The sequence below is a fragment of the Balaenoptera physalus genome (assembly GCF_965194825.1).
Source record: "Balaenoptera physalus genome assembly, contig: HAP1_SCAFFOLD_1016, whole genome shotgun sequence".
Taxonomy (NCBI): Eukaryota; Metazoa; Chordata; class Mammalia; order Artiodactyla; family Balaenopteridae; genus Balaenoptera; species Balaenoptera physalus.
In genome coordinates this window covers 265971-333812 of record NW_028125776.1, presented here as the reverse complement: position 1 = coordinate 333812, position 67842 = coordinate 265971, and the positions used below count along the sequence as shown (strand labels likewise).

Here is a 67842-nt window from a genome sequence, read left to right as displayed (position 1 = left end):
CTTATAATGTGAACAAGGCATTCTTATTATGAACCTGGATAAATGACTCATCATGTTAATCCTCTGATTAGTGTCTGGGTTTCTCATCTAGAGGTGTCTGATCTGACGAGAAGAGGAGTTATCAGAAATGCTCTAGGACATGGAAAAAGCTAGTCTGGAAATACCTGTGAGGGATTTCAAGTTGGCTTGTGGGTGTCTGTCCTGTGCCAGCCCTGTGCACACTCGCACACTTGCGGGCTGGTTGCTGATGTCAGGTGTACGCACTTTGATCCAGGGCAAGTGAAATGATCCCTGCTTTGGCATAAAATCTAGCTAATATCTAAATGCTAGAGATAGCTGGTGACAGCTGGGAGTGTGCTCAGACATAAAGTACAGGCATACCTCATTTGATTGCGCTTTGCAGACTTTGCTTTTTCACAAATTGAAGGTTTGTGACAACCCTGAGTTGTCAGATGATGGTTAGCATTTTTGAGAAATAAAGTATTTTTAAATTAAAATATGTACTTTTTTTAAAGACAGAATGCTCTTGCACACTTAATAGACTGAAGAATAGTGTAAACATAAGTTTTATAGACATTACTGGAAAACCAAAAAATCCATGTGACTCACTTTATTGTGATATTTCCTTTATTGCAGTGGTCTGGAAGCAAACCCACAATATCTCTGAGGTATGCCTGTACATCTAAAAAATGTAACTTCTTCCCCATTATTAAAGTGATACACAAAAGAAAATAGAGTGGGAAAACAGAAAAATAGCATGAACCCAGTAGAAACTAATAACAGACTTAAATAGAGTTATGAGGTGCTAGACATGGTTTTAAGCTCTTCACCATATAAATTCATTTACCCCTCACTACAACTCTATGAGGGGTAACTCCACTTTACAGATGAGGAAAGAGGACCTGGAGCTGTCGTGTGACTTGTCCAAAGTGGCAGCTAGTAAAGGAAGAGCCAAGGTTTGGACTCATGCTGCATTTAACAGGGTAGGGTCAACCTCAGAGATATATATAGCTCATAAGGTAAGCTTTATCCAAGGATTCAGTGCCACTTGCTAAAGTTTAAAAAGTTAATCTCAGTTGCCATTTATTCATCCATTTATTTCACAAATATTTACCAAAGGCATCTATGGGCAGCACACTGTTCCAGGCTTGATTATCAAGATACTGAAGAGTATACAGAGGCTACCTGTCCAGTCATTCCTATAGCATTGAACTCTCAAGTGTCTCAATATGTATAATCAATACAAGTATAGTAAGATTAGAAATGCAATAACTATTCTCTGATTACAAAATCCAAAACCAATACTTCAAAACTTTCAAAATGTCACAGTCTTACTGGATGGAATGTTTGGCATGATCCTCCGTATTTTCATCAATTAATAAGTACACCTTGGACAATAATTTAAGTTGAACCTCATGAATTCCACTTTGTAGCAACACGTTTAATATAACAGTAGTGTCTTCAAGTCAGAAATTTGGTGTTTTTGGATGGATGGATGGATGGCTGGCTAGATGGAAGGATAGATGAGTGAATTAATAGCTAAGAATGCCTGGCAATGTTCTAGTTGCTTAAAAATTGCATCTTTAAAAATAATTCAGTGTTTTCCAGTTTGTTAAACAATAACTATGACTCAGAAGAAAATTGTGATTTCTGTCCTTTCCATGGACTAAACATGCAACTTCAAGGAAGCCATTATGATGCCAGTTCCATCTGATTGTTGTGAGGATCAAATGAGCTAACTGAAATGAATTATGTAGCACCCTGCCTAATACATGTTAAACAGCATATTTTAAACTGCCTTTAAAGTGAAATACTATGTGCAGAAAAGCAAAAATTCAAATGATACAAAAAGCTATACAATGCAAAATACGTTTCTTTTGGCCAAGTTTTCCCGCTATTATTACTACTATTATTAGAGATCTCCAAGCAAAAATAACATCTCCCTGTTGATTAAGAAGGGAGAGGTTTACAGACTAGGAGATAACATCCTTTGAGTCAGAACCAAGTGAAATAACACATGTATTCTGGTTCAATTCCAGCATGAGTGATTAACATTCTCCAACTTCAAATAATTTTTATTATTAGCCAACACTTGTCCATCCCCAATAATACACATGTTGCATACAGGCCACAGAATGAGGCAGCCTCTCTTGGCATGTTCACAATCTGTGCATACTTTCCACTGAGGGTTTCCCTTTCTTTTTGATTGCTATTCCATAGCTTTTCAACTCCCACTACTTTCAACCCTGGGATGTTTGCCGACACTGAGTGCCAAGTAGTTCCCAAAAAACCAAAAAAATATAAGCACCTGTAGAATCCCAGGGAAGGAAAGAGGTAAAGTACATTTTAAACATATTTATTAACGGTTTTAATGTTTGTGAAGAGATTTATATTTATTTCTTTTAACTTTGAGGCTGGGATTAATACACGTATTCCTCATTATTTCTCACAAAGTCTTGTTGATAAGCAGGAGGAAGAGGGCTATTCTGCAATTTTGTCTCCCAGTCTGTGTAAGTGGGATCCAGGACACAAGAACGACTCAGCCCTAAAGTGCAGTCCTGAGTCCCTCAAGAACTCAGGCCCTCCTGCCTTTTTGCCGCCTTCTTCCAGTAGAAGGAAGGGGTGGGGGGAGCGGGAAACAATTCAAACCCTCTTTGTAAGGGGCGGGGCCGGGGCGGAGCCTCCCGGCGGGCATTAGAAGCAGGTGACCCAGGCTGGGCGGGAGAGGCCAGTCAGCCCGAGGCCGTGACTCCACTGCGGCCAGCGCCGCCGCCGCCGCCGCGCGCAGTTCAATACCCGCCGGAGGTGGGCCAAAGGGTGCTAGAGGGCGGGGGAGGAGCGGAGCCCGGCGCGTCCCGGGAGAACCGCCACCGCCCCCAGGAGTCCGCTGGAGCGCGGATCCCCCTGCAGGGGAGGAGAAGAGCGGCGGGCGGGACGCGGCGGCGGGCGCGCACCATGCAGTCCTGTGAATACACACTGGCAGCGATGGGGGAAAATAAGTGTCCCTGGACTTTGGACTAGATTACAGCCAGATATTCCAAAAGCATCGAGACACTGCCCTCTGCGGCCTCTGAAAACAAATGAGACCCATAACACCCTTGCATAAGCTTTTAAAACATGGATCAGTGTAGCAAAAGGAAAGCTGTTTCCCCCCCGCCTCACCTCAATATATTTTTCTCTTCCTCCTCTTCTGAGAAAGCCTATATAGTGATGAGCACACACTTTACTGTTAGAGAATTCTGTTTGCTTTTCTAATCTGTTGAACCATTCCCTCATTTATATATTAAAGTCTATGTATTGATGAATACACACGTACACACACCACGCATACATACTTTACTGTTAAAAATTCTGTTTGCTTTCCTAATCTATTTAACCATTCATTCAAGAAGAGTGTGAGGCCATTACTGGGGAAGGGGGTGACAGTGCATTGGCCAGCAGAATACCAGTGACCAGGACTGAGTGGGGACTAAATTTAAGAAGCTAAAATGGCAAAAACAATTAAAATTAGAGGATGTCTCCCTAGAAAAACAGCAAGTGTAGGGATTTGCGCTTCATTTATACCAAAGTTGGAAAAGTCAGATTTAAGCCCAGGTCAGTTTTTACATTATGGATATTAAGTAAACAAGTGTATAGTTTCCATAGTGTATTTAAGCACTTTGCTGGTGGAAAGAAGCCTGGTGTTATAGTTTTCATGGACTTTCAGAAGCTATTCACGTTTATAAAAATGCACTGCTCTTACACACTCATCCTCTGAATCAAAATTTCAGTATATTCGACAAAACCTTGTACACCGAGCTACAGAACTTTTTGCACATCTAATTCCTCTACTTGTTCAGAAGCTTCTTAGAACCTTGAAATAGATCCCCTGCCTGAGGGCCAGTTCCTCTCTTGTTTTTCAAATGAGGAACTTTTCTGATCACCTTGACCTCTTCCCTCAGTTAACATGTCTTCCCAGAAAGTACAAAGATTATTCTGCTGCCTTAGGTCATTGTGCCTAATTTGGGTTTTTCCTCTTCCTTTTTTTTTTTTTTTTTGTGGAGGAGTGTAAAGATGATGCAGAATGTATCTAAAAGTTGTGGGATGATGTGGTTGAAGTGATTTAATTCTTCCTGTTAAAACAACTATTTTTCATTTTGGCAACATACCAAACCTAAAAAGAACAACCAATTTACTTTAAAAAAAAAAAAAAAAGACAGTTAAGACAAAGGATACTAAGCCAAGGAAAGGCAATACAGGTAATGCATTTGGAGGTCTAGGTCCAGGCCAACTCTCAGAGCTGCCTCTGTTTTCAGCCTCTGTTCTCACCGCTGCTCTCCCCCTCCCTTCCCTCAAAGATGAAGCCCACCTGCTTCCCTCAAGTCTTACCTCAGCCACCCCTCCCGCTACCCAGGGCAGAGAAGCCCATCTATTTATGGTCGCCCCCTATTTCCATCTCATATGCTGTTTTCTTCTGATTTTTATTTTTATTAGGCAAACAATCCACACTCATGAAAACAATTATAAACTGGAAGGTTGTGGGGTGATTTAGCAGCTTCTTCACAGCCAGCTCTGTGATTTTAGTGAGGATTTAAGGCCCAGTTTAGTTTCACATGTACAGCTTTTGGGCTGTCCCTTTCATGGTTCAATTGTAAGCAACGTCTCCCATCACAGATTAGGGGGTAAAGATTTAGAAGGAACTAATATGTGACCTCTCAGTAAATCAGTTGATAAGACTTAGGAAGTCATTTTAATTTATATTATTAACCTCACACTTTGAAGTTGTCTAAATTGGCTGAAAATAAGTATTCTTGGTGCCTTATTGGTTTATCCTTGCAAACCTTTGTCATGTTTTCTCGTAGTCATTTCCAGTGATAAGCCTGTGTGTGTATTGTGTGTAATTGTGAGCAATGTACAAGCTTAAATAACGTGCTGACACCACTGTTTCCAAGTTGGTATTCATTAGGCCGTTTCCTCCTGGGCTAGGGCTGCACTAATCCCGACACCGGCTGCCAGGAGAAAACCTCATGGAGCCCACACCGCACCTTAATAACAGCATCCGCGACCTGCAGTCTCAAGTACAGAATGGGAACCCCAGAGCTAGGAAATGTAGTTGTATATTTTAATGAACTGCTACCCCTGCTAAAGAGGCTTCTTTCACTTTTGTGCTCTACAGAAAGACCAAGGGGGGTAGGAGGGACAAAGCCTTGAATAACTGCTTTCTAACACCGAATGTGGCCAACAGGACAGAGAACATCACAAATCTAGGCAGGTGTGAGGTACAGTGGCTGAGGATTTCCTGCTCCCCCTGCATGCCCTCTCTTGCCTCCAAAGTCCGATCAAGGGATCCTGGGAAAGAAATACGCCTGGGTCGAGGAGGGTGGTTTTGAAAGAAAAAGCTACCAAGACATTAAAGCAGGGTGAATGAAGGGTAGGCAGGATGAAAGTAACTAAGTAACCTGGCTCAGAACTCTCAAAAGCTTCTAGCAGCTTGGTGACAATTACAGGATTTATTTCAGTCTGTGGTACATCATTTGAAGACAATATTACTTCATGTTGTTACAAACTGTATGTATAGTGTGTATGTGTTGTGGGTGTGTATATAAATAATATATATTATATATATGAGAGATTTAGTGACTTTTGATACGGGTTTGGTGCAGGTGAATTTATTACTGAGCCAAGTGAGGCACATACTGAGTCAGTAGTTCGAGTCCAGGGCATTCAGTACTTTTCCTGATTTCCATGTGTGTATAGTGCCTGTCCCATGCGGTATTGTTAGTGTCATGTCAAATCCAGAACTCACAAAGCAGAGCCAGCGATATTTTATTTGTAGACAATCAACTAGAATCTATAAAATTATTACTGGCAGATGATTATAATTCCGGATCCCTAACACTAGCAAAAGGAAACCCAGAGCATCTTGATAAGAAGTTTTCTGTTTTTGTTTTGTTCCTGGAAGTCAGTAGAATAGCAGTTGTATGTGGTTATATTAGTGCCAAGATACTTAATTTGCTGACCTTATTATTTCAGAAAAAAAAAATTGTATGTATTATACTTGTGGGAAGTTAAAATAATGCTTTGAGATTTTTATCAAATATGGAGAGTAGTTATTTATGAAAAACAAAGAAATGTCTATTTTTGTTTCTTTGTTCCCAATTAATGTAGCTAAATTTTAAAGTGCATTAAAGCAATGGTAAAGCAAATAAGATGCTGTACAAGTAGTTTTCTCATGCTTTCATGGAGAGACACTGTTTTCTAAGAGTATCTGAAGGAGGTATGTGCATTCTAACTTCATGATCAGATTTCTCGGATGTACTTTGAATATAAGTGGCAACGTTTTTATTGATAATAAAATCAAAGAAATTCCAATCACCAGAAGGAGAACTAATGAAAACATGTTTTACCTGAATGAATATACTTCATAGGTTTCTCCTGCTGATCCTGTGATTGTTTCATGATTCACTTGAAGAAATGAAGGAAAATACACATAAGAACAGAGACATTACCTGAGATTGTGTTCTATTTTATCAACCCTCCATCTATACTCTGTACTGAAGCAATTTGGATAGAAGTGCTGCTGTTGTTGTGTGTGTCTGGTTTGCAGTCAGAAACTCCCAAAACTTCATCATTCAGCAGTTAGATCCACAACTTTGTATTAAGGTCTAAATACAAGTCAGGGAACCCAGCTAAGATAAGAGGATATATGGTTCTCCCTCTGTATTTGTGGGTCATTGGTTCCAGTAGTCTCCCTCCCCCCCGTGCCACCCCATACCAAAATCCATGGATGCTCAAGTCCCTTATAGAAAACGGTGCAGTATTTACATATAACCTACGCACAATCCTCCCATCTTCCCCCGCACCCTCCTTTATACTTTAAGTCATGTCTAGATTACTTATAACACCAAATACAAATCCTAAGTAAGTAGTTGTAAATATAATGCAAATGGTTGGTGGTGTGCAGCAAATTCAAGTTTTGCTTTCTGTAACTTTCTGAAATTTTTTTCCCTAAGTATTTTCAGTCCATGGTTGGTTGAATCCACTGATGCAGAACCTGTGGATACGGAGGGCCAACTGTCAATTGATTTAGAGTTGGCACTTCCCTGACAATCTGGACAGATGCTTAGTAAACCTGAGATAATTAATTTAGCATCAAAGTGAGTACTATGAGCATTATTAGATTGGTACATGTTAGGGCATTTGGGAGAACAGAGAATACAGCAGTTGAGCTGGATCCTGGTGCAAGAGCCACTGTGCCTTACCCGTCCAGGTCTCTAGTTGGCACATCTTCCCAATGCTTTCTCATTGTTCATTCCCCCCAGTGGAAAAGGGGGGCACTGTTGGACTTAGGAAGTTGGAGAAATAGGTAATAATGCTTCTTTTAGTGATTTAGTTACAGAGCTCTTACGTGCAACAGAATGAGAGGAAGTAGAATGGTTCTGTGCATAGATTTGGGAGCTAGACTGATTAGGGATTCAACTCCCAGCTCCATCATTCATGGGCTGTTGATCCTGAACAAATTACTTAAGCTCTTAGTACTTCGTTTGTGTACTGCATCTTATACTTTCTCATCTGTGAAAGGGGGATAATGATAGTACTTATATTTTAGGGTTGAGAGGATCTAAAAGATGAAATCAGGTTAAGGTAAGTAAAACAAGGAGGAAGCAGCCATTCAGGCATGGAATGGAAAGGGAATTGAAAGACTAGTTTTCAAATTTGTGTCTGCATAAGAATCATTTGGGCTTCCTATTAGAAATGTAGATTCCCAGGCTTCAGCTCCAGGAATTGAGATGAATTTGGGATCCAAGAATTAGGTCTTTTTGTTCTGTTTTAGTAAACTTTTAGAATGATTTTAGGTTTACAGAAAAGTTGCAAAGATATATCCGTTTTGCCCTAATATTAACATATTATCATAGCACATTTGTTAAACTAAGAAGTCAACATTAACGCACTACTGTTAACTCCAGACTTCATTTGGATTTCACCAGATTTTCCACTGATGTTCTTTATCTGTTCTAGGATTCCGCGTTGCATTTAGAGAAGCTTCATTTCTTACAGGGACTTTCAGCCCATGAGAGGCAGGTGGTCTGGAGACCACATCTTGAGAAACACTAGGACATGTCAAGGGCTGAGGAAGGTCAAATTGCCCCATCCTCACCACCATCCTGGTGGTGGGGGTGTTGGATATAGAAATTTGATTTGAAGAGTTGGGATGGAATCCTCTCCCTTAGATGAGAGGGGTTACCTTAAGAAGTGAGGCATCTATTCCTAATGCCAGATGAAATGAGTTTTGGAGTTTGGAAGGTGGGGTTGCTGCCTAGCCTGAGGAGATACATCTAGGGATGTGGGCAGATCAGGGGAGTGAGTGCAGCAAATTGGGAACAACTACTTTGTGGGAACACAGGAGGGCTCAAGTAGTTGATTAAAGGGGATTACAAGGGGCCAGTTAGCCCGTGAGCCATAGAAATCCTGTATTTCCTGGAACCTGGTGATAGTGTTTTAGAAATGGCTCATAGTAGTAACCAACATCAAGCACTGCCACATTGGACACGAGCAGAGAGTCAAAGGGTGAAGCTGAGATGACCTTGTTGAGAGAGGGCAGTGGGAGGTGGACAAAACACTGATGCCCTGCGTTTGGAAGAGTCGGTTCCCACAGTGAGGAGATAAAGGGCCACCATCTGGGGAGCTAGAAGTAAAGGTCAGTAGAATTGAGAACGGTAAGATGAAGGAATAGATGTTGTAAGAAAAAGCTAGCAGAGTAATTTGAGGTCTTGAAGTAGAGATCGACATATTCTTGAGGACCTTAGGTTCTGAGGCCGTCACTGACTTTCTCTAATCACATTCAAATTATTTAGCTGCCCTCACAGCAATTAAGTAATCACCTAACCTGTTCCTTTTTTTTTTTTTTTTTTTTTTTTTAAAGAACATTCACCTCTTTTCATTTGACTCTGGATTTCTCTTAATTTCTATACTACTTCACTTTCCTGGTTCTTTCTGCATGTTAGAGATCCTAAACCATAAACTGGTATTCGTAACATTTCTTTCACATGAAGTACATGTTATCTCATCTGCCAAACCCATTTAAAACGGACTAGTGGAAATTGCCTCAGAAGCCAAACAGATTGCACCTGTGTACAAGGGACCAGGTGTCTCTGAAGGGCTCCTAGATCTTTTGTATTCTTGCTGGCACGGTGTCAGGCTGGCCAGGCTGGTGAGTGGCTAACAGTTAAGATTTTAGGTGATCTAATCCTTAACTTGATAGATGCTGGGTGTAATCTACAGATTCTGCATAGAAATTAGCACTTACCCCTGGGAGAGCCCCTACCAGCTGTCAAGTGCTTTACCAAATAGCTCTATACTCAAGAATGCGGCTTCTGGGTGAGGGAACAGTCGTAGTCATTTTACATGTGGTTAGAGAGAAGTCTTGGGTGATGAAAGATTTTAGCTAACCTACACGCTATAGGTAAACATTTCCAAAAACATTGCATAACCTGAATACAGAGTGAATTGTTTTCCAGTAAATACTGGCTTCAGCATTTTTCAAAAATCAAGGAATGGTATATTTTATAGAATGGGAAAACTAAGAAATGAAATTTGACCTGTTGTAAAACTAGGATTTAGTGCTGTTGAATTTCAAGAATGGGCATACAGGGTACATTAGGAGTAAATGTGAAAGCATAGGGTCATGATGGAATCTGATACAGGGTGGAAAAAATTTCTCTTAACCAGAAACACTGGGCCCTAAGAAGTTGTCTTAGGGTCAACCACATGAATTTAACATACAAAAATGGCAATTTAATTTGGTTCAAACATACATTTCAAACTTTTGTCTTTTCCTTGTAAAGAATAAAGTTCAGTTCACGGTATACCAGAGTTAAAATTGCACAGATGTCAGTATTCCAATAGAGAAAAATAATTTTTCTTAAAAAGCGAAAAAATAAAATTTGAGTTCAGGTAGTCAGATATTCTTTTATAGTCTTACTACTTTAGGGAACAAACCCTTCCTCGGTATAAAAATCTGGAAAAAAATGCCATATTTGCCACCCTATTAATAACTAGTTTCCAAGCCCCATATTTGTTGGAGAACCTACTTTGTGATGTTTAAATTTTTACCTTAAGTTGCCTCAATTTCCCATTTATTAAAATGGCTGTATTGCCTCTAGAATTAAAGCTGAAGGGGAAAAGCAATTTTTAGCGATTCCCCTTATTCTACCAACTTGTTCTTGAAGCTACAGTCATGCCCAATGTTCCTACCCCCAATTTTTTTTTTTTCAAACCTTCGACCACTCGAGATATGTCAGCATTTCTGCTTAGTAACTGGCATATTACTACGCGGTGCAAACTATTGATATAAACAGTGACTTGTGATCGATTTTTTTTCCCTTCTGTACTAAATCAGATCATTTCTCCTCATCAGCAACTTAACAAGAACAAAGTTAAAGATGTGACCTTAGGAAGGTAACTAAGGTGGAGGAAATACTACGGCAATACTATCAGGACTGATGGAATATTGCTCAAGTGCAGTGGCTAGGGTCTAAAAGAAACTTGAGAGATCTGGTATATTTCCAACTGAATGTTAAGTGAAATAGCATGTTAAAGTCAAATTACGTGGCTTGTTTAAAAGTCACCCTCTTAACAGCAACCACAATTCTACTGCTTCCTGTTCTTCCATTTTCTTTCCTGTTCAATTGCTTGAAACCCTCAAACAACAAGTTCTGATTCTACAGTATTCCTGTAATTCCTTTCTCTGTGGATTTACCTACTTTTATCTTTCAATGTGCATTTCCATCTTGGCACCATAACAAACAATTCAAAAATGCCATCTAATGCATTATGCCACTGAGCACTGTAGCCAGTGATTTTAAGTGTACTAGATTATCTTCAGGTTGAAAAGAGCGTAAGCTGAAGAAATAAATGTCTACATCTTAACTAAAGGCAGGGGTCAAAACAACTTATGAATGGTTAGTTGGAAAATGCTTTAAGGCCCGACTATCAGAGCTGACTGAAAACATTTGAGTTCGGCAGAGTTGTAATGTTATGTGAACAGTGAGAAGTGTTACAAACACAGTAGCCATATATTTTAATTAAAACAGTTTATTAGCTTTTCTTTTAATATAAACATGAGGAAGAAAAACCACATAAGTTGTAGCATTCTTTTCAAAATAAAACTGCAATCAGTACTTGAATTTCCAAGCTCCAAACTCCATAAACAATATTTTTTGAGGTGGTAGATTGTAGTATTTTATATACCATAATTTATCATTTATGTCTCTGTCCCTTAAAAATGATGGAACCTGCAGCACTCAGTATAATGTGAAGCCTTGCTATAAAGAGAGAAAGTACTTCTGGCCCAGAAATGCTTTGTTTACAGGCAAAATTCCTAGGATTACATTTGAGAAGGTAGGAGGAGAAAGATTTCACATAGTTGAGAACACTTTTTTTTGTTTGTTTTTTTAATATTTCAAGTTTAGGTGACATCGTTACCAATCTCCAAAAAGACTGATTACTGGACCTCCCTGCCTTTTAAAGCCTGAGGTAAGGGTTCCTAAGGTTTATATGTTTCCTCTTACATAGAACTTGAAGTGAGACACCTACAGCCAGGTTAACACACAGGATAGAAAAGCTGTTTCGTATCACTTACTCTCCTGTCACTACTACTAGGGTCCAGTTCTTTTCAATTTATTACATGTGAATTAACACTGTTGTTCATAATTCCTTTACCAAATCTAGAAAAAAGAAACTTAGGTGATCAAGCAGGTAAGCAGCCCAGCCTTGCAAAGGACTATTTTAAAAAGAGGAGGGGAGGTATCCCCTCAAGTCTTAGTGCAATTTTAAGCTTTGATACTTGTAGAAGTATAAATGCCACAAACTTACGAAACATCATTTGAAAGTTTAATCGAATTTCTTCTAAACTCATTTAGTTTTGTAAATTTTAAACGTTAAGCGTTTATTGTTTTATTTTTTATTTTTTAAAATTTATGTATTTATTTATTTATGGCTGTGTTGGGTCTTCGTTTCTGTGCGAGGGCTTTCTCTAGTTGTGGCAAGCGGGGGCCACTCTTCATCGCGGTGCGTGGGCCTCTCATTATCGCGGCCTCTCTTGTTGCGGAGCACAGGCTCCAGACGCGCAGGCTCAGTAATTGTGGCTCACGGGCCTTCCCAAGCCAGGGCTCGAACCTGTGTCCCCAACAAGAGAGCCTGCGACAGTGAGAGGCCCGCGCACCGCGATGAAGAGTGGCCCCCGCTTGCCACAACTAGAGAAAGCCCTCACACAGAAACGACCCAACACGCCATTAAATAAATTAATTCATTTAAAAAAATAAAAAATAAAAAAATAAAAGCTTAATGTTTAAAATGTACAAAAGTAAATGAGTTTAGAAGAAATTCGATTAAAGTTTCAAGTGATGTTTTGCCAGTCTAGCATTTATACTTCTGCGACACTGTTCTGGAGTATCCAAGCACACTATATTAAAGCTTAAAATTGTTCTAAGACTTTTGGGACACCTTCTATTTCATCACCGGCTTGTTAATTACTGGACCACCATGTTGGCTGGAATTATGAAAATATCCTTTAACACAAGTATATAACAAAGAGGAAAATCATCACAAAATCAGAAGCACCATTATAGTTAACAAGAAATGCAGCACGGACCCAATAGAAGGAAATAACCTACTTTCTCTGTTTATGATCGCAAACATGCTAATATGCTAATAAGTACTGCCTGCAAAGAATTTGGATGACATGTGTTATTCAGCAGCGTTTTGGTTTAAATTGATTGCCAATAATGACTAGCAGCTTCAATGATATAGTAGGGAGGAAGAACCCTGCAAAACCTAACGATGCTACAACAGTCTGTTCCGAAGTTTGGCTTTATGAGTTGTTAGGAGTCCCATGTTTTTTTTTTTGTTTTTTTTTTTGTGTTTTTTTTCTTTTTTGTTTTTTTTTTGTTTTTTTTTTCTTTTTTGTTTTTTTTTTGTTTTTTTGTTTTTTTACTTTTTTTTTTTTTGGAGTCCCATTTTTTGATGGTAATACTGCACTGATTCTAAAGGAATATGCAGCAGTATGGGACAGTGAGGTAAGAAAAACATAGAAGTTATATAGCTAGTGTCTTTAAAGTCTAAAAATTTAAACTATTAATTAAAAAACGTCACATAGCTCACAGCTATCAGATATCTGTGCGTGGATTGGGAGCAGATATCTGTGCGTGGATTGGGAGATTTTAGCTTTGGAGTGGTTTTTGTAACTCTGTTTACAATAAAAAGGACAGAAGAGCGTGTTACATTGACGAGGTCCCGTTCTTTCCTATGAGCATAATCTTCGCTTGTCCATGAGTCTCTTGAATTCAATGTCTTTCTTTAAGGTGAAAATACTAACTTTGCTGGTTTCTGAGCAGGAGAGGTGATATTTCTCCAGTCTTTGTTTCGAGGGGTTTATGATGTTACAACCCCTCACTTCTCCCTTAAGAGAGGATGGCACTGGAGCGCCGAATACCAATGAAATGATCAGCGCTGAAAGACCTTCTCATAGCAGCTCTACACACGTCTTTGTATTTGTCGTCACACAATCTGGAAATGGCCTAGGAAAGTCAATCAGGTAGAACATAGGTATAATTAGGGGGGAAAAAAAATGTTCGGACCTTAAAAAAACAAAAAAAGCATCATTGATAAGCCACACATCTACATTCGTTTAGATAGTTCATAGTTACTGCTACTTTGGATAGCTGATATCTACACTAACTGACAGTTCCCTAAGGTAATAACCTTTAAGGGCTATGATTAGATTGCTGGGGCAAGGGGTAACTTGCCCTAATAACTTAGAGTTACTTAAAAATTGGCTTCCTAATGATAGGCTCCTAATAGCAATATCATCTGTTACCTACACACGTGATCCTTAAACGTAATGGACATACACTTGGGCAAAATCAGTGTTTACTCAGCTATTCAACTTCTCTTCAGTTTTCATTAGTTATTACATACTCTAAGAAAATTTTAATCAGGTAGGTAAGTGCTGAAGGTAGGAGAGGTCTAATGACAAGCGCTGAAAGGTGCTATTTCACTTGCACATAAATTATGGTAGAAAAACATCTTATTCTAAAGTACCACCAAGGTACCACAGAAAGTATCAATTTTAAATGTGTTCATTTCAGTTGTGAATTTTGCTGTATACCCACCAAAAATCATAAGCCATAAGTATTACGTTGTTCCATGTACGTTACCATTTATATTAAAAACTCATGTACTTTCTACATCCAGTATCTGAATCCACATTATACCTTCCAAGTATAGGTCTCTCAGGTTAGCCACGGATGCTTTGTCTAATAAACTCATGGGACTGAACTGTGATACACATACACACACACACACACACACACACGAACTGCAAGCTGAGTAAAAAACAGTTAAGAGGGAATTCCCTGGTGGCGCAGTGGTTAAGAATCCGCCTGCCAATGCAGGGGACACGGGTTTGAGCCCTGGTCCGGGAAGATCCCACATGCCGAGGAGCAACTAAGCCCGTGCGTCACAACTACTGACCCTGCGCTCTAGAGCCCGTGCTCTGCAACAAGGGCAGCCACTGCAATGAGAAGCCTGCGCACCGCAATGAAGAGCAGCCCCCGCCCGCCGCAGCTAGAGAAAGCCCGCGTGCAGCAGCGAAGACCCAATGCAGCCATAAATAAATAAATACATTTATTTATTTATTAAAAATATCAAGACAGTAGAAATAGTCCAAAACATCAATTATTAAAAAAAAAAAGACAGTTAAGAGTGGTAAGTAGATTATGTAGGTACATCTGATTAGGGATACAATTTTAAGAAATTATTCATGTATGGTTATATGTAAGTGTAGAGGTTCAAATGGAAAACCATTAAGAACAGATTAAATATGATTGAAAGTATTCTGAATTATGGTTACAGAAGAGACAATTTTTTTTTTTATAATGTGGGATCCCTGTATAAACCATAAAAGACACAGGAAATATGATGCCAACGGGTCAATAAGCTCTTCAAACTGTTAACAGTTTTCTAATCACTGCTTAATATAATTTAGCTACAGGTGTGGCTTCGGTGGCTGACAGAAAACCCCAGTTAGTGATTTCACAGCCTTACCTCTAAGTTCTGTGCTCTTTCTTTGCTAAGAGGAGTGAATAGAACATTCAGGTTGTTGTCATCTGCTAAGGAGCGAAGGTCAAAGTAGTATTTGGCATACACACTGAAAGGAACATTAATATTAAACTGAAGTAGCTCCACGAAGTGCCTTTCCATCTCATTCCTGGGGGAGGAGGAGAAGACAAAACCAACACAGGACAATTTTAGTCAACTGGGCTATCTTCAAAAATACCATTCTGAGCTACTAGGATGGCTCTAAATACTGTTTTGAAACCAATAATGGCTACCCAGCTGGATTAATACCCTAATGTTCAAACAAGGTACAGCTATTTGTGGTCCTTTCTGCGTCCCAGCACTTTGAGTCTGGGACAAGGGGGAAGAGGTCATGGCCCTCTTATGCACTCATGCTGCTGACTCAGGGGCTCATTCTTCAGAGTTCCATTAGTGCAGCTGTACGATTCATGCTCCACACTCACTCACGAGGCCCCGCTCTAGTGATCAGTTGAAAGGAATGATGTATGCTGTTTATTAGCTCTGAAGAACTTGCAGACATTTTCACCGGGCTGGTGACAGGAAGGGGCTTACTGAAGTAGAGACGAGCCAACAAAAGGAGTGGGCACATCACCACGGCAACAAATGGATCCATCGAGAGCCACTGCTATTATCTCTGAGGGGGGAAAACTCTTGAGGCAACAAGGATTCATCTCAAGTAAATAAATAAATAAGCTACATTCGATGGGAAAGGGAATCCCCCCCACCCCCACCCCCACCCCGTGCATGGGGCTGTGTCAAAGGGCATAATGCAAGTTTCTGTTAACCTTAAAACCTTACTAGGGTGAGTTGTCGTCACCATGACAGGACAGGATGCACTTTTTAAGCTTAGGAAGGCAGTAAGATTATGTCTCAGCTAGGCTAAACCCACTTTATGATACGACCTCTGATAGAGCAGTTGTTGCCCCCGGTGTTAGGAGAGCAGCCCAGAATGTTCAGACCTACCGCCCCTTGCCAGGACAGACTGCACACGCCCACAGAGGGCGAATTCAATGAAGTGGGAAAGTAGAGTGCTGGGAGCAGGCTTCTGCTATATGACCATATCCAGCCATTTGCTTGCCAAATGTTTAAGTAAATAAATATAAAGTTAGAGTGAATCTTACCACTTTTCACAGCAATCACTTTAGAGAGTTGATTAGATAAAAATGATAAATACCCAAACAAACATGCAAGTGGCTTATTTTACCATACATTTGGTTTCTTGGTTTTCAAGTGTTAATATTTTATCCATTGGATAAATCAACAAATGCTCCATGTTCTCCTGTATGGAGAGCAGAGTATGAGCAGAAATGAGGTTTCTCATTTGTTGAACTTTAAACCTAACTGAACCTACTTCCAAAATTAATTTCCTGTTCATACGGCCAGAAGTCTATAGAAATGTAAATCAGATAATGTTTTGATAATCAGCTAATCAGGACTTAATTTACTACAGGAATAAATGCACTTCACTATCCCTTTTATATTTTCTCCACTAATACATTTTAATTGTGTGGAAATACAGTACTTCACAGGATTAACATGTCTATTAATAGAGCTTTAATCACTGAAGAAAAGCATTATGCCTACAGAATATGCATCTTCTGTGTTTTTTGCTGTTTTTAAATGGCTAGGTGGCTGAAGAGCCTACCACTTACAGGCGCAGCAAACTGTCTGAACAGCAGCTGCTCAGTTTAACTTACTCTTTTGAAGGGAAATATATATTTAACAAGACACAGAGATGTTAGAAAGTTTTAAGGAAAAGCTGATAGACAGCAATTTTTCAATTCAGACTCAAAATGAGACCATTACAAATAGTAGTCAACAGCAGAGGGATGAAACAAATGTGTATTAAACACTTTGTTGTAATGCTTTCCAACTCCCAAAGATCATAAACAAAAGCAGCCTATTATAAACATAACTCCTGGTGATTCTCCGTTCTACACAGAAAAGCGTTGTTTAGAATTAGTTTCTTCATAGCTGGACAGTGCCGCCAATGCTCCTGGGCTCAATGTCTATGAACACCCACACGTTTCCCTCCATGTTCTCGGATGTTGTACCTGGAACCAGAGCCCCAGTCAGCTCAGTTGCAGATTCTGAGAAAATTTCAGCTGCCATCATGGCAGGGATGGTGTTCACGATTACAAATTTTCCTTCCTTGAAGGGACCAGTTTCAAGACTGATGATAGTGTTGGTCAGCGTCACTTTAGTTTCTGCAACTTCCAAAAGTACTTCTATTCATTTCAAATTCATTATCTGCTGTTCCACTGTTTGCTAAGATTGCTACCAGCAATATCACCACGACCACCTGGTTTACATGATCACCAAAGTGGGCATTTTCACCAAAAGCCACTTTGACAGCTACTGACAGTCACTGGTCCCTTCTCTTAGTCACAGCTTTCCTCGCTTCAGCTGTAAATATGCACTTTGGTAATTGTGAATTATCTAGGGGTAAGGGGCAAAGGTAACAAAAACAAACTCTTGCCCCTGCCTGCCATCTTGATCGGCCTCTGCTGTCCAATATAATCAAGAGGTGTCCTTTCACATTTTCCTGAATGCCACCCACAAAGACAGGTTCACTGTCAAGCGGGCACTTCGAGAGTCTGCTGGAATTACCTCTCTGGCTCATCCTGCTTCCCACCCTTGGGGCCCTTCACCAGAGCCAGATTGGAAGCCTGGCGTTTCATGCCAATGTGAGCGTGCCATCTGTGAGGAGAACCTGCCTAGTTAACTCAAGGCCCCACAAAGTGCCGCTGTGTTTGCTGAGTGCCCTGGGTGAGGCCCCAGGGATGCTTCCCGGACGACCTGAGAGGTAGGTGTTTCCTAACTCAGCAGACTTTAGGGGAGGAGACAGGAACACAGGGATCTGAAACCTTTATATGTGGCTACCTGTACATCATAGTTTCTGTAACAACAGAACCTCAGATAAAAAGGAGAAAAAGACCAGCAAAAGCAAATACACAATGTGTGACTCAGGTTGAAATTATAACCTGTCAGTAATCTAGAGGCCCTAAGACCTTAACAGTGGCCACTTGCTTCAAAGACCAGGCATGTGCCCCTTAAAAATGGACTGGACCTGGTAGACAGCTTTAAGAAAGCTGTCAAGTTACTTACTGTACCATGTTGCTCTGGTAGTGAGCTTGTAAAATGTTTGGCAAAAACCACCAGAAAAATAATTTCAATTTCTCAAGCAGAATATTACAACAATAACACATCAAGACCTACCAATGAATGAGGGGAAATACAAATTGTTATACTACAGCTAGATAGAAAGAAGGCTGTAATTTTATGTCTATTTCAGCTCTCTGCACAAGGTAACCTTTCTTAAAATGTAACATTTCGTAAAAATGTAAACTTTATGAGAGCAAATGAGGTATTGGAAAATGGTTAGAAAGTTCACGGTAACCTTACAAACTCACATGTCCTCAACTGTAACGTCCTTGAGGATCTGGCAGTCGTCCACATTCCATACAGCCCGATCGTCCCAAAACTCGGAGGCAAGAAGAATGGCTCCCAAAACAATTCTTTTCCAGTTAGTGGGGCAAATGTCGATCTCAGCATAAGTTAAAAGCCTTTCTAAGTAAACCTGCAAAAGTAGAGCACTGATCTTTGATTTTCGTTCAGTTTAAGTGCTGTGATAAGAATTGTTAGGAATGACAGATTTCATCTCTTTTTGACACCCCTTTTATTCCTAGGTTCTACAAAGACTTTGCTCAGCCAAGCCAAGGCCAGAGGCCAGGTCACAGTTGTAAGTCAGATATTTCTGTGAGTCTGATATTTCTACTCTGCCCGTGTGAATTTCCAACCCAATTTTGGTCACAGGAATGAAAGGACATCTCAGCAAAGGGCATTCTAAAGACACGCATTGTATTATTACCTTCCCACTTGTCAAGGGCAGCACATACAGCCCAGTGTCGACTTCAACTGTTCAGTAAATGCTTGAGTGCCTATCACGTGCAATGTTAACTACAAGACTGGTGGTGGTTGCATGGCGATTTTACATAACGCTTGAGTGTGTAAAATTCTGGTAAGACTGAGCACATCTTTACCTTCTCTTCAGAGTCACCAGTCCTTTTGTGGCATGAACTTGAAGATAAAAACTGGTGGTCAAGAGAGCCTCCCAGTGGCTGCTGCGTGGCACAGCAGGACAGGCAGTACAAAGGGGCTTTACAACTGTCAAGTATTCCCATATTTTAGTGCCTTTTTAAGGAACACACATGCATACAAAGGGTAGTCCTTTTCATAGCCCCAATTTTTCACATCTCCATTATCATTTCATTATTCATTTCTGTCTTACATAATCTGCAGCTTAGTCAATTCTTTTGGTTTTAAGGTGGGAAGACCTGCCTGTGTCTGTATCCCTGGGGCTCCTCTAAACCTGCCGGTTTGTGAGATGATTTCATGGTTTCTTTTACATGTATCAAATGTCTACCCTACAAAGAACTGGATGGAGTTAACAGCTGAGCAAAGATTAGAGAGGTAAGCTGTGATTTGTTGTTACCTCTGTAGAAGAGTGTATATGCCATTTGACAAAAAGAAAAATGTCCAGTTTGAAAGAGTCTGTTTACTCTCTGAAGGGTTATCAGATTGACAGCTCAGATTCGCCCATGCCCTCCAAACTCTACTGTGTTTTCAAACACGGGTATTGAGATTATATGTTCTTAGTGAAATTCGGCTCCCATTCCCCAAAGAACTCAGCACTCTCTAGTACCCTAAGAACGACTCTCCCCACAAGGTTCAACTCTACTTTATGGGACTCATCAGAGGCACTGAAACGACACTGGCAATCTCTCAACTTCCTCTCACCTTTGTACTGGCAAACTTGGTACACGTGCCGATATTCATTTATCCCACTTGCCCTCCTGTCTCGGAGGAAGCGAGATTTCTTTCTTTTCACTGAAGCTAACTCTCCTATGAATGAAGTTGATCCCACCTCACTTCTGCAGAGCACTGTGCCCACAGTTAGTCTCCTTTTGAACAACTTCTCCCTCTCTGTCAGAGGCTTCCTCCAGTGTGAATGCTTCCATGTCCCCAGCCTGTCCCCCACTGCCCCTAGACGGCGTCCTCAGGCCTGAGGCCAGCTCCTCATCTCCCATCCTCTCCTTAACCCACTTCAGTCAGCCTCCTGCTGCTACCACTCTACAGAGACTACTCTTGCCGTGGTCACCGGTGCCTTCACACAAACAACCCAGAGCTCTTCGTCCCAGAGCTCCACTCCCCAGGCCTTCCCTCATAAATGAAAGAGCACTGCCACACGCCCAGTCGCTGAGACCAAAAACCTGCACTTGAGTGTATCCTGCTCCAATCTGTTAGGACTTCTTGTTATCTCTACCTTCACTGGTACCCTGACCGCTTTTCTGTCTGTCACTTCTGACTTGTATCGCTGCCACTGCCTAACTTCTCTGCCTCCCAACAGACTACAGTCTGTTCTCCCCAAAGCAGCCAGGAGAGCCTCTTCAATTAAGAGTACTTTATGCGCCTGCTCCAGATCTGCCAGAGGTTTCCCATCAAACAAATACCTTCTTCCCGTGGCCTGCAAGTTACGAGGCCCTGTGCGGTACGGCCTTGTCCTTCCGTGACCTCATCACCTATGCCCTTTCCCTCATTCCCCGCTCGGATCACAATGGCCACCTTGCTTTTCCTTGAACGCACAGAACAAGTTCCTGTCTCAGAGCCTTGCACTTGTCCCCTCTGCCCGTAATGCCAGCGTACCTGATCTTCCTCAGTTCAGCCAGGTCCTGGGTTCAAACATTACCTCTTTAAAGAGGCTCTTCCTGAGCTTTCTAGTAAGCCCCTCTAATCACTTTATTCCTTTACCTTGCTTTCTCTTCATGGTTTTTACCACCACTTGAAATAGTCATCTTTTAAAAAACACTCATTAAAAAAAAACACTTATACTTTGCTATACACCTGAAACTAACACAACACTGTAAATCAACTGTACTCCGATTAAAAAAAAAAAAAAAAAAAAAAATTTACGTCTTCCACACTTGCTCCATAAAGGCAAGAACTTTATTTATCCAACTTGTTCTCTCCTCCACCCCCCACATGTAGAAAAGTGACACAGAGTAGGTATTCAGTGACATGGTATTTATGACATGAGCAACTTCTTGGTAGCATTTAGCGTTTGGACCATACTCTCCTTCTTGAACCTCTCCTGGTGTCTCTTAGGGTTCTCTGCTGGGTTTCCTACCACTGTAGCCACTCCTCTGGGGATCTGTCCCTTAAGTGCTGACAGTCCCTAGTAGGATCTATCTTCTACCCACTTTTTATTTTACATACTTTCTCTGCATTTGAACAGCTACACTTAATTCCCTCCCTCTAGCTCAGATTCATGCTCCAATCCCATATATTCAAATGATTACTAGACACTGCCATTCTGCTGTCTCGCAGGTACATCAAGCTTAACTTGTCTACAAAGAAATGCCCCTCTTCCAACCCAAATACTCTCCTTCCTGCATTTCCTAGCTCTCCATATGCAAGCACCATTCCTGCCTCTCTCAAGCATGTGCTAAGCACTCCAAGTGGCCCGTAGCGCCAAGAAAAGGCCTGTGTCTGATCCAGTACCCACTGAGGGGTCTCTTTTCAAAAGGACAAGCCTCCTGTCCTAAATTCTGCCTTGATAGGAGCAGGCAGTGAGTGGCCTAAGTATTCCTTCCCTGCAGACCACGCAGCTGACTTTCCCCCCTACAGGTTTGCTATAGGGAGGAGTAAAACAATCCCAACTACCTCTCACTTGAATATGATTTATTATTCAAATGATAAAATCTTACCATAGGAATTAGGAATGGATGACAAAAAGGTCCTTACACAGCTGTAGCTTAGCAGGCTAACTAGAGTAAAGCCTTCTGAAGTCCTACTGGCACCCTAGTCCTGGGCAACTTCACATGCAGGCAATAAGAGGACAGCAGGGATGGTTAACACCATTATCCATTATCCAAGGAACAGAGAACTGAGGGCAGTAGTTCTCAGTCAGGACACACATCAGAACTGCCTAGGCAGTGCAGTCTGGGACTCAGCTTCAAACTGCCCGGAACCTGTTTCTGCCTGTGGACCAGAGCGCTCAGTGATTGCCCCGCCCGACCACCACCACACGCGTCGTCTGTGTGTGCGTGTGTGCACTGTGCGTGCGTGTGTCCCCTCAGGTGTGGAAGGAGAAACCGGAAATCTCTCCTGCTGCCTTTAATAGCAATTGTTTTGTGATGAGAAAAGCAATGGCAACGTTTTAAATCATAATGATGATTAAAGCTCAAATGTGTATACTTTACTTTCTTTTGATAGGTTTCTCTGAATAAAGTTCTAATGATCGTTTCAGGAACCTACTTTCATTTGGGAAAAACAGGACCATACCATGTGTACAAGACAGAAATTTCTACAGATGCTTTATGAAAGAAAAAATATCTTACCAAAGTTACTACTGCACCTTCAGCAGTTAGCTGTACGGCACTAGAAAGAGTATGAACAAATCCGTAAATGAATTTGTGTTCAGGATCATGCTCGAAGTATTCCTCTGGAATCTTTTCTCGCTGAAAGGAGAAAAAATGCAATTTAAGTATCCACGGAAGAAAAATACTTAAAAGTACCCTTAAGATAGCAGTCTTCACACTTGGGCCCACGTGCCCCTTAAAATAATTCTGATTGGGTGACATGTCTTGTAGTCTTTTAAATATAAACAATGGGATCCTAAAATACCACAGTGATCCAGTACTCACCACCATTCATTAAAGAAAAATACAGGCACAACCGCAGAAAATTTATGTATTTCCACGTTCCTCCCCACAGAATTCTAACCAAATGTAAACTATTGGGTTGGCCAAAAAGTTCATTTGGTTTTAAGTAAAAATAAAAGACACAGTTTTCATTTTCACCAAGCATTTTATTGAACAATATATTCACTAACCAAACAAACTTTTTGGCCAACCCAATATTTTTAGGCTCAAAAGTCTTGCTGATCACCATATGTCATACTTTTCTGTAGTCAACTTTGAAAACACATTTCCAGTGTCCTGTAACCATAAGGCTCTAAGAATGTGCTGTCCTGTACAGCAGTCGCCAGCCACGTGTGGCCACAGAGCACCCGGAGAAGTGAACTTTAAAACTTTGTCATTTTAATTCGTTTAAAATTTAAACAGTTTTCTAATTTTCTTCTTAGAGGCCTTATCATATTAGGTTTATTTACAAATATTTATATTGTTTGATGCTATGGAAAATCATCCTTTAAAAAGATACATTTTCTGTTACTTGGGTATGTTTACTTACCTGCTCACTATTCACACAAAGTGCAACTCGGTTCATATCCATCAACCCCTTATACAGCACGCCTTCGGGAAAATGGCTAGACACAACATGGCGTGGGGAAGAAGACTTAAAGGAAGATGAATTTGACTTCGAGCTGGAGGAAGTAATTTTCTTCTAGTAATTAATTTCAAAGCAAATCAGCATGAAATAAACACAACTGTATAAGAGAAAAATACCACTTCAATAAAACTGACACTTACTGTGAGTGGATGTAATCTCTCATCAAAAATATCCAAGGATCTATCTGCATCTCTATAAAATAAGAATGTGCATTTAAAAAATTAATTCAGGAGTTACTATCATAGTAACATATCTGCTAGGAGTAGAGAGAGGGGTAGAGGAAGCTTAACCTTCAACGAAGCAAACAGTTTTATAAATTCTTCTCCTGGATTCCACCCTTAGAAAGGTTTCCTGACCTATTTTTACTCAGCACATCAAGTTCTGTGAAACCTTTTCTACAACAACCAGCCAGAGTTGCCTCTATAAGCACTGACCCTCCCTAACAGGCAATGCTAGTAAACCAATATATGTTCACCCCTCTAACCTCACACTGGAATATGCAAGAACATTTTATAAAGCAGTGGTGGTGGGCAATAAATTCTTCTCACTTCAATCAATGTGAATATGAGATTCATGGTTTTTTCCCGTTTTTTTCTCTTTAGTTCTTTATATTCTTATTGTGTATTTCTTCTTGTCTCTTTTAAATAGTTTGAGTTAAAAATGTAATTGTCTTTTTATTTTAAAAGAAACCAGGCTTTTTAATTTAAAATTTCACCACACTAATACACTGCGCTCATTTGAACAGCGGTTCTCTAAATGTGGTCTGCAGGCCTCTGGGATTCTCCCCTATCCCCTCCTTCAGGAGGCCCAAGAGGTCAAAACTGCTTTTATAAGAATACTAAGACACTACCTGCCCTTCACATTGTGTGACATTTGCTATGGATGTATAAAAGCAAAAGTGGGTAAAACTGCTGGTTTCTGAGCATGAATCAAGGCAGTGGTACCAAACTGAATTAGAAGTCATTCAATTATTCACTGCCACTTGCAGTTAAAAAATCTGCTTGAAGAACATCCTTGATAAAAGAGTAAAAATTAATAGTGTTCTTAAACCTTGGTCCTTCTTTTTAATATTCTGAATAAGTGGAAAGTATGCATTAAGCACTTTTACATACTGAAATATGGCTGTGTTAAGGAAAAGCACTTGTGACTTGGCGGTAAGTCATTTTTTTCATAGAACACCATCTTTATTTGAAACACTTTTTTCATCGAACACCATCGTTATTTGAATGTACAACTGACACAGTCATTCTTTCAAAAATGAACAAAGTGAGCCTGTCACTTCAAGGAAAATAACTCTAAAGTTATTTGTTGCCAATGATAAAATTCAAGCCATCAAGCTAAAAATATCAGGAGTTTTGGAAAACTTCTACCTTCGATTGTGAACTTGACAACTTCTCAACACTTAAAAGACTTTTCTGGTAAGACTGGTGGTGATACTAACAAAAGTGAGTTTTTGACACTGTCTAAAGAAATGTGAACCAATACTTTCCAAATGACCAATGTATAATATTATAAAGTCAGGTACAGGTAAAAAGATCTACTCAGTATGCATGACAGATCAATGGGTATTAATTTAACATAGTATTTATTACAAGTTCATTGATATGATTTAGAATTCCATTTTAACTAATTTAAGAAACTAGCACATGCAGACTTTTGGTACAGTATCAAAGAATATACCAAATTATCTGAAGGCTTTAAAAATACACCTTTTTCCAACTATATATCTGCAAGCGGCTGGATCTTCTTCATATTGTTTCTTCAAAACAAATGACTGAAGACAGAATAGATATGAGAATCAGCTGTCTTCTATTGAGGAGATACTTTTCTCTCAATATTTTTTGTTGTGGAAAATAGTTATTTTTCATTAAAAAAAAATGACTTATGTTGAACACTGGGGTTCCCAATCAGGGGTGATTTGGTCCCCCAGGGGACTTCCGGCCATGGCTGGAGACAGTTTTGGTTGTCGTAATGTGGAGGGAAGAAGGTGCTACTGGCATCTAGTGAGTAGAGGCCAAGGGTGCTGCTATATATCCTATAACACACAGGACGACACCCCACAACAAAGCATTATCTAGCTCAAAATTTCAATAGTGCTAAGGCAAACCCTGTTTTAACATACAATGGATTTAATTTTTTAAATTCTCAATTTCAATTTCTAATACAGTAAATTATCAATATAACCCATATAAACAAATACTCTTTGGGATGCTCAGTAACCTAAGAATTAAGGGTCCTAAGAGAAAAATAAATGATTCACTTCTATATTGTAATAAAAGCACTCTAATAATAAAAGCTTATGCCAGTAACATCTATAGTTATTACCTAACACTAAACTTGATACCTTGTAAATTAATTAGCTGGAATAACAAGATAGGTTTTAAAAGAGCTCACCTGTTCTTGATGTGGTAATATATTGCTAAGGTCATACTGTGGAGGAAAAAAAATACATTGTAATCACTGATTTTTATCATATCAGGCCTGAAGACATTTTTAAAAAGGGGTTAGCAAGGAGGGAAGACCTTCCAGAGGCCCAGTGGCCCCGAAATCCTCGAATTCAGAACAGTACCACATGGGTGCTTTCCCCCTTGTTTTAGGTTCTTCAGCTTTTAGCAAAATTAGGAGACCCAAAATGCTAGATATGCTGTTAGAAGGCATGTTTTGGTTGATTATTATAATATATAAATTATTACATACTTCCCCTGTCATTTGTCCTTCTACCCACAAAACCTTCTGTCCTGTACAAGTTATATCTATCTATACACATGCTTAAATTTAAGCCATATAGTAGTTTGTGTGTGGGGGTGTGTGTGTGGGTGTGGTTTTTTTGTTAGCCCCTGCATTTCAGTTGATTTAGTTCGCTATCCACCTACCCATCCGTTTTCCATTATTTCCCTAAAAGTAAATAATAAAAGTGCTCTATACCAAAATGATTTCAAATCACTTTTACATAATTATTAGAAAATTTAATAGCAAAATTTTATAGCCACAAAACTGATGATAGGTCTAGCTATCCTGAAATAAGCAGTGCTAATAAGACAGCATAATACTACACAGTATCCTATTAATGACAGGTATTTCCAAATTATTTTAAATAAAGTATTAACGAACAGATAGATACAAGTCCTTAGGTAGTCTTTTTTAAGTTACTATATTCCTAAGTTATTCACAGATGTTGTATATTAGGCAACAAAGGGGTTCTCTGGTTAAGTTATATGCTCCCCTTTGTTCTCAGTGTCTAAAATGAAACTCAAAATAATTGAGGGAAGGCAAATCTGAATTTTAGAATAGGTCTATAGAATCTTAGCACTTGTATAAAGGCCTGTAACACCGTTAGCATCAAAGATGGATACTTCTATAGTGCTTCAAAGTTTCATCTTCAAATTGATTTTAAAATCACAGCATTAGAAGTTTTATGATGGAAAGGACCACTGAACCGTAGATGACATTTAATTAAACAACCCATTTTACAGATAAGGGAACCAAGGCTTAAAACTGACTTACCTAAGGTCCCACTAATTATCAGAAGCAGTTCTCTTTCTCCTGCCCTCTAACCAAATAGTGGCTCCCAAGCTCAGCTGCACACTGGGATCATCTGAGAAGCTTTAAAAACTGCCTGGCTTCTGCTTCAAGATGTTCTGATTTAACCGGCACTGGGTATGACTTGGGCATCAGGACTGTTTTTAAAGATCCCCAGATGACTGCAGCGTGCAGCAAAGTTTAGGGATGAATGAGTTAGGGTTAAGATCGGAGAATCACTCGGGATGCTTTTGTCCATATAATCATGCTTCACATCATTCCCCATCTTGTCAACAGGTGTGTGTGCGTGGGTGAGAGAGAGACAGACAGACAGACAGACACACAGACACTGTGTCTTGGAGGCGGGGGCAGGCGGGTGGACTTTGTGCATCCAGAAACATATATCCTGAAAAGTTGCATAAGTGATTCTAATAAGGCTCACCTACCCCACTGAGAACAACTACCCCACTGAAAACTAACCCCATGATAAACATTTTCAAAATCATTCCTAAAAGCCAATTGGCCCTATTAATTTTCTCAGTAAACCTTTATTTCACCAATAATGAATGTGATGAATGATCATTTCTAAAACTTCATGAGAGCAAATTAAAATTTACTGTACTTCCAAAAATTAGACTAGGTCGGGAAAAAAAAAGGATGAAACCTTCTTGTCTGAGCAAGGTTAATCTTTTTTTTTTTTTTTTTAATTTTATTCCATTTTACTTATTTGGGGCTGCATGGGGTCTTTGTTACTGCGCGCGGGCTTTCTCTAGTTGCCAAGAGCGGGGGCTGCTCTTTGTCGTGGTGCGCGGCCTTCTCACTGTGGTGGCTTCTCTTGTTGCACGGCACGGGCTCTAGGTGCGTGGGCTTCAGTAGTTGTGGCACACGGGCTCAGTAGTTGTGGCTCGCGGGCTCTACGGCACAGGCTCAGTAGTTGTGGCGCACGGGTTTAATTGCTCTGCGGCATGTGGGATCTTCCCGGACCAGAGCTCGAACCTGTGTCCCCTGCGTTGGCAGGCAGATTCTTAAACCACTACACCACCAGGGAAGTCCCTGAGCAAGGTTAACCTTCAAAGTACTTTTGAATTATATACTGGACATCAGACTCTTTTGAATTCAAAAGAAGCTGCGACTCTAGCCAAAGTAGAGTGGTTTTTGTACCCACAGATTCAGTGTCTTGGCTGAAGAAAAACATTCAGTGATTATGTGATAAGTGCCCAAACTCAGGACTTTAGAGATGGGGCTCAGTTTTTGCTGAAACATGATTTGACTGCAACTATTATTGTAAGCAAGAGAGGAAAGTTACATTATTATGACTGTGAACTTGCTGTCTTTAATTAAAGTAGAAGTTACTGAGAATTTAAATAGCTAAAAAAAAAGCTGGCACATTAAAAACCAATTAAAAATACAATTAGCTTATAAAATTAAGACAACAAATAAAATTAAGGATGAGGACATTAATATTTTCAAATAGCATTTCCCAAACTGTGTTCTGGAAAATCAACATTCATATCCTAAGGAGATGTTAATGTTTCGTGGACAACCGCGAGGGAGGAGGCAAGAAGCTCTGCATCCCGTTTGGTTTTTTTCTCTTAAATAAGCTTGAAAGGTTCATCATTAGGGTGTTTTGAAAGTGCATCTCCAATTGTGGACTATGAGGTGCTCCCAGAAATTAAAGAATAGTTTCCATCATCATGACACTGTTCGTGTCTCCTTAAGTATAAGCCTGACCACAGCCATGTTTCCGAAACCTCACCTCTTTTATTGTTCTCTGCTGTGAGTGATACAGTGTGTTGGAGATATATTTATATATATAAACAAAACTTAAATGTGTCTATTAAGTTAAAACCTCAGTTGAACAAATTTCATCTACAAAGAAATTAAGCTTGAGTGTGTATTTCTTAAGACTGGTTTGATATATTCTCCCCCTCTTTGGGGGACAGGAAGGAGAAGTAAAATTTCATACAGAAAGAGTGCAGGAAAAAAAAAAAAGCACCATGGGATAAATCTGACAAACTCCAATTAAATTTAAATGCAGCTTCGCTTTGGTGCCAGTAGGGGACAAGCTGTTCCTTCTTCTAAGAGCAGCTTCCAAAGTAGTGCACGTTGTTTGAGGACTACAACTCATACAGAAATAATTGTCTCTAGAAACAGCCAATCAAAAGCACCTCTCTTTCTCATTGTGTTCAACAATGGCTTAACAACAGAAACGCGTCAAATAAAGATTTATACTTTTTCTGGGATTTCTTATTTGCTAACTGGCTTTCCCTTCTATCATGTGCTCTAAGATTAAAATGGAAACTGAAACTTCATATTTAGGTCCTTGAAATCAATCTATAGTTGACACCAGTTTTTTAACCTGATCACTGAAAAGGACAATTCAAATGAATGAACTTATGTATGGCTAGGATGCTTTTAGCGATAAGGGGGTCTGTCACTCAGCCCTTGGCAACCTACTTGTACTCACCATTTTACTGTGGTTCTAAGATTAGGCTGGCTGACCGTGCTGTCATCTAGAAATATTGTTGAGCATGAGCTATACTTTTTAGTAAGCTGCCCTGGAGATACCTGAAGGGGAAGGGAAATAGAAGAAAATGTCACAGTAAGTTAAACCTATCAAGTGTGTGTTTTTCCTTGGTTAAAATGTCAAACGATAAAGCATTAAGATTTTTCTTACACTCCATGAACTGCCTGAGTGTGATATCATGTGCAGCTCTATGGGAAACCTCTATACTCTGACTTCCACAGACGAGCTTTGAGAAATGGGTTCTAAAATGCTGCCTTGATATAGTACCTATAATCAAACCTGGCAAGCACCTATTATAAATTACCTTTATAATAATGTAAAAAGTTTAGAATAAGATTTCAGGGTTTTTTCCTTAAGCAATGAAATGCAGCTGAGATTTCCTATTTCTATTCATTTACTACAATAAAACGTAATGCTTTATATAATACCGATGTGGGAGCATTTCACTGCAGTAAATGAACACCAATAATAAATGTATTAGTTCAGGAGACAGTGTGACGAAACAAACGTTTTCCAATCAGAGGCCGGGCATGCCAGGGCTGCTCTATCACTAAAAAGCTGGGGGCCATAAGTCTCTCTGGGCCTCAATTTCCTTATCTGGAGGACAAAAAGGTACTGCTTAAAGATTCTCTCGCATCCAAAAAAAAGGATAAAACAACTCTGAGAATTTAACTTCTCACTTCATGTTTAAGTAAGACTGCCAGTACATTACTCAAGTGAGAACCTCAGAGAATACTTGCCATTCATTTCAAAATTGTACTAATTCTGTTCTACGTGTTATTTGACACTCCTGCCTCACCCATGCTGCTCTCTGCCTGCAATGCCTTTTTCTTCCTCCTGTCCCAGCAAGCTTGACCCCATCTGCCTCTAGGATCCCTTTGCCAGCAGGCACACCACAAAACTTCTCACTTTCTGCACACTCACACATCTAATTTACCAACTGTTCCATGGTCTCAGCTGCTTGCATAGTACCACCCTCTTAAGTAAACAAGCTTCTCCAGGTTAGGAAGATTCTTCTCCTACCTCCAGCTACTGAGCACAGAATCTGGGACAAATTAGGATTCGACAAGTGTTTGAGAAATTATTTAAGATCAGTTACAACTGGAGGTAAATCTTACTAAAGGTACAAATTCGTGAGAATTTATCTACAGTGGTGTTGGATAGGTGACAAAGAACTTTTTGAGACCCTCTAGAGAATGAACTATCTTTAAAACACTTTAGAAGTATCCATTTATTTGTGAAGAGCCCATGAACACGGCAATAGTCAAATACTAAAATGGCCTAAACTATGTTAGGACAACTCTCTTCCTTAAAGTAAGGCCAATAATCAAATCCCAATCACTGAAAGCCACTGGAAGGAAGAGTAGCATTCTTTAATACCACAGAATACGAACAATTTTAAAGCTGGGTTTTGGTTTTGGTTTTTGTTTGTTTACTAATTCAGATGAGCCTTCCTTCCTCCTATTCATATAAAATAGTTTTCACCATGCTGTCACACTCTCCCATCAATGTCCTCCACAAATACATGAAAGGTGAGGCAGGGAGAAAATCTAGTTGATGCTTTTTAAAATACAGAGCATTTAAATAAAAATTGCCAGTATCCAATAATCAGAAATATCCAAATGGCATATATAAAACACCATTTTGCTTGTTTCAGATGCTTTATGCAAAGCCACTTATTCCTTATTAACAAAAAGTTCTAGATGTAACATATTTGAAACAGTATCACTATTTGGAAGACTAATTTCTCCTTCAAGCTAGAAATGTTTTAAACTAAAACTCTGATATGGTCCTTAAGCTATTTGGTTAATGTGTAATTTTAGAATCTCAAAAAACAGATACAGCATGAAAAATGAAAATTCACTCATTCAAATACTTTGATTCTAAACGAAGCAGGTTATCTTTTAAGGTCACTACTATTAGGGTATAATATGACATACACTACACGTAATAAAAGTCAATGCTGACCAAAAATCTATATATATGAGGGGAATAAAAATAGTAAGGAAATGTACCAAAATATAGACTAGTTGGTAGAGCTTTGGGTGCTATTTATCCTGTTTTCCTCTATTAAAAACTTTTTTTCCTATTATGAATGTATATGGATTTGTCTTTGGAAATATTACTGCTAAAACATTTAAAATTTTTAATTAGATGTGCTCTAGAGTCCTATGGGGGCTCATTTAAGTTGTATCAGCAACTTACAGTCTACTGGCTCGATCCTACAAAAGAAACACTTCCACAGGCCTACTCCTGAAACTATTCAAACTTTCCAGCATCTAGTGTTCACTAAAGGATGGCAGAATTGAAGCCTCTGAGCAAAGCCTAGATATGTTAGCTGCCAGCAGATTACTTTCCTCTCATCTTGCTTGAAAATTTAAGATAACTGTCCTTTATGATTAAAGCCTTACCATTGCTGGCTCACAACCTCAATAAACTGCACTGACACACATAAGGGTATAAAATGCAAATACAAAAAAAAAAAAACAAGTAGCAAAAAACACTACTGACAGTTTAATGTTCACAGGTATTATTTCAATTGGTCACTGAAGAAGAGTATTTATCTTCATTCAGCACTAAGGACAAAATACATGGACTTTTACAATCTTTATAAGGTGAAAGGTTGCTTAGTAGACTGCAGGTTTAATGGTGAAGACTAGAAAATAATCATACCTAGGAGGCTAGTAAGTAACAACCCTCAAAGCTTATCATTAAAGGTCAAGTACCTGTTGAAATCCTGCCCCCACCCAATGACTCTTCCCACTGTGCCTACCGCCTCTGATTTTAACCCATTAAAAGAATAAAGCTGGAGAGAGCGAGAGTACGAAGTGCGGCAACCCGAGTCATGGCAGGACAGGCATTTAGAAAGTTTCTTCCCCTCTTTGACCGAGTATTAGTTGAAAGAAGTGCACCCGAAGTTGTAACCAAAGGAGGCATTATGCTTCCAGAAAAATCGCAAGGAAAAGTATTGCAAGCAATGGTAGTAGCTGTTGGATCAGGCTCTAAAGGAAAGGGTGGAGAGATTCAACCAGTTAGTGTGAAAGTTGGAGATAAAGTTCTTCTCCCAGAATATGGAGGCACCAAAGTAGTTCTAGATGACAAGGATTATTTCTTATTTAGAGATGGTGACATTCTTGGAAAATATGTCGACTAAAATAAGTCACTATTGAAATGGCATCACGTGAAGCTGCCCGTTCCCCCAATGGCATCACGTGAAGCTGCCACTGAAGTTCTGAAATCTTTCATCCTGTAAATAATTTCTGTGTTTCTTTTATAATAAAGTAATGATATCCAAACTAATGATATTCATTGTCTCTGAAATTTCGTTTTCTCTATATTGATTTAAACATTCCCAAATAAAAGTATTTAAATGAAAAAAAAAAAAAGAGAATAAAGCTGAAGTTCACTTTTTTCTTCCCCCTTTTCACAAGTTTTGGATACGTTTATTAAGAATCAATGACTTTCACTGAAAAGTCTGTAATACTCCATCTATGTTGCACATTAATGGACAATATGGTAGGGTGAGTGGTTTGAATAGAATTCATACTCAAGGCCTTAGTAGAAAAGTATAATATTCTAATTATAGGTATAATCAAAAATATTGTCTGAATTAATATCGTTAATTATATTGCATTAAACTTCAAACTCAGAACCTATATTCAAAGAATAAATCTAAGTTTGAGTAGACTGACCACAAATCTATTTCCTCTCCCCCTTCTTTCAGATAGCATCTCATTAGAATTAAAGGCATTTTTTAAAAAAGCTATACATAAGACAGGATAAACAGCAGATGATTTTTAATGTTTGAAAGGTGAAAAGACTAGATAAAGGAGTGGTAACTGACATGGCAGAACAGAGGAAGCACAACCTTGGTACCTACAGAGAGTGACTAGGACAGGAACAAGAAAACCAGTTTGTCTTACAGAACCCAAGGCAGGCTCAGAGTTCAGAGGCGTGGTCCCCAAATCCTTGCAGTGAGGCCCATCAGTTAACGAGTTGTCCAAGTGATGCTTCCAATTAGATCTTAACAGACAGCCAAGGACCATCACACGTTTGAGGGAAGCCCCCAACAAGTAAGAGATCAAAACAGGAAGAAGGAATGGGACTTCCCTGGTGGGGCAGTGGTTAAGAATCCGCCTGCCAATGCAGGGGACACGGGTTCGAGCCCTGGCCCAGAAAGATCCCACATACCACAGAGCAACTGAGCCCATGCGCCACAACTACTGAACCTGCGCTCTAGAGCCCATGAGCCACAACTACTGAAGCCCGCACGCCCTAGAGCCTGTGCTCCGCAACAAGAGAAGCCACTGCAATGAGAAGCCCACGCACCCAACAAAGAGTAGGCCCAGCTCACCGCAACCAGAGAAAGCCCACGTGCAGAAACCAAGACCCAATGCAGCCAAAAAATAAATAAATAAAATAAAATATAAGGATGCTTTAAAAAAAAACAAAACAAAACAGGAAGAAGGAATTGATGGGAGTGATAAAAACTCAGGAGCAAATGAAAACTTGAAATTCCATCAGTGAAAAAAAGAATGACAGGATATAAGAGAACTCTATAAATTGAAAATAAGATAGACAAAACAATATATTCAATAGAAGGATTAGAGCACAGTCAAGGAAATCTCCAGGAAGCAGGACAAAAAGACAAATGCAAAGCAGGAGGGGAAAAAAGTTAGCGATCTGGTAAGTCTAAGACTTCCAACATCTGAATAATAGGAACCTGGAAGAAAAAAACAGAATATCAAAGAAACACACAAAAAAGGTCTATACCAAACCAAATTATGAAATTTCAAAATCCCAGGGAGAGGGAAGGTACTAAAAGGTTCCCGAGAAGGAAGGGATGGGGGAAAATGACTAAAATCGGTCATGTACAATGTACCATACAATGTCAACAGGTTTAAGAGCAACAGTGTAAATGAGAAGATGAGAGGGAAATGTCTTTAGAACGGCAACAATTAGTTTCAACTGAGAATTCTATACTTTATCAAATAGAAGGAGTTCCAGAGAGGCTAGATCTCTATAAACTTTCTGCCCATGTGCCCTTTTCCCAGGAAAATGTGCTCCAGTAAAACAAGGAAGTATAACAAGACAAGAGGGAAACAGAATCTAGGACATAGGGGATCCAACATAAGAGAGCAGAGTTATGTGAGATCCCAGATGACTTCACACAGATATCCCAGGAAAAGAGGCATAGAGCAGGCCTAGGGGAACACTAGTCTATATGGGAGTAGGAAGACAAAAGATTGGGGCAAAGTGTCTCCAAGAAATAAATGGAACATATGTGGCTTAGTAGACGGAAAATATTTTTCATAGGCATGTGACAAATGTTAAAACATTTGGGGAAAAAAATAGCTGTTAGAAAACAGGCAAGTGAATATAGTCAGGAAATTAATTCCACAGAAAAAATGAAGAATGTGAAAGCAGGGAGACCGGGCAGGGAGCTACTTACTGCATTTGGCTGTGTGAGATCACGTTGGCTAGGAAAAGGGGGATTGGGTTATCCTAGAGAAGTGCAGAAGTGCTCCAATTTCATCAGTATTTAAGAAAAAGAATGAAGGGTGTACAAGGAGGAGGCACAGTCAGAGAACTCTATGGCTCAGCAATGCACAATATTTGCAGAGTCATAGTAATGTAAACATTGATTCTGATTTAATAAAAACTGATACATGTTGAGGGAACACAGGGAGGGAAATAACGTCATGGTGGAGCGAAGAAGCTCAGCTTTCACCTGCTATGACAAGAAGTCAATGGACAGTGCTAAAAATTAACTTACCTGTTATACTTTTATTACTTTGGTTAAAAAATAAGATCAAAAAAATAAGGCAAAAGAATTTAAGGCAGATCTTTATACTACAACCGTATTAGTGAAATTTAACGTAAATGTCAGAACCCTTAAAAAATGGGCACTACTAAGTCAAAGACTTTCCTGAATCCATTTGATAATTAGGAAAATAGAGATTTAGAAAATCTACAAAAAAGAGGTCCATGCTAACAGTATTGGATCCATCATATTTTTAGGAATCATGGCAGACATATTTTTAATTCAAACTATTAATTTCTTAACTTTTCAACTGTTTACTTACATGGTTTAAATGGTTGCTCCTCCTCTTTTCCCGCACTAAGAATAAAAAAAATTAACTGATGAATTCTGATACAAATGCCATAGAAAAATAAAAGTAGTCACTAATTATCTGATGGATTACCAATAACACAATGAGATAAAATTCCATTCTATTTTTTAAAATAATTTCCAACAAAATATATAATTTAAATCACCCAGCAAGATGAGTCCTATAAATAAAATCTAAAAACTTAGTTTCACTTTTTTGACCTAATAGATATTCTGTATTAGGCACAAATGAAAGACTCCCCATTTACAAAAGAAAAGGACAAAGCAAATTAGGCCAGGTGAGAAACTTAGCTAATAAAAAAATTTACCTGCTGCATAGCTGAACTACTAGCCAGGAGTATTTTCTAAGTCTTCATTTACACACAGCTTACTTTAATTACCACAATCTACAGATGACAACTCTACGAACCAGTTTCTGGCCAGGCACTCATCTCCCAACGCACCAGGATCTCTGGAAGCATCCTGAACCACTTAATGGTAACCTACTCAAATACCTTACTGAAAAAATACACAACTGGAAAGTAACCTATGTTAAACGTAAATTTTAAAATGAGTGTGCTGACCTAAATGAACATATCTACAGCACACAAAACGGTTTTGCTCCAACAAAGGCCAGAAGAATAAAAGCCTGAAGAGGGTCTTAGGCCACACTCTTGCTCACATTGCCTCCTTTAACTCCAGACAGGCATCACAGGCACGGATTCCTTAAGGCTGAAGAGAGAGACAGGCATCACAGGCACGGATTCCTTAAGGCTGAAGAGAGAGACAGGCATGGGACAGCTTTTCTTTTACTGTCTCCAGAGCCCCTCTACATGTGAGCAGCTCATGGCTCTGGAAGAAACTGAGAAATAGAGCAATCCTAACCAGAAATGAGTGGCTCAAGTACACACACTAGAAAAATGCAAGTTAGAAACCCCAGGAGCTTCCAGGTTGGTGAGCATGTAGTACCCTTGCAGAGGGCATCAAAGCTCTGTGCCCTGTCCCCATGCCTGGCCCTATGCATCTCTTCCATCTGGCTGTTCCTGAGTTATATCCTTTTATAAAAACCAGTGATCTAACGGAAAAAAACCAAAAGCAAAACAACAACAACAAAAAACCAAACCTCCGTTTTTTATTGTGCTGCATCACTTTAAATATTATGGAATGTTCACTTCTTGTATTCCTGCTCTCGTAATCAACTGAAAAACTTGGTCACGTATGGCTTTTTAGCAAATAAACTAGGATTTAACATAACATTCAGGAAGACAAGCAGGCAAGCAGGAGTGCAAAAAATTCTACGGTTCTGATTCTCATCTTAAAACAAGGAGGACACAGGAAATTTATATGAGTTTCACATGCTGAGGATAATCTTCTGGAAAACCCCATATGGCATGTTGCTCTTATTACCCTGGCACAGCACTACATTAGGATGAGAAAGTTTTGAATAGCTTAAAAGTTCTGAGTAGCATAAATCTGGATGTGAGATAGGCTCGTCTGGTTGAACACTGTGTAAAACAGGGCCAAAATCACAAGGCTCAATTCCCACATATAACAACTGATTTTTCTGATTTGATCAAATGAAAACCTAACTGTGACCTAAACCCTATCATTTGTCTTTAACATATGTGCTCTTCGGAGCAAGGGGAAAAGGACAAAGTAGCATGGAGAAATAGACCACATCTAAATCATGTGGCCAGTTGACTATGTTGATAAAGAGGTGGCAAAATGTATAAACAGATAGTCTAAGTGTTCTCCTCCCTAAAACACTGACAACTAAAGGAAACTGTATCATCAACATATTAAAATAAGACAAGTGAATACGTAAAAAAGTGAAACATTTAAACCACTGTAAGAGTTTTTCTAAATACCTCCTATAATACACAAAACAAAAACAGTTTTCACTCTTTTTCTCAGGGAAAAAAAAGCATTGCCTTACCATCTGTTTGAGATTTGCTCGGAAAAATGGTGCTTGCCCCTGGGTGGTCAGAAGGGTTTGGTTCCAAAGCTAAGTCTGTATAGGAAGAAGAGAAAAAGGTGTGGTGATTTAGTTGAGTAGAAAAATACATGATTTTAAAGATAGCTACACATTGATTGAAACCACTTTTAATAGTCTTGAGAAGAGCTTTTAGTAATGACAAAAAGGCAATTTTAGTAAAGGCACAATATAAAAATTCTATTGGGAAACAGCAAAATTGTAGAAACTCTCCATACATGTGGAGTAAAACCATGGCTATGTCTTAGACTTCTTTAACTTGCACCTAAATAATCTATGCCATTTTTAGATGAATCATATATGTGACTCCCCTCCTATTTATCAATTAAAAATTCAGTCACCCTCTTTTAAAGCTGATATTACTAGCACATTCCAGGAACAGTCTCAAGAAGCAAGTTATGCTGTGGCCAACTACTGTCAGATACCAGCTCAATATATCAAATATGCCAAAACGAAGTGAGTTGCTTTTGGCAAATGTTCTTCAGACAATCAAATGGCTAATTCTAACTCCATTCAACAAATGAACTCATTTCATTGGCTGTGGTTTATCTGGGGGCTATTCATCATGGCAGATTTAAGAGGACTACATAAAAGTTCAATGTTCTAATCTAGAGGAACACTTCCATGAGAGTGATTTTTAACTTTGCCCTCTATTTCCAAAGCTAAACTCACTTCTTCATTCCACGCTGCATGATTAATTTGGGGCTTCAATAAGAGTACTTTCTGGAGCAGATCATAGGGCTACTAGAAAAAAATTTTGGCCACACCTACACGAAAAGGTGGGTCTGCCTGTAGCCCACCTTGCACCAAGGTGGGATAGCGTCTTCTATTTAGGCAGAAATACAAAACAAGCACAAGCTACCACACAGGATAGTAAGGTTGTTGTTTCAAACAAACAAACAAACATCAAAGCCCTATGACACTTCCTCCGCAAAGTCCATCTCAAACCATTTAACCAGTCTTTTAAGAAACTGGACCAAGATTCAGATAAAGAGTAATGGTTAAGCCAATTATTTCCCAAACCACATAATAACTGATCTGTTTTTGAAAGATGGCTTTGATGGTCAAAGTGAAATACAAATATATCCCTGCCTCTTAGAGAATCCAAAGAATACACACATTGATATATTAAAAACTAATTAGTCTAGTAGTGAATTCTGTCTAACCCAGCATTTCACAAATGTATCTACCTAGAATCCCCTTTTCCCACCCAGAAAGAATTTGGCACGAACAGTAATTTTGGACTTCCCGTTTTAACAGGAATCTGAGCCATCCATTTTAATGTCATTGCCAGCACTAGTAATTTACAGAGCTAAACCAACTGCTTTGTTCTTCATGAAAATTCCTTCACTGAATCTGAAGTTTATCAAGCTGCTTTTGGAGAAAATATTCTATTCAACATTTTTACGTAAAAGACCCATATAATTATTTTAAAGTTTTTTTCTCCTACATATTTGAAAAACTAAGACAATGGGAAAATAAATTATTTCAGCTGTACACAAAATGGCAGGCAGAGACTTTCACAGCTGCCTCTAACCTATAGCTTCCGAAAGAATTCATGACTACTTACCTATACCAAAAAGAAAGTAAATAGACTACATTTGAATCTAAAAAATAAGCAGAAATGTTTGCAAAGTAGCTGTCTTATTTTTCAGTGTCTATGGCATGGTAAAACTTAACAATTTTCAATGGAAGTCCAGGAAAATTAAGTGCCAGAATCAAAGAGAAGCAAGCTTTAACACACACACACACACACACACACACACACACACACACACACACCCGCGAAACCAAGATGTGCTACTACAGATCTAAATACAAAAGTCAAGAAGGCTGGGATAAAAGAAATGACAACATGCAAAAAAAAAAAAAGTAAACTTAGCCCAAGTGACCAGAAAAAAGCTGGCACTCTCCCTACTCTATCCTAGGGGGTTCAAAGGGAGGCACAGGACCCAGGACCGGCCAATCAATCACAGCTGTCCTGGGACTTGCCAAGAAAAGAGAAAGGCAGAACTGTACTCTAGGATCCTTAGCTAGTCTTGAGCTGCTGGACACTCCCCTTGCTATCATGAGGGGAAAGGCTTTTCAGGAGACATCAACAGAGGAGAGCAGAACTGAGGAGATCATTTAACTCCTGGGTCAAGTAGTGCTTAACTCTGTGATGTTCTTTTAACTTGCAACTGAAGGAGACCTGCTTAATCAGCAGTACTGATGATCACACTAAAGGTGGGGAAAGGTAAAAGTCACTTGCTCATTCCTTTAACAAATATCATGAACAAAAATCTGCATGAGACAAAACGATGCTCTGTTTAAAAGTTACACACAACCATTCACAATCATTAACACACAATGATTCACAACCGTTACTTTTAGTTGCTTTTCTTATACGTTAAAAAAAGCTCTAATTAGTGTACAATTTATGTCTTCTTGTTACTAACAAGCGCTCTCCACCCCACTGTTGCATATTTATTGTTTAATGAATACACACTGGCCCATCAAGTGTTATTCCTATACTGGACTTAGCCAATCCCCTATTGCTGGGGATTGGTGCTTACAAAGTTCTATTCTTAAAATATTATGAGGAAAATCTTCATGTACATAGTTTTTTAAAATAATGGTTTTATCTCCTTAGCAAAGATCTTCGGAAGTGGAATGACTAAGCCAAAAGATTAGATCACTTTCACGGCTCCATGTACAATGCTAAATTGCTTCCTAAAGAAGGTGGGGGGCACATTAGGGTATAATGCTACCAATCATGACATTTTGAGTTCCTACCCTTGCTTTGGATACTTGAAAAAAAAAAAAACAATTCCTACTGATATGAATGAGGAACCTCACTGTAGATCTAATTTGTATTTCTTTTGATTACAGTTTGACCACTTTCCCACAGTTATCAGTGTTATTTCCACTTTGGTGAGTTGGCCTATCATTTGAATGTACTGTAAACACCAGGGCCCTACTGCTGTCAGTTTGCATGAGGTTTTCAGAAAATATTAATCTTTTGTTTATAGCCTATATAACTAACAATTTTCTATATAACTTGCACTTTTTGCTAATGAAAAATACCACATCACTATCTTATAGAATGGACATGTGAGCCATTAGACAGTAAACTCATACATACACACAATATTTCTGCACTTCCCATGAACTATCTTCCCAAGAGCCTAAGGAGACTATGATAAAACCTACCACACTCTTCACTATCACAAAGGTAAGACTGCCAACTATTAAGCAAAGCTTTACCACCCACCATCCCTCTCATCCCTCTCCCCACCACATGCACACACAGTAATTTAGAGACTTCAGGGAATTACTGTGCATTCAGGAAATTACATGGATTCTTCCGAAAGTTATTTCTTTAGAAACCTCTAAGAATGTTTTACCCAGGAGAAATATTCTTGAGCTCATGATTAGGGGTTATGATTAAAACTGTATTTTAAGACCCATCATTTTTGTATTATCAATTTAAATTGCAACTTATTTGACAGCATGATAGGTCGATGTAGAAAAAGTATGATTAAAAAAAAATTAAACTCCGTCTTCATGTAAACATTCCTCAGAGGAAACCTGTAAAACACCACCGACACTGAATACTGTTTTTCCTCCAATCTAAGATTCTACCAGTTGTTAAGATCCATCTCAACTGCAGTTGTTAAAAGTGTGAAAACATAGGCAACTTAGAACAAATGAAATGCATTACTGAAGGCTAAAAGTGTTAAAACTATGCTATCAAACTGTCGATAAACGATTTGTCCTTGTTAAAATATTAGAGGGAGAGGGAAGTGACCAAGAAAGCATCTGACAGAAGCAGCATATTTCAGAAAGCGATTAATATCGACATATTGATTTCAATATATTCCAAATAAACAGGAGATGTCAGCAGTTTCTGGGCCAACTGCTGAGCAACAGTTTACTTAACGGTAACCACTGCATTTACTGAACTGCCCTAGCATCCCTATACTGTACAGTGTATTAGTTTTATGGCTCATAATACAAACATTACAATCTTTACAATTACCATGTAAACTGATGATTTCATCTCTTTGCGTCCACACTTTCCACCGCAGTCAGGGAGTTCCTGCCAGCCAGCCCTGAGCTGGGCTGCCTCACCAGCGGGTACACAGCAGGCTCCTGCACCTGCCAGGCTACTGCTCACCCAAGCCTTGATCCTGCTTTCCTAGCTTCGGACAATCCTGGCTTCCAAACTTCCCAGCTCTGGTTTCCAACTGCTTCTGTACCTGCCTCTACCCTGGTTCTCAGTTTTGCCTTATTTTAATCCTCAATCAGGGTTACAGTGATCATGACTGAGAGGTGACACATAGGTAAGTACACCTGGCTTTATATATTTCTAAAGAGTACTTTACTCAGTTTCTTGGACTTTTAAGAACCTTTCTGGGTTGCAAGTTACCTTCATTTCATTTCACATTACGCAGTGTTATTGTTTTAACTCTTAAGTTTTATTACTTTAATACACTAAAACAACAACAACAAAAAAGGCTGAGAAAAAAGGTAGTATTCCAAAGAAGCTCACATAATGTCAACAATAAATTCTGTTCCTATATGCCATGCATTTGGAATTTACAGTCCTACTCTCTATCAATACTCATTTTTAAAACCTTGGACAACTCAATTTATACCTAAGAGAAGAACTCCTACACTACCTAACTCAGAACATGGTGAGAATCAAATGAAATGCAAGAGCAATCTATATACTACAGCCTATTTTAGACCCTTATTAATATCGCTTTTTTGTTCAAGCCACTGTTGGCTCTCACCTGAGCTACCGCACCAGCCTCCTAACTGGTCTCCCTCTCTGCTTCCTTCCACCCTTACAGTCTATTCTCACACAGTAGCTGGTCTGATCTCCCTCCGCCCTCTCTACCCCCCTTCCCTTTTTCTAAGAATTAACATCATTCCCCTGCATATAATCCTTCAATGGTTTCCCATTACAATTAGACTAAAATTCATATTTTTTGGTCAAGGCCCACTAGGCATACAAGGTCTTAATCCCCCATATTCCTCCTGGCATTCATTCACTCAGCTGCAGCCACCCATCTTTCTGTCCTTGGCACGCATCAAGCATATTCCCTTCTTAGGAACTGCACAGAAGCCTCTTCTCCCACAGCCTCACATGGCTCTCTTAGGACTGCTCATGGGTCGCTTAAGGAGAGAAGCTGTCTTTAACCACCCCTTGTAAAACTGTCCTCCTCCCCAGCCCATTACCTTCATTTTCTTTCTTAGTGTTCTCACTACCTGATGTTATTCTTGTGTCGTCAGCCCCCAGGCACTTCTAGAAAGTAAGGACCTGAGTTAGGATACGGGTTTTGTCTTGTCTAACCACTGTTTGTCCTGCCTCTGGAATGGTGCCTAATAATCATTTTTCAGTGTACCCAAAACCAGTTAAGGTTCTCCCAATTTTCCCACATCATCTAAGATTTCTTCTAATGCTGTCTTTTGATGTGTCTGTCACCTAAGACCAGAGTTAATTTCAGATCTCTTAGAGTAGTAGTTTAGTTACTCAGAATCAAAGACACAAGACAGGTTACCAAGAACCACGAAAACCTAAAAGAGGAAATCTAATGTTCAGTGAAAAATCAATGGTAACTTTAATTTGGGAAAAGAACATTTAATGTTAAAATACCTTTACTACAAAATGACTCACCCTATGAATTTAATTAAGTCGTAAGACAAAGTGTACAATCAGAATGCTATAGGGAAGTATCAATACAATGCATCAGTTTTTATCTGTGTCCCCTGAATAAAGCATTATAATGGGATTATAAAAGATGCTCAACCATAAAGGCTGGGTAAATGAATTATGCTCCAACCATTCGATGGCACAGTAAACAGTTGGTAAAAGGCAGGCTGTAGAGCTATGCGCAGTTGCATGGAAAGACATCACCCTGGAGCACTCTCTAGGTGTCAGCACAGTTCCAGGAGCTTCATGTCGTTACTTTTCTTTATAACACAAAGTTACAAAGTGGCACATAAAGAACAATCCCATCTTTGTAAAATAAACACAATGTTATGTTTATATGCATACAAAAGGTTCAGGAAGAATCAACACCAAAATATTAATAAAAATTCTGGATATTCTGAGTGTGAGTGAAGGACTTTTCTGTGTTTTCTCAATCTTTCACATCAAATGTTCATTAATACTGTCACCAAAAAAAGGAAAGATCTGTTGCTCAGAGGTTTTTCCACATCATATTGCCAATTCCTTCCCTACCCACTCTTCAGGGGGATGGGAGGTAGGGGTCACTTGAGAGAGCACCTTTCACCAGAAAATTAGCAAAGCTCCTAAGGTCAGAACATAAAGGTTGTATGAAAAGTTGATGAATAAAAGGAAAATCAGAGAATAGGACCGTAGCATCTTCTTTTCTATTATGACACTACCATCAGTTATATTAGATATACTGTTAAAGACAAAGTAGTAAAAAATTCTTTTGAGTCTATCTGAAATCTATACTACGTTCTTAGGAGTTACTTTTTTGAGATGGCTTCAAGAAATCATGTTCTTCTCCAATGTTTCTGAAGAACAAGACAGAGCATCATTTATGTACGATTTTCTCTAAGTAACCAAATAATTCTTCACTGTAGAAAAGCCAAAATGTTTTATATCTGAGTAGGTATTTCTCAGTTTCCAGGGAAACTGATACAAAATTGTCTGAAATAAAGACATGAAGAGCAAACTTCCAATGTGCCTGTACTTTATATTTGGTGTTCTGACCTTGTTTCTATGGAAACTTAATTAATAGGCAAATGCTGAAATTGAGGTTTCTCTTATCACTTTATCGAATGCCCCCCCAAAAAAGACAAATTGAAATGAAATTTTAACAATCATGTTAAACATAAAAAGGTAAATTCTGTACTCATGAACTCTATTTTTCCAGTTCCGGATATAGCACTCCTTCCTTATCATACATAGTCGTATGCTAAATGCTTAGTACCTTACCTGCCCGCTTACCAGCTTCCCCTAATGTCCCTCTGTCCAGGGCATTCTCGGCTTCAATTGGATTTCACCAGAACAAACTCTTTAAATTATATCAACGTGTTTACCTGACTGATAAATTTAGGCTATTTCATGACTTCTACCTTTATTCATATCCATTGCAATGTATGTACAGACAGAGAATGGAGAGGTAAATGTTGCTTCTGAGTTGTGTACAATAAACTGGAATGGCAATAATCAAAACTGGAGTATGCTGAGATAGGCCTAACTTATGGATAAATTATAATAAAATATAAGGTGCACTCTAAACAGTTTCTTAAGCATCCCAAGAACTGAATTTGGCATATCTACCACCTCCCAAGTCTGTCTCTTTTGTTCAGTAGCTGTGTTACACAGTCATTTCAGATCTCTAAGTCTTGGCTTCTTCATCGGCAACAGAGGGAGAATATATACGGGCCTTATTTGTAGATGGAAGGGCCGAGTGAAATACACAAGAAAATGCATTGTAAATCTTAAAAGAATTCTATAAAGGTCCAATTTTCGTCTCTCATCCTACACTAGCCAACTACTAACTGTTTTTAAAAATCATTTAGAGGCTTACCTTATAGCAACAAGCAGAGCAGTTTTCACAAGTACTTACATGCTTTGTGTTTAAAGCTACAATTAATTCACATAATTTGTTCATTCTTTCACAATATCTAACGATTCTGAAAAGGGAGTACTTTCCACTTACAAAGCCACGTCCATCATAAGGGTGAATCCACAGGCTTAATTATTCTAACTTTTAAAGAAATTAAATAAACCCAACTAAAATTTAAATAGAAGAGCTGTAAGACATTTCGTCTATGAAATAATGAAATAATCTCTGGCATTTAAATGAAACAAATGGGCCAGTGGGGCTTTAACATCTTTATGATACAATGTTTTATACTTCAAAGAACAGTCTTTATTAAAGTGCCACTATGCTACCCAGAAATTTTTTTTTTTTTAACCTAGAGCCATCCCTTTCCAAAATTCTAGAGGCAAAAATCAAAACATTTCCTCTCTTCTCTCTCTCCTCTCCTCCCCGACAACACCCACCCCCAGCCACTTAGTCTTCAGAACTTTTACCTGAACATTCTTAAAGTTAAATATTATTCTACTGGGGGGGGGCGGAGGAGGAGGGAGCCATGGAGACATTTTTCTGCAGGATGGATGTGGTATGTTAACTCCCAAACCTTTATATTACAAATTACAATCTGAATTTGTTTTTTCTCCTTTGAAACTTCTGTCCAGCAGTCTCAGGAACCACCTCACCCCTCCCTTAGAACAGGCAACGTGCAAAAGAAGTCGGTTAAGGCTGTGCAACTGAAGACATACTTGTGTCAAAGTGGGAATTTAAAAGTAATCAGAACTCCATGGGGTCTCCTTTGGTAAAGAAAAAAAACCCAACAACTCTTCTCTGCAGCCGTGGCAGTAACGTTTCACACCGTTCACAGTTATTTTAAGCCCCTCTCCCACCATTTTCTTTCCTATCGTGTTCAAATTATAGTTAGAAGGGATAAAGTAGCTTCTATCAGGGCGACTGAAAACATTAAAATCCAAAGAATTTTAGTTAAGAACACCACACTGACTCTGTCCATCTCTATTTTTAATTTAAATGAGAAATCCTCTAATGTTTGTCTTAATTGTCTCAAGTATCAACTACCTTAACAAATAGAAGTCTGTCATCAGGCCCTTACCTAGTTCCTTCGCTTAGGTACCATCTGGATAGGGAGACGGGATGGATACGCCGAAGTTAGAGTATTTAAGTTTGCATTAAGAAAAGAGAGAATACACCAGAAAGTCTCTGCTAAGTCCCACGAGATGTTAAATAGAACCACGAACAGGAAGGGCCGCGGATTGGAGGGTCTCAGGCCGGGCTGGGAAATGGGAACGGGGGAAAGAATTGGGCATTCGGGTAGGGAAGAGGGAAGGAGACTGGCCGGACGCGACTGGTAAAGAATAAGGGGTGGGGACGCCAAGCAGAGCCAGCCTTCGTCCCCGGTGCCCAGCCCTGGGAGAGCCAACTCCGGGCAAGAAGGAGCCCTAGGCGGCGTCTCCCTCCCGGGGGACCCTGGGGGCGGCGGAGGCCAGAGGTAAGCCCGAGAGCAGACGGCGCCGACCCCGCGAGGGGCGAGGCGCGTCAGCCGCTTCTTACCTTCGGGCATCTCCCGGTCGCTGATGTGCTGCAGGTGGTGGCCTTCGCCACCTGCGAAATCCAACTCGGCGGGTTCCACGGTAGCCGCCGCCGGAGCTACTGCCACCGCGTTCCCGGCCGCCGCCTTGTAGACCTCAGACTCGCAGTCCGGCTCCGCTGACCCCCTGCGCCGGCCCGACTTGGGGCTGGCATTGGGGGACAGGCAACAACACAGCGAGTTCCCCATGGGGCGCCTTCACTCCTCGCCGCCGCCGCCTCCGCTCGTCCCCCGACTCCGCCGAGCTCAGAAGCCTCCCCCTCCCCCAACAATGGCGCGGCGGGCACTGGCAGCCCCGGGCTATGCTGGGGCTGTGCCGCACATGCAGACGCGACTTCGCCCGCCGCTCTCCTGTCCGCCCAGCCGCCGGGGCCCCGGGCAGGGGTACGGCCCCGGCCGCACCCCCGCCCAGCCGCTGGGCCCCGGGCAGGGGTCCGGCCCCGGCCGCACCCCCGCCGCCGCCTCCCCGGAACCAACTAGTCTGTGAGGGCGGTGACCAGACCGGCTTATTTAAAAGGGCTGGGAACCAGAGAAGTGCTGAGACGCGCAGCCACTGAGGGAGAGAGCGCAGCCGAAGCTCCTCCTCCTTCCGCTGCTGCTTCCCGACTGAAAGTAGCTAGCCCGGCCGGCCCTTGCCTACCGGAATGTGTCCTTCGGTTACCTGGTTACGACGGACCAATCATGACCAGAGTTCCCTCCACGCGCCCTCCTCAGAGCGCAGGCATGTGACTCACAATGCCCCGCCCCCGCCCGCGGCTGCCCCGCCCCCTGAGCGGCGCGCCCCAGACTCTGGTTTCCATTCATCTCTCGCGCTCCGAGCTTTCCGGTCCTGCGGGAGGCGCCGCGGGAGTTTGTTAATCGAAGCCGTCCTGAGTCAGTGGGCTCTGTAGAAAGCCCCTGTTCGTAAAATACCAGTTCAGTTAGCAACTCGGTTTCACCGGGTCCACAGTTGACTCATTTGATGTATTGCTCAACGAACTTAGTTTCACCCCAATTTTTGACCGTTTTTTATAACTGAATGCTCCTCCTGTCTTGCCTTCCAAAGAGTGTTAGTTTCCGCCTACAGTTTAACCATAGCAACCCCCGGGGCCCTGGTCCTACTCTCAATAAAGAGCTGTGGCTGTGTCTTGAATGAGACTCGAGGACACGTCACCCCTCCACTTCCTCATCAGTAAATTAGGGACCGAACTCCTCCCTCCCACCTCTGAGGCGCTGGGATTCAGCAACTCGCTTTTCTCGCCTGTTGCTCTCTTCCACGGCAGGAGTTTCCAGGTTTCCCTACTTTAGCCAACAACAACGCATAAAGCACGATTTTCTCATACAAACTTGAGAGTCACAAAGTGAAGTACCACGGTCTTGATTTGATGAAGATGATAACGATAGTTAACATTTGGCAAACACTATGCGCCCGCCCCCGTTCCAAGTGAGGTACTCATTTAACCCTCGGGAACAAAATCCTCAGAAACCTTCATTTTACAGATTTTACAGAAGCTAAGTAATGTTCCCAAGGTCACATGATTGCTCAGGGGTGTGGCCAGGATTTGATCCCTGATTGTGTGGATCCCCAAAGGCACCTTATTGTGATCATCAGAAAATAAAGGTCGAAGTCAAATTTGGTTGGAAGTGGCATAGTGTATCAGGATTTTCTTTTTTTAAGGAGGAACAATTTTTTGATGTGGATTTTAAAATACTTTCCCTTCATTCAACATTGATTAGTCCCTCCTACATGCCAGGCACCCGTGTGTGAAAAATAGTCCTGCCCTCAGTGACCTCAGGCACGGTGAGAAAACAAAGGCTTAGAAAGCCCAACAGTCTGAGGTCACACTGCTGCAAAGTACTTAAACCTGAAATTCAAACCTAGATCTATTAACCCCAAGTAGATGCTGGGGTAAAGAGCTTGGTTTTCTTCCCAGAAACATGAGAGCCATTGAATGTTGTGAAGTTAAGGAGTCACTATCAGGTGGTTTGTAGTGAGGTCACACTTGAGAATAAGTAGGACTGATGGAAGCAACAAAACCCATTAAGAGACTTTATATTCATCTAAGAGAGGAGTGAGGGCTCAAACTAAAGGCAGTGGCAGAGATTGGAGTGGAGGGAAAGGATCTGAGGTCATCTGGGAGGTAGAATAGAAGTGCTCAGTGACTAGATATGGAGCGGGAAGGGGAAAAGAGAAGCAAAAATGGCTGCTAGGGTTCTGGCTTAGGGAACTATGTAGAGTGTGGTTACTTTTTCTTAGATAGTGCAGGAAAAGGAAGAGGTTTGGGAAGGAAGATCATTTTGGGTTCTGTTAAGCGGAACATGGAAATGGAGCTCTCTGGTTGAAAGTAAGCCTCTGCAGGCTAAGTCCATTTTGTGATATCCCAACTTATGTTTTCAAAAATAACACATTAAATCAATTTAAAAATGTGATTGGGGAAATTCCCTAATGTTGACAGCTAAGAATATCACATTTTTCATGGAGCAACTTGGAATCTATGGTTTTAGTAAATGAGGCATCCTATGTAAAATAAAACTGGTAAATGAGAGCTCTACCCACCACCAGAGCCTCCCATCAAGCCTCTTAGATAGCCTCAACCACCAGAGGGCAGACAGCAGAAGCAAGAAAAACTACAATCCTGCAGCCTGTGGACCAAGAAACACAGTTAGAGAAAGATAGACAAGATGAAAAGGCAGAGGGCTAGGTACCAGATGAAGGAACAAGAAAAAACCCCAGAAAAACAACTAAATGAAATGGAGATAGGCAACCTTCCAGAGAAAGAATTCAGAATAATGATAGTGAAGATGATCCAGGACCTCGGAATAAGAATGGAGGCAAAGATTGAGAAGATGCAAGAAATGATTCACAAAGACCTAGAAGAATTAAAGAACAAACAAACAGAGATGACCAATACAATAACTGAAATGAAAACTACACTAGAAGGAATCAATAGCAGAATAACTGAGGCAGAAGAACGGATAAGTGACCTGGAAGACAGAATGGTGGAATTCACTGCTGTGGAACAGACTAAAGAAAAAAGAATGAAAAGAAATGAAGACAGCCTAAGAGACCTCTGGGACAACATGAAACGCAACAACATTCGCATTATAGGGGTCCCAGAAGGAGAAGAGAGAGAGAAAGGACCCGAGAAAATATTGGAAGAGATTATAGTCAAAAATTTCCCTAACATGGGAAAGGAAACAGCCACCCAAGTCCAGGAAGCACAGAGAGTCTCAGGCAGGATAAACCCAAGGAGAAACACGCCAAGACACATAGTAATCAAACTGACAAAAATTAAAGACAAAGAAAAATTATTAAAAGCAACAAGGGACAAACGACAAATAACATACAAGGGAACTCCCATAAGGTTAACAGCTGATTTCTCAGCAGAAACTCTACAAGCCAGAAGGAGTGGGACGATATATTTAAAGTGATGAAGGAGAAGAACTTGTAACTAAGATTACTCTACCTAGCAAGGACCTCATTCAGATTTGATGGAGAAAGCAAAAGCTTTACAGACAAGCAAAAGCTAAGAGAATTCAGCACCACCAAACCAGCTCTATAACAAATGCTAAAGGAACTTTTCTAAGTAGGAAACACAAGAGAAGAAAAGGACCTACAAAAACAAACCCCAAACAATTAAGAAAATGGTAATAGGAACAAACATATCGAAAACTACCTTAAATGTGAACGGATTAAATGCTCCAACCAAAAGACACAGTCTCGCTAAATGGATACAAAAACAAGACCCACGTATATGCTGTCTACAAGAGACCCACTTCAGACCTAGGGACACATACAGACTGAAAGTGAGGGGATGGAAAAAGATATTCCATGAAAATGGAAATCAAAAGAAAGCTGGAGTAGCAATACTCATATCACATAAAATAGACTTTAAAATAAAGAATGTTACAAGAGACAAAGAAGGACACTACATAATGATCAAGGGATCAATCCAAGAAGAGGATATAACAATTATAAATATATATGCACGCAACATAGGAGCACCTCAATACATAAGGTAAATGCTAACAGCTATAAAAGAGGAAATCGACAGTAACACAATAAGAGTGGGGGACTTTAACACCTCAATTACACCAATGGACAGATCATCCAGCCAGAAAATTAATAAGGAAACACAAGCTTTAAATGACACAAGAGACCAGATATATTTAATTGATATTTATAGGATATTTCATCTGAAAAGAGCAGATTACACTTTCTTCTCAAGTGCACATGGAACATTCTCCAGGATAGATCATATCTTGGGTCACAAATCTAGCCTTGGTAAATTTAAGAAAACTGAAATCATATCAAGTGGCTTTTCCAAACACAACATTAGGAGATTAGAAATCAATTACAGGAAAAAAACATAAACAACACAATCACATGGAGGCTAAACAGTACATTACTAAATAACCAAGAGATCACTGAAGAAATCAAAGAGGAAATCAAAAAATACCTAGAGACAAATGACAATGAAAACATGATGATCCAAAACCTATGGGATGCAGCAAAAGCAGTTCTAAGAGGGAAGTTTATAGTAATGCAATCCTACCTCAAGAAACAAGAAAAATCTCAAATAAACAATCTAACCTTACACCTAAAGGAACTAGAGAAAGAGGAACAAACAAAACCCAAAGTTAGTAGGAGGAAAGAAAACATAAAGATCAGAGCAGAAATAAATGAAATAGAAACAAAACAAGAGCAAATATCAGTGAAACTAAAAGCTGGTTCTTTGAGAAGATAAACAAAATTGATAAACCTTTAGCCAGACTCACCAAGAAAAAGACGGAGAGAACTCAAATTAATAGAATTAGAAATAAAAAAGGAGAAGTTACAACAGACACTGCAGAAATACAAAGGATCATAAGAGACTACTACAAGCAACTCTATGCCAGTAAACTGGACAACCTGGAAGAAATGGACAAATTCTTAGAAAGGTGTAACTTTCCAAGACTGAACCAGGAAGAAATAGAAAATATGAACAGACCAATCACAAGTAATGAAACTGAAACTGTGATTAAAAACAAAAGTCCAGGACCAGATGTCTTCACAGGTGAATTCTATCAAACATTTAGAGACCAGCTAACACCCATCCTTCTCAAACTCTTCCAAAAAATTGCAGAGGAGGGAACAATCCCCAACTCATTCTATGAGACGACCATCACCCTGATACCAAAACCAGACAAAGATACTACAAAAAAAGAAAATTACAGACCAATATCACTGATGAATATAGATGCAAAAATCCTCAACAAAATACTAGCAAACAGAATCCAACAACACATTAAAAGGATCATACACCATGATAAAGTGGGATTTATCCCAGGAATGCAAGAATTCTTCAATATATGCATATCATTCAGTGTGATAAACCATACTAACAAATTGGAGAATAAAAACCATAGGATCGTCTCAATAGATGCAGAAAAAGCTTTTGACAGAATTCAAAACCCATTTATGATAAAAATCCTCCAGAAAGTGGGCATAGAGGGAACCTACCTCAACATAATAAAGGCCATACACGACAAACCCACAGCAAACATCATTCTCAGTGGTGAAAAACTGAAACCATTTCCTCTAAGATCAGGAACAAGACAAGGATGTCCACTCTTGCCACTCCTATTCAACATAGTTTTGCAAAAAACTATGTAAATAGTGCTGTCAGGTAGTGCTTCTTCTTTGGAAGAAGAAAAAGAAATAAAAGGAATAGAAACTGAAAAGAAGAAGTAAAACTGTCACTGTTTGCAGATAACATGATACTATACATAGAGAATCCTAAAGATGCCACCAGAAAACTACTAGAGCTAATCAATGAATTTGGTAAAGTTGCAGGATACAAAATTAATGCACAGAAATCTCTGGCATTCCTATGCAGTAACAATGAAAGATCAGAAAGATAAATTAAGGAAATGATCCCATTCACCATTGCAACAAAAAGAATAAAATACCTAAGAATAAACCTACCTAAGGAGATAAAAGACCTCTACTCAGAAAACTTTAAGACACTGATGAAAGAAATCAAGGATGACACAAACAGATGGAGAGATATACCATGTTCTTGGATTGGAAGAATCAATATTGTGAAAATGACTATACTACCCAAAGCAATCTGCAGATTCAATGCAATCCCTATCAAATTACCAATGGCACTTTTTACAGAACTACAACAAAAAATCTTAAAATGTGTATGGAGACACAAAAGACCCCGGATAGCCAAAGCAATCTTGAGGGAAAAAAACGGAGCTGGAGGAATCAGACTCCCTGACTTCAGACTATACTACAAAGCTACAGTAATCAACACAATATGGTACTGGCCCAAAAAAGAAATATAGATCAGTGGAACAGGATAGAAAGCCCAGAGGTAAACCCACACACCTATGGTCAACTAATCTATGACAAAGGAGGCAAGGATATACAATGGAGAAAAGACAGTCTCTTCAATAAGTGGTGCTGGAAAAACTGGACAGCTACATGTAAAAGAATGAAATTAGAACACTCCCTAGCACCATACACAAAAATAAACTCCGAATGGATTAAAGACCTAAAAGTAAGACCAGACACTATAAAACCCTTAGAGGAAAACATAGGAAGAACACTCTTTGACATAAATCACAGCAAGATCTTTTTTGACCCACCTCCTAGAGAAATGAAATAGAAACAAAAATAAACAACTGGGACCTAATGAAACTTAAAAGCTTTTGCACAGCAAAGGAAACTACATACAAGATGAAAAGTCAACTCTCAGAATGGGAGAAAATATTTGCAAATGAATCAATGGACAAAGGATTAATCTGTAAAATATATAAACAGCTAATGCAGCTCAATATTAAAAAAAAAAAAAAACACCCAATCAAAAAATGGGCAGAAGACCTAAATAGACATCTCTCCAAAGAACACATACAGATGGCCAAGAGGCACATGAAAAGCTGCTCAACATCATTAATTATTAAAGAAATGCAAATCAAAACTACAATGAGGTATCACCTCACACTGTTCAGAATGACCATCATCAAAAAATCTACAAACAGTAAATGTTGGAGAGGGTGTGGAGAAAAGGGAACCCTCTTGCAGTGTTGGTGGGAATGTAAATTGATACAGCCACTATGGAGAACAGTATGGAGTTTCCTTAAAAAACTAAAAATAGAATTACCATATGACCCAGCAATCCCACTACTGGGCATATACCCAGCGAAAACCATAATTCAAAAAGACACATGCACTCCAATGTTCATTGCAGCACTATTTATAACAGCCAGGTCATGGAAGCAACCTAAGTGTCCATCGACAGACAAATGGATACAGAAGATGTGGTACATATACGCAGTGGAATATTACTCAGCCATAAAAAGAAACGAAACTGAGTTATTTGTAGAGATGTGGATGGACCCAGAGACTGTCATACTGAGTGAAGTAAGTCAGAAAGAGGAAAACAAATATTGTATATTAACGCATATTTGTGGACTCTAGAAACATGGTACAGATGAACCGGTTTGCAAGGCAGAAATAGAGACACAAATATAGAGAACAAACATACGGACACCAAGGAGGGAAAGCGGGGGCAGGGTGGTGGTGGTGTTGGGATGAATTGGGAGATTGGGAATGACTTATATACACTAATGTGTATAATATAGATAACTAATAAGAGCAAATGATTTTTCCAAATGTGCTATAACATACACACACACATGCACGCACACACTGTCTCCTGTTTGTAATCAATTCTATCCCACCTGGATCTTTTCTTATTAATCCCCCTCAAAAAAAAGAATTAAATGATAGTCATTATTCTAGAGATATGAGTATCCTCCCTATTTTTCTCCCGACCTTACAGGTGAGTCACACAAAGAAGTTGGTACCTGCTCACCGTCGCACAGAGTCACCTGAGAGCATCCAGGCCCCAGACTCTGGGGTCACAGAGCCAGGGTACAACCGGGCAGCTGATGGTCCAGGCAGCCTCCCGAGACGCCAAGCTGAGCACTTATGATTAACACATATGGTATTCTCTGAAGGTCGTGTCTCTCTCCCTCATAACAGCCATAAACATCTGCGATCATGTTTTCCGTGTGTCACTCTTTTCCTGTGCACACAGCCACAGCCGTACCCCCAGCAACAAGCAGCAGTCACCACTCGGGGCAGGAAGGAAGCACCTGTCGCCCGCCACTCACGCCCCCCTGCCCCGCCCCAAAGCCTGCGCTTCCAGAATCTACCTCCGCTAGTGGTCATGGGTGGGGGGAGCTGGGGGGTGCTCACCGGCATGCACCTTGTGTCTGGACCCCTTCTGTCCTGCTTTGTCCTCTCAGCTCCCAGCACAGCTCCTAACAGGCGCTCACACTTTGCTCTGTTAGTGATGTACACGCATAAATGGTGTGCACGCAGGTGCAGGTACGTACACATCTGTAACCACAAAGTACTTTTCCAAATGACATTTAAGTTTACCTTCATAAAGTCCTGACCCCTTCAGGAAAACCCTCACGGCTGTGGAAAAGGCCAGCTTGGCGCCACTTCTCCTGGCTGCCCTCCCCGGCAGGAAGGCAGTGAAACCTCTGGCGTTTCTAATGCCACAAATGCAGAAGCTGCTATTTGTCTACCTTGTCACACAAGCCATGACAGCCTGGATCTATCACCAAGATGACAGGACTAGCACTGCCTATGTCGAGCCCACACACCTTCCCCAAAGCACTGCTGCCGCCTCAAGGGGTCCGAATGTCCCCAGGTTTACAGTTGAGGAGTAATTTCATGCTCCTCAGCACGTAACAAAAACTTAAGATAATTATAATGTGAAGAGTCAACTAATGGAGCCATTTGGTAAAGTATAATTATCTGAAGAGAAATCATTAAGGATAATACTCAGCAGGATAGAGATGAGAAGAGAATACGGTATATTTTACCATTAACAGTTATGCTGATTTGTAAAATTGATATCAAAATGCAGCAATTATAAAAATATAAAGGCACAATTTTATTCAAACCCGAAATAGCTAATCAGGGATTCCCTGATGGCACAGTGGTTAAGAATCCACCTGCCAATGCAGGGGACGCGGGTTCGAGCCCTGGTCCAGGAAGACGCCACATGCCGCGGGGCAACTAAGCCCGTGCGCCACAACTACTGAGCCCCCGTGCCACAACTACTGAAGCCCGCACGCCTAGAACCTGTGCTCTGCAACAAGAGAAGCCACCGCAATGAGAAGCCCACGCGCAGCAACGAAGACCCAATGCAGCCTAAAATAAATAAATAAATAAATAAATTTACAAAATAGCTAATCATAAATATAAATTCTCAGTACAAGAGCCAGAAACAGAACTTCCTCCCTCTTACAGCATGACATACCATTAATTCAGATAAATACTTATGATTCAACAGTGCATATCAGCTGTTACGTACCAGGCATGTAATTTATTCACCCAGTCTTGCGTCTCTTTCTGAAAGAAAGGGGAACTTCCCCCCTCACTCACAAGCAGCCTCACTGGCAAAGCTGCAATCATGCCCTTTCCAAAGGCAATCATTGACTTAGACTGGTCCATATTTACACCTGAGGGTGGGATGAGGCCCATAAAGCATACGGGCACCAGATACCCAGACAAACGTGGGTTCTGAAAGCAAGAGAGAAGGGGCGCGGCTGTGACTGGGAATGAGCAGGGCTGATGGAGGCTGGGACAGAGGCCAGGGACGGGGTCAACGTCCAGGGAGAGACGAGAGCGTGAGCAAAGGCCCTGAGGCGGCCTCAAGGGCACGAGCACATCAGACAGAGACATGAGCTGGCTGGGTGGTGCTGCCGTTGTCTGACATATAAACACAGAGAGAGAGCGGGGTTTCGGGATTCAGATTAGGCGGAGGATCTTGGAAGTGTTAACTGGACAGCCAAGCGGGGCTCACCGAGGCACCGTGTTGGGCATCAGTGGGTTAACCAGAGGCAGGTGAGGCCACCTGGAAACATACAGCGAGAAAAGAACCTGCAGCAGAAGGTCTGTACACCGCACTCTGAAAGGCAGAGCAGAGGACCAGGTCCCCAAAGAGCCGGAGACGGAAGGAGGAAAAGCAGAGGGTCGGGGAGGGAGGCGTGCCAGGTGAGCCGTCAGCAGCTCAAACCCCTTGGAGGTGAAGCCAGAGGGGCAGCACGTCTGGGGACACGGTGGCCTAAGTGTTGCAGGGACAGAGGTGAAGATGGTCAGCTGGGGGCAGGGACCACGAAGGGACAGCTCCCAGGGCAACACACTCGGAGGGAAAGAGTCAGGGAGGTGGGTTCAGCTCCCCTGCCACCTCTTGGATTCTGACTTAGCAAGGGAAGCTGGTCTCCCTTTAAAGAAGACCCGACGGCCACCGCACTTAGTTTCTGAAAGTCGTGTCATGCAAAATGTGTGCGAACGTTGTCAAATGTGACATTTATTGTCAATAGAAAGTGTTGTAATTCCTGATAGGAATAATTGGCAGTTATGTCACACTTTATAAATACAGATTATTCTCCTAAACACTAGCTCAATGAACAAAAATGTCCTAATGTAGAATCTGGGTGCATCCATGTGGTTATATTCTTACTGATATGAATTCATAAAACAGACAATAAAATATACACCTGCTGAGAGCATTCACATTCATTCTAGAAATGGAATTGGATTCTTACAATGATTTGTCATTCAAACTACTTCGATTAAAATACAAATAATTACAGTTACTTCTCTTTTAGTCAACGCTTAAATGCAATTACCACTCACTGGAAGGGGAGGGGAGTCAGCCTTCAACTAAAATCAGCACGAGAAATAAAACAGTATGAATGCTAATAACACCATGAGATTTACAATACTGAACCTTACCATTTATATGATCGTATTTATAATAGTACAATTCAGCGCCATAATACAATGGTATTCATCCAAATTTCAAATGAATTTTGGTGCCTATCAAAACTAGAATTGCTGTCAAATGTCAACAGTTTAGAGTCAGATTTATTCACTCAGAATAATAAGTGTGACTGTAAATAACCTGCAGACAGTGTTGAGTGCAAAGCGCCGAGACTCAGCCGCTCTGGAAACTCTCACAAGGTCATCGCCGGTGCCAGGGCTCCACGGCAGGGCAGCTCGGCGCCCACACGTAACTGGCCTTTTCTAACTGTTTCCAACAGCGCCTGCTGAGTGGTCCGCTAAGCAAGCTAAGAGTCACATTCACTTTTTAAAAGTCCTACTTCCTTGCTTCATTAAAAGATAGCTAGTTAACAATATTTATGGATGTAAAACTACAGCCTCCGTAGAAAACAGAAACTGTCTCACCAATAATTTCAATTGAGAAATCACAACAGCATAATATTCGCCACACTTTTGCAACAGCCTTGAAGATGAGACGCAAGAGAGGAAGGAGGTGAGGCTGCGGGGAGGCCGGAGGGCGGGCGTCCAGGGCGCCGAGCCTCCGCTGCTCAGCGCAGAATGAGTGGGGACCTCGGTGGCCTGGGGGAAACTGACATCCAGTGTTCCCTGAAAACAAGCCCAAAGCTCTCCAAAGGTACAATCTGAATGACAACATGCAGTAACCAGCTGATACTAAGGAAAAGCACACGCCAGTCGAAACACAAATACTTTTTTCCACGAAATTCGCATGCACTTTTCCCCCAAAAGCATTTCTTGAACCTGCCTTGGTACATTGCAAAAAATACAGGTAGATTCTAATTAGCGAGTTTCTGAGGATGTCGGAATCAGGTCTGAAGTGACTCAGAACCCAGACCACAGGTTCTTCGGGCGAGGGGGAGGCAGGGGACACACGGTTCCCCGTCCCCGTCCCGCCTGGAGCGGCCACCCATCACCCGTGTCCACGTGCCTCAGAGCGAGTGTCTGCTCTGAGAAGGACAGCGCGGGGGCCTGGGGTACAGAGACGGACCTCACGTGCCCGACGCCACCTGCTTCCTGTGGTGGCAGGCGAGCTGCTCTCATAATTCTGCAGCTTGGGTACCCGTATGACAGAGAGGGAACCGGGCTATAAACTCACTGACACGAGCTCCCTCCCTCCACCCAGCGATAAAGCAGCTCGACGTCTCCGTCTGCCACTCACTCCCTTGACCGAACTCACATCAGTGCTGCCCTCTTGTCACCCTTCGTAAGTGTGTCTCCTGGGACATCTAGGGACATGGAACTAAATTAACGTTGAAATTTAAAAAGCCACATTTATGTTTATGTAGCTATACAGGCATGTAGATATAAAAGGTCGCTGTTCTACACATGTTTGGTGAAATACGGCAATTTTTACATCTGGTATTTTCAATAAATAAGCACACTTTTTAAACTTGGATCTTGGAAACCTATCCAAGATAGGAAACCTATCTCCTGGTAAAGTCAGGTAATTCCCCATCTTAAAATATGTGAATCTTGCTTATGACATCATAGAGATCATCAGAAATTCTACACTTGAAATCAAAGATGAGTCAGCAAGGATGAGAAACACGTGACAAAAGCCTAGAACAAACGGACATCCTTCCCCAGAGGTTACCTGTTTCCTTTAGCTCCCGCGACAACTCACATCTCTAACTAGATGACGAAGTGGTGACATTACTAGATGCCTACTTTAAATGACCTGACATGCTCTCACCTTCCAGTCGCCAAGCTCACCGTGAGAACTCACATATGACTGGCTCTCCCAGGCTTCCAGCCCCTCGACTGAAGCAGTGATGTTAATTAAAAACAGAAAATTGTGTTCAGCACAAACCAACAGCAGTGTTTGAACAGGAAAGCAGGACACCTTTACACACTGCACTGGCGGTTCTCCACCCAGGGGTTTAACCACAGGGACACAGGAGACTCAGGGACACAGGTATACGAACTGGCTCAACTTAGGGAATACATGTAACAGGGTACGGCTACCTAAAACGAAAGAGAAAAAGAAGTTCCAATCCTGAGCAAGAGACATTCAAATGTGGCCAAATTCTCATGATTCAAACCAGCAGTCATAAAGAACATGTTGTTTTTCTGACTTCAAAAAAATGTTTACAACTAGAAATATAATGGGTTTGAAACGATTTTCTTGTATGTCATCATTTTTCTAATTAGAAGCACTAAGTTCTCCTTCTTAACTGAAATGATTAAATAACTGTAAACTCAATGATGTTATGGACAGTTACTGATAAGAAAAGCAGCAAATCTGCATGCTTGTCTAGACTCCAAGGATTCAAGTGAAAAATTTATGGCCATCAGAGGTCCACAGTGCAAAGATGTTTAGGGCCATTTTCCAGCCAAGGTTCCAGCCATGATTGTGAGCTATGAATGTTCCTGTTTTAAAAGACACATGTGTAGACAGAACAGTTAACAGATTTGTTATAAATGAGCAAGAATCTGAGCTCTGCTGTAGGCCGGAGCACGCAGCATCTGAGCACACCTGATTACTTAGGACACCGGAGGGACCACTCCTGCTATTACGGGATCCATGTTACTATTCCAACACTTGTCCTTTGGTGCTGACAGAACTTCCTGGCTGGAACACAATCATGGCTGGAACCTTGGCTGGAAAATGGCCCTAAACATCTTTGCACTGTGGACCTCTGATGGCCATAAATTTTTCACTTGAATCCTTGGAATCTAGACAAGCATGCAGGTTTGCTGCTTTTCTTATCAGTAACTGTCCATAACATCATTGAGTTTACAGAGTTATTTCATCATTTCAGTTACGAAGGAGAACTTAGTGCTTCTAATTAGAAAAATGATGACATACAAGAAAGTTGTTTCAAACCCAGTATGAGGCACATAGGATGCATCTTATAATCAAGGTTCTTATTACAAATAAGCACTAGTTACAGCCTCAGCAAATGGGGTATGGAGCCCCTTTCTGAGCCCCCAATTTAGTATCTTAATGGAGTCAACATTTAGCACCCTGGAGAGTACTTATTTGAGAACCTGCAGTTGACATATTTTTTAAAAACTTAAGTTATTGCCAATAACTCGTCCACGGAGTCAATTATGCAGTATGATCAATCCACTTGGTTCTTCCACTATAATTACGGTGGTTACACACAGGACGGCTGCAAGAACACCTCAAGCAGATGCGCAGCTCCTAACCAGCGAGCGCATGGCCGCAAGACTCCAGGCAGTGACAGAACTCCCAGCCTCTTTCTTAAGCACTTGACTTCCGACTACCCCAAGCACGTCTTCCCGGTTTAAGGAAAACTGCTCCGTGACAAAGTACTTTACACAATCAGCACGGAACTTCACATGAAATTTAATTTCAAGATTTTGTGGAAACACCCCAGAATTGTATAACTTGATGGAAGAAGCAACTGTCTCTACATAAGCTTTTTTTTTTTTTTTTAAGAAAATCATACAGTCATTAGTACTGCCCTGGTTTAGAAGCATCCTGACACACAGGAATTTATAAAAGCCTTCAACCCATAGTCTCCGAAACATTTCTCTGTTATCCTGAAAAGGACTGCTAGACACACGCCGGTTTTTACTGTCGCTCCCGGGCTTAGGGAGTCTGTGAGGACAAACCCGAAGGGAGGCGGTTCCAGCCGGATTAGTCAATCAGTCGGGGAGCCTCGGCTGCGGTTCCTAAACTGTTTCCAGAACACTCGGTTATGCTGGGGGTGGCGACGCGAAGGCTTCCAAGAACTTTTCGTTTTTGACTGAGCCACATTTCTGTTTTCCCCCAACAGTTAAGTTATTTAGAAGTAAGAGGGTGGAGGGGAGTCGTCTGGGGCAGGGATAAGAAGAGATGTCACACAGACACGCACGCACGAATCGGTATCACGAACTGGGCGTCCAGAGCTGAGCTGTCCCCTAAGTAGCGGGGCGCTCGGCCGGGGGGGCCCCCAGCCCGGGCAGAGGCCCCCCCCAAGACGGAGAGGAGCTCAGGAGGACGCCCGCCGCGGCCCCCGAGGCCAGGAGCCGCTCGCAGGGAGACAGGAGGGGCGAACCCCCAACCCCCAACCCTGGAGAACCTGATTCCCACGGGCCACGGAGCCGCTGCACCTTCACGACGGGGAAAGGCAGACCCTACAAGTTTCCGTCTGGGATGCTGGGCCGGGAGGACGGAGGGTCAGGGGGTCTGCGCCCGCCCGCCCGCACGAGCCGCCCTGGGAGATGGAGATGGGGACGCAAGAGGGAAGGGGGCGCCGGGTGAGGAGGGGGCGGAGGATGAGGAGGGGGCACGGGGAGGGAAGACGGGTCGCGGAGGAGAGACAGGGGCGCTGAGAAGGGGAGGGCCTGGAGGGAGAAAGGGGTGCAGAGGGGAAGGGGGCGCAGGGAGAGGAGGGGCGCGCGCAGAAAAAACGGCCGGGAGGTCCGGCACTCACCCTCGCGGGCACTAGCAGGCGGCCGGGGCGCCCGCGGGGGGCAGCCGGGGGGAAGGGTCCCTCGGCGCTCATCGCCGCCCACTCGGCGGGACCAGCGCTCCGGGCCGCGCGAGCTCAGCGCCGAGGACCCGCGCGAGCCTCCTAGAGCCCCGCGGTCGCCACGTCCGCGCCCCTCTGCGCTTCGGCGCCGCTCGGGCTCGGCTCGGGCTCCGCGGGCTGCGGCGGGAGCAGCCGAGCACCGCCCACCGCCCGTGAGCACCGCCCACCGACCTGAGCACCGCCCACCGCCCGTGACCGCCGCCCGCCGCCCGTGAGCACCGCCCACCGTCCTGAGCACCGCCCACCGCCCGTGACCGCCGCCCACCGTCCTGAGCACCGCCCACCGCCCGTGACCACCGCCCCCCACCCTGAGCACTGCCCACCGCCCGTGATCACCGCTCGCCGCCCGTGAGCACCGCCCACCGCCCTGAGCACCGCCCACCGCCCGTAACCGCCGCCCACCGCCCGTGACCGCCGCCCGCCGCCCGTGAGCACCGCCCACCGCCCGTGACCACCGCCCACCGCCCTGAGCACCGCCCACCGCCCGTGACCACCGCCCACCGACCTGAGCACCGCCCACCGCCCGTAACCGCCGCCCGCCGCCCGTGAGCACCGCCCACCGTCCTGAGCACCGCCCACCGCCCGTAACCACCGCCCCCCGCCCTGAGCACCGCCTACCGCCCGTGACCACCGCCCACCGCCCTGAGCACCGCCCACCGCCCGTGACCGCCGCCCACGCGACGCGCCGGGAGAGGAGGGGCGCGCGGCTGCCGAGGGGCGGGACGCGTCCCGGGCTGCGGCGCTCCGGGGGAGAGCGGGAGAGGTGATAGCCTCTGGGGGCTGCCGCTCCCCCGGGCCGGGGCCGAGCGCTCCTGCCGCTCGGCGGCCCCTCCCCGCCCCTGCTCCCCGGTGGATCTGACCTGGGGCGTCCCCCCGTCCGCAGTCGGGTGCCTCCGGGCCTTCCCCTCCCTCGGAGGGTCGCAGGGCAGCTGCCTGCCGGGTCCCTGGGGACCCCTCCGCCGGGGTCTCCCCGTCACGTGGAGCTGGTGCTGGACCCTGGGGACTGTCCAGAAGAGGAAAGGACGCCTCTCGCGCCCGCGCGCCCCACCCGCGCCGCGGGCTGGCGGCTCGGCGGCGCCCGTGTCCTCGCTGCGGACCCGGCGACGCCCCGGGGCGCGGGGCTGGGCGCACCTCCGGGCAGTGGGGCAGCAGCCGGTCGGTGAGTCCCTTGCTCTCTCAGGACAGTATCAGGCTGCGTAGACTCAAGTCATCCTCGTTCAAGCGTAAATGAAAGTTTGGCATAAATCTCAGGAAAACACACACCCCCCCCCCCAAGCTACCAACCTTTACGAAGGGCGTGGGTTTTCCTCCCTTTCCACATCCCGCGTCTCCCGGTCCCGCAAACTCTCAGGGGCGCAGACGCGCGCGGCCTTTCATCTGCGGAAGCCCGTTCGCTGTCCTTCCGAGGCGGGAAAGCGCGAAGGCCGAGGTGGCAGCACCGGCGTGACCCGTCTCTGCGAGTGGGACGCCTGACGCATGGCGGGCAAGTGGCGGTGGAACAGACACGAGAGACGCTGCTCCTTCTGACGGCAACCTGGTTTTTTCGAGCTTTAGCGGGAAATAATGGATGGATAACAGTGTGTAAATTTAAGGTGTACAGAGTGTTGACTTGATCCACTTATACCGCCGTGTGATTACCACCCTCGGTTAGCTGACCTTCACCAGGTCACATAATTACCATTTCTTTTCAGAAGTGGGAAAATATTCAGAGCAACTTTCAAGTGTATAATACAGTCTTGATAACTAGAATCACCATGCCATACATTAGACCCCCAGAATGTATTCATCTTATAACTGGACAGTTTGTACCCTCTGATCAACATCTTTGCAGACCCCAACTCCCCAGCCCCTGGTACCCACCCACCTACTCTGTTTCTCTGCGTTGGGCTTTCTTAGATTCCATACTGAAGTGAGATCATACAGCATGTGCCTTCCTCTGACTTAACGGAATGCCCTCAAAGTCCATCCATGTGGTTGCAAAACGGCAAGATTTCCTCTTTCTGGTGGCTGAATAATATTCATTATACGTACATATAATATACATACATATACACATAGGCACATATATATCACATATATACATATATATCTGACATATATCACAATACATATACATACACACAGGCACACACCCCCACGTCTTCCTTATCCATTCATCCGTTGCTGGACACTTGGGTTGTTTCCATGTCTTGGCTATTGTGAATAATGTTGCAATAAACACGGGAGTTCATATACCTTTTCAATACCCTGTTTTCCTTTGGTTATACACCCAGAAGTGGGATTGCTGGGTATAATAATAATTTTATTTATTTTTCGAGGTACTTCCATGCTGCTTTCTCCATCTTCCTATGAGCAGAAAACTAGTGTGTGTTTTTATTTTATTTATTTATTTTTTTTAAACTGAGGGATTTTTTTAAAATTTATTTTATTTATTTATCTTTGGCTGTGTCAGGTCTTCGTTGCAGTGTGTGGGCTTTCTCTAGCTGCGGCGAGCAGGGATACTCTTCATTGTGGCGTGCAGGCTTCTCATTGCGGTGGCCTCTCTTGTTGTGGAGCACGGGTTCTAGGTGTGCGGGCTTCAGTAGTTGCAGGACCTGGGCTCAGTAGTTGTGGCTTGCGTGCTCTAGAGCGCAGGCTCAGTAGTTGTGGCGCACGGGCTTAGTTGCTCCGTGGCATGTGGGATCTTCCCGGACCAGGGCTCGAACCCGTGTCCCCTGCATTGGCAGGTGGATTCTTAACCACTGTGCCACCAGGGAAGCTCCTTGTGTGTGTTTTGAAAACCATATTTACTACAAAAGAAGTGTGTTTGCATACGCCATAATTTCTCGATGTTGTCTAAACTAGAAATTCACTAAAGAGTAAAAAAACTAATAATTATTTAAGAAAAAGAGCATCACATGATCATTACCATATTTCTATTTTTAAACCTGATATTAATATGAATTACAACTAAAACTTACAAGAACTACATTGTAGAGCAGGTATCACTTTTTCCCAGTCTTCAGATAATAAATTTTACTGCTAAATTCATATTGTTTAGGAAATTTGTTCATATTTGTGTGCTAAGGAGTTGAAGTGAGTACTATTTTTGAGCTTTTTTGGAAAAAGTGACATTTCACTTTAAAAAGGATGGTGTGATATAATCGACACTAATATGCTACTCAAAGAACGGGAAGAGAAGGAGGGAGGGAGGGAGGAAGGGAAGAGAAGAAGGAGAAAGGAGAGAAAGATTCCACAGCAGTGGAGGGGGATTCCTGTAGGAAACCTCGCCCAGGGGAGCCATGGCTGTTGGGGGCCCTTGAGAATCGGCCCATCCTCGGAGGACTCAGAAACTGACCAGGGCTATAGCACCAGGGTCCTGGGGCCTGTGCAACTGCAGGATAACGCAAGGGCTCTTAAGTCACGGTCCAAGAGTGGGTTTTAGGCAGGTGATCAGTGAATGCCTATAACTGTATGTAAATATTTATATCTTTTACCGCTTTTTTTTTTTTTTTTAAGATTATAGGCACAGAGCCACCTAGTTCCTAATGTGTTACCTAACACTCTTTTTTTTTTTTTTTTTTTTAATAAATTTATTTATTTATTTTTGGCTGTGTTGGGACCTCGTTTCTGTGCGAGGGCTTTCTCCAGTTGCGGCAAGCGGGGGCCACTCCTCATCGCGGTGCGCGGGCCCCTCACTGTCGTGGCCTCTCCCGTTGCAGAGCACAGGCTCCAGACGCGCAGACTCAGTAGTTATGGCTCACGGGCCCAGTCGCTCCGCGGCATGTGGGATCTTCCCAGACCAGGGCTCGAACCCGTGTCCCCTGCATTGGCAGGCAGACTCCCAACCACCGCGCCACCAGGGAAGCCCCCTTTTACCGCTTTTAATAGTCAATATTTTTTTCAATCATTCACACATTCAACAACAATTGATTGCTGACCGATGTCTAGATGCCTTAGTAGATATTGGGGATGTGATGAATGTAAGACCACCAGGTCCTCACGGAGCTCAGAGTCTAGTGGGTCACGGACATAAAATTACTGCCTCCCTTATTTGAGGGATTACAGACATTTTATTACCCATGTAATAAAAATGTCCTTCCCAAATCAGGTTCTTAGCTAACGTGTTAAATATCTTTGAGAATGTATGAGTGAACTCAAAACTGATTATGTCACCGTATCCTTACCTGAGTAAGAATATTTGGAGAAGATATTAAATATATCGAGTAGGCATTGTAATATTCAAATATGTACCTGAATTTTTAGAATGGTCTCCAAATAGAAATAAACCATGAATATATTTAGTTTTGACTCATAACCAAGTCCCAAATCTTATCTTCAGTTATATAAGTGTACAGAGGCTCTGAGGAGAGAATTCGTTTCTGAACACAAAGATACTTTGATTCTCATAGGCTTAAGAAAAATGAATAGAAATTTGAGCAACATGATACGATTCTCCTCAACTTTTGCTGTGACAAAAACAATTATGAGGCTAGTTTCTCATTTAATACTTTCTTTTTCTTAATAAGTACATTAGAAATGTACAAAGTGTATGAATTTTGAAAAGTTTGAACTTCTGATTTATTTACTTTTCTTGCAGAAAATTGCTTGCAATCTACAGGTTTTGGTTTTTTTTTTTTTTATAAGAAAGTGCTTTAGTAAAACACCCGCCTACAACCAAGAATATGGGATTCTTTTGTTTCATAGTTTAATAAGATAATCATTCAGTTACCTCCTTCCTTATTTATTAAAAAATATGCGCTGGACTTGTGTTATGTATCAGGCTTGTGCTACACGGGACCAACACGATGGTGACACAGACCACATGCTCCGGTCCAGTGTGCAGAATACAACACAGGAAGCGTAAGCAGAAACAGCGGGAGCCAAGGGGTTTGGCATTAGTTGGCAAGTGAGTACGGGATGCCCGAGATTCTGTCCAGTCTCCTCAGTCTCCCCTCCCTCAACGCCATGGTCCTCACCGCCCACATCTGCCCCACCAGCCCCAGGAACCAACCACCTGCAGTCCCACTGTCAGTACCCCTCCCGCCAGCTCATTTCCTCTGCACGTCCCCTGTGTCTCACTCTACACTTACAGCCAAATAATCTGCTGGCAACCACTGGCCCCTCCCTCAAAAATGACTTCAATTTCTTCCTTATTCCATTTAAATTATAAAATCCACCACTGTCCTCAGTCTCTTACAAACATTCCTAACTTCCCCCAGTTTTTCTCGCTGTCATGACTTGCCTCGTGAAACCACAGACCTGGTTAAGCCCAACTATCCACCTGTCCCTTACCTTTCCCCAAACACCTGAACCCCATGAGGGAAAACCACAGAGCCCTGCCGACCGGTCTGTTTCCATCCAGGACCACATCTCAAGCAGGCACGCAGTCACTCCTGTGGTTCGGCCACCCCTCCTGGTGGGCTTGACTTCCAGGCTCTAAAACAACTTCCCTCCTCCCTCCTTCCCATATTCTCTCTCTCTCTCTCTCTCTCTCTCTCTCTCTCCCCTTTCCCTCCACCTCCATTCACTCTGCTGCAGATATTCTCTCTAATTCAAAGAGAAACTAGAAACAATTAGATAGGAGCTACCTCATGTGTCTCCCACCCTATAATCAAATCCGCCCACCTTCTGTTCCCTCCACAGACACTTCCTGCTGCCCGTCTCAGGGGACATGCCCTGCCTTATGGAATAGTCCGCCCCACCCCAATTGCTAAGGAACCTGTCACT

At 41.8% G+C, this 67842-nt stretch overlaps 1 protein-coding gene and 1 pseudogene across 2 annotated transcripts; one reads left to right on the top strand and one right to left on the bottom strand.

The window, feature by feature from the left end:
* Positions 1-32113: 32113 nt before the first annotated feature.
* On the top strand, positions 32114-32779 carry LOC309653716 (10 kDa heat shock protein, mitochondrial). The gene has a single exon (XM_082478543.1). The coding sequence runs from the start codon at positions 32361-32363 to the stop codon at positions 32667-32669; it is 309 nt and encodes a 102-aa protein (XP_082334669.1). The 5' UTR covers positions 32114-32360; the 3' UTR covers positions 32670-32779.
* Positions 32780-37537: 4758 nt separating this feature from the next.
* LOC309653719 (cyclin-Y-like protein 1 pseudogene) lies at positions 37538-47040 on the bottom strand (annotated as a pseudogene). The gene is made up of 2 exons: positions 46755-47040; positions 37538-37638 (listed from the first exon to the last, which is right to left on the bottom strand). The product of its transcript is annotated as a cyclin-Y-like protein 1 pseudogene (transcript).
* Between the last annotated feature and the right edge of the window lie 20802 nt (positions 47041-67842).

What these genes read in the sequence shown, in the direction of transcription:
- LOC309653716 (XM_082478543.1), top strand. Translation starts at nt 32,361, where the DNA reads ATGGCAGGACAGGCATTTAGAAAGTTTCTTCCCCTCTTTGACCGAGTA.